Source organism: Akebia trifoliata, chromosome 7, assembly GCF_017979445.1.
Source record: "Akebia trifoliata isolate Shusen 1 chromosome 7, ASM1797944v1, whole genome shotgun sequence".
Taxonomy (NCBI): domain Eukaryota; kingdom Viridiplantae; phylum Streptophyta; class Magnoliopsida; order Ranunculales; family Lardizabalaceae; genus Akebia; species Akebia trifoliata.
In genome coordinates this window covers 33726569-33797561 of record NC_141381.1, presented here as the reverse complement: position 1 = coordinate 33797561, position 70993 = coordinate 33726569, and the positions used below count along the sequence as shown (strand labels likewise).

The following is a 70993-nucleotide window of genomic DNA, read 5'->3' as shown; positions in this document are numbered from 1 at the left end:
AGGCCTTATCCGTCTAAACAAAGAGAAACCACCCACCCCATGAAGAGATACAAAAAATAAAATAAAAAATGAAGCTTAATTAAAAAAAATTCTTTTAAATTTAATAGAGATACATAATTATATATTAGATCAACTAATTAGATAAAGAAAATAAAATTTATTTAGACTATAGAGAGAGATTTTAATTGATATAAATCACTCCTAAGACACTATCAAGAGTACTAAAATCCTTATCATCAATAATTCCTAACATAGAATTATTTGAAGATATACTAATTTATAACTTGATATACTTATGGGAGAGATGGTTGGAGAGGTGATGAATGATAGCCAAATGAGAGATGGGTTTTGGAGATTTTAAGTTATTTTGAGTTTGGTGAGGACATTTGATGAGTGGGTGTTGTTTGGAGGGTGAAGTGAAGTGAAGGCACGTTTTTTGTTGATCTGACAAGAATGCTTGTTTGTCTTTCTTTCTTTGTATCCTTAGTTCCACTGTTCACCGGCAAGAAATTTCTATGTAAGCTTTTTATCTGCTCTCTTGTTTCTCTTTATCACATCAGTGAACGGCTTTAGGACTTAATGCTCTTTCCCATTCTTCTTATTGGAACTGCCACAACTCTTTCAAAGAAGACCAAAAGAAAAGAAAACCAAGAGAGAGAAAGAGAGAGAGGTTGCTTCTAATTAAAACTTGGGCCATATCTTTCTACTCATCTAATAGATATCATAAGAAAATCTAGGTATATTTTTCAATGAAATTAAATAAATAAATAAAAAATATTACAAACAAGTTTAGATGGTTTGATTGATCGAAGTGTGAAACGTGGAGATCATATATACATATATTGTTTACTTACTTTGGTGGTGCTGGGTAGCAAGCTGCGCAATTTAGCAAGATGATTGTTAATTCTCTCTCTTCGTCTTCTTTCAGCCTCACTGTGGCTCTTAGAGGCTGCAAGAGCTTTAGCGTCCATGATTTCTTGAGCAGTCATCTTACCCAAGTCGGCTTGAAGCCCAAAAGGAGAAGAACCGGGTTGAACATCCGGTCCAAGTGAGTTTGATATGATACGGAGGTGATCTGATGATGAAGCATCATAAGCAAATTGTAGAGCCGAAGCTCTTCGGTTGAATAAACCCCCATATGATGGAGGAAGAGGGGGTACTGCTGGTGGAATAAGAAATGGATCATGATGATGATCACGCACCGGGTTCGTTGAGAACTGGACCTGATTGAAGGTGTGGACCGGAGGGAGGGTCCATGGTAGGATAGGAGAGGCTTCAGGGAAGACTAACCCTCCTCTCCCTCCTCCCCCACCACCTCCATAAACATCACTGTATTGTTGTTGTTGCTGATGATGATGAAACTGTTGTTGCTGTTGTTGTTGGAGAAATAATTGTTCTTGGTAGCCTTGCATGTTGATGCTGTTAGAACACTCTCCTTGATCTTCTTCTTTCTTCCCACACATATCTTTCTTTCCCTCTTGTCTCTCCCTATATATATCCTTCAATCTATCTCTAATAGTGCCAAAAAAAAAAAAAAAACCCCACAAATTTCTTTTTTGATGAATGGATAAAAGGAATTTATAAGAAAAATGGATGAAAACCTGGTTTTGATAATAAGGGGCCGGGGTTGGTTCTAACTTCTAAGGAAGAAAGAAGATTGCTTGAGATGTGATAGTTTGTGTGGTAGGTAACAAAACCAAGCCTTATATCTCTCTGTCTACATGCATTTCTCTCACTTTATGGGGGTAAGAAAGCCAAGTCATAGACGCATAGACTTCTATCTCCCCCACCTTTGTATGCCCTTTTTATCCTACTATTAGCCTATATATGCTTTCCTTTTTTTTCTTTTCTTTTTTGTGTTTGTTTTCTTTCTTTTATGCTTATTTGCATTTAGCACTGCTGACTCTAGTCTGCCATCTCTCTCTTTCTCTCTCTCTCTCTCTATATATATATATATATATTATGTTTTAACACCGTAGACTGTACTAATAATAACACTCCTTTCCTTTGCTTTGTTCTTACGGCATTCTCTCTATTCATAATTTTTTTATTTGTATGTTTATTGAGTTTGAGACATATAAATAATAATAATAATGTGTTGTTGGGTTTTTTTTATTGGTTGAGAGAGTATAATTACACTCTCAGAGAGGAGTGCAGCAGTAAGGAGTGAGAGAGAAAGAGTGTCGACCGACCAAAGACCAAAGCCTGGAGACTGGTATGATAAAAGGTGGTAGTAGTAGGTCTCTTACCTTACCTCGGTCAAGCTCCCACGTTCTTCCACACCTCGCTATTTCCACGCCACCCTTTCTGCTTTCCCCCAAAACCTTGTAATCATTTTGTCTTGGAACCCACTCCTCTCTCTCTCTCTCTCTCTCTCTCTAACACCTAGGTTTCAGTTGCATTATTTCATGCCACCCATTGGTCTTTTAAATTCTTTCATGGTTAGTGTTCTGATCCTGTACTTTATTGAATTGTTAACTAAACAACTTCCACTTTATATTTCTTTCAACATTGTATGTTCATGATCATTCTGCTCACTAAAACATAAAATGCTTAGCTTCCCTTTTAGTCCTTTTGTTTTTTCTGTCTATTGGATTTAAGATATGTTTTGGCCAAAGATATTGAATCAACTTACATGGGATAACAAATTAAAATGCTCGAATTCAATAACTAGAAATTATTAATCAGATTGATTGGTGATGCTTTACACAATGTCTTCTATTAGTCGTCCAAAATTTCACCAAATAACTTTAATGGAGGGATTAGTTAGGTGGTTGATGATACAAAGAATCTTGTGCAGCATAATATAATGTTTTACTTTTCTTGATTGCAACTTCGAAAATGTCAAAAAGAGACTTTGTTTTTATAGTTTGAGCTGGGTAAAAGTGAGAGAATGATGTTTGGATTTTCTTGTCCCAAAAAACACTAAAATAATAATATATATTTTACTTAGATATACCATGTATATTTTATATATGATGATGAACTTGGATTCAATCTGTTTCATCAAATCCAAATGTTAAGAACAAATTGATCCAGTGGTCCTGGATTGATTCCAATCTCATCCAAACACAATCCACTTGAGACTAAGCGAAGTTGACTTTACTCAATTGAGTTTTGAGTTCACTTGGGCTAAGGTACATTAATATAGTATTCTTTTTTTTTTGAAATATAAATATAATTTTAAAATTAATTTTTGGGGTTATTTAGAATTGAGTTAACCCGGTCGAGTCAATTTTTTAATCATAAATAGATTAATAAGTAGCCATATATAGCACCAACATACAAACTACATGCAAGGTTAATTTCTTCTCTCTTGACTCTTGTTGTAGAAGTAGTAGTAGTAGTAGTAGTAGTACTTGTTCTCCTCTTCATCTTGTGATCTTGATGTCCAGTGAGTGAGTGAGTGTCTCAAGCTAGAATAGATAGGCCATTGTGTGTTGCAGACTGTTAGGGTTTCCTGATTAGGGGTAGTGTTGATGACGTTCATCTCTGTTTGCTTTGGCAATGGAAACTTAGAGAAGGGGTTTTAGTGGTCACACGCATGGGTGTGCTTTGGTCCCCCCATTAATTCTTTTTCATCTTTTTATCTTTTCTCCTCCTTTTTCTTCCATTTTTATTTTATCTCCAATATTCAAAGATTTGATGATGGCACCACCAGCACACCCACGACAGCTTCATGATGATGTCACCTCCACCGTGTCATGACGTCTCTTCCATTTCATTGTTCTCTTACTTCTAAGAAAAACTTGGAAGAATCCGAGTTCACTCAAACGAGTCTGAATATAATCAGAAGCCACTTAGCGAGTTTTATTGTTTCAAATCAGAATGGCCGATTCAAACTGGACTCAGTGGTCCAATCGCGAAAAGAAATGAAAGAGGATAGCCAAGTTCCTCCAAAAGTTGTCAGTTTACATGCTCTTTCAACTCAACCCACAAACATTTGGTCCACTCCAACACCAGAAGTCAGTTTGATTGGTGATTTTGTAGGTTTTTATTTATTTATATTTCTCTATCAAAATATATTATAATCCCATTGAAGAGGATTTAAAAAAAAAAAAAAAACTCAAATCTTATGTCACAAATCACCAATCAACCATTGAAGAGTGGGCCAAACAATTACGGGTTCAATGGGCCCCAAAAATGTGAAACCTGGATTAGGGGTGCAACTTGTTTCAGTTCAAACTGAGAACCGATAGCTTTCAACTGGTTTGACTCGATTTGAATTGCATGCAGTTTAGTTCTAGGTTAAGAAAATGGAGAACCAATCAATTTGATTAGGTTCTTGGTCCAAGACTTTATAGAATTGAACCAAACCAAGAATGGAACACTTATATATATTAGAGTTGTACTTGCCTACAACACAAGCATCCTTTTATGGGATTAAATAGGTAAAAGACGAAAGATAGTAAAATTAGAAGGGTATTACTAAAAATGGGGGTAAGAGAAGAAAGATAGTAAAATTGAAAATATATTATAGAAAAGAGAGAGGAGGGAGGGAGGGAGAAAGCAAAAAAAAAGAAGATTGAAAGGGTGAAGAGGAAAGAAAATAAATTAATGAAGTGGAGTAGTATGGACCTATTTTACTTGGTTCGTTAATTCGCTCAATTTGAATTCGGGTTCGTAGTTCATTCGCAACTCAAAATTGAACCTAATTTGTAGGGGTAGGTAGAGATAATTCATTTCTTGGTTTGTTTTTGTTTCCTAGCTTGGTTCACTTTTACATATACATAAATCAAGTATACAAGTTACAGGTACAATTATAATGTAAAAAATACTTAGTTAAATAGAATAAAATAATTCAAATTTTAAATATAAACAATGAAAAAATATATATAATAAATTGATTTGTTTCACCAAACTTAATGCTTCGGTTCGTTGAACCAAATATTTTGGTTTATCGGACCCAATCAAAATTCAATAGGTTCATGGTTCACTTGATTTTAAGAACTCGATATGAACCATACCATGACTTGGTTTGCTTCATAACGATCCGTGGTTCAAATTAGTAACAATGAATTTGGTAATATAGGTGTGAACCCACACCACTCTAGTTGGAGTGGGATGTTTATATCACATAAGTTTGGTTGGGGTGGAATCCACTATTATATTTTATTTTCCTAGAGGATTCGTATGCCATTGAATTTCCCTTGTTTATGCATTAGCATCCTCTTTGGGGTAAAAGTGGTAAAATGACTAAAAGAGAAAAGATAGTAAAATTAAAAGGTGAAAGGTGAGAAAGAGGAAAGATAATAAAGTTGAAGTTAATGGAGATGAAAGGTAATAAAGTGGGATGGTATGGATCCTATTCCATTGTAGGAATGGGACCTACCCACTATGTGAAAATGGGTAAATTTGATGTTAAGGTGACGTTTATCCCCCATTTGTCTGGAGTTGAGGTTTATCCCTTCTGCCATTACTCTCTTTATTTTTTTACCCGTTTAACTCCAAATAGGGTGCTCGTGCCCCTTTACCCATTATATATAGAGATACTTGGCTATCAAAAATAATAATATTAAAATATAGGTCCCACTTTGCAATAATTTATGAGGGTCCAAACTATCCAACTTTATTATCTTTCTCTGAGATTTTTTCACTGTGATTTGGCCATCTAAATCAATCTTTCAAGATTCGAGTCATTTTGAGATTTTAAACATTCTTAAGAACATCTCCAACCCTTCTTTATATGACTTGAAAGAAGCAACACTCTCCAACGTCTCTTCATAAGTTAAAAGTCAAAATGACTTTAAAATTTAAACTCTTCAAATTTGAAGATGTAATGTTCACTCTTTAAAATGTTACATCAATACTAGATGACAAATACAAATTGATTGCAATGAGTCCACATATAAGATGTTTGATAGAATCCTTGTAGAATTTTTTATTTTTTATTTTTTTTAAGTGTAAGAAATTTTATAAAACAAAGTAAATTGAGAGAAGAAAATACAAGAGTACTTGAAGGTCTTGTAGTATAATCTTAAAAAAAAAAAATAAAAAGTTAGTGTTTTACCATTCTAGAACATCATAAAACACTAAAACCTTAATCTTAGAATAGAATGCCCTTTCAATTTCTGCCTTCGAAGGCCCTTTCAATTTCTCTCTTTTTGAATTCTTCAGTGGATGTGAATGAAAGCAAATCCCATAGAATAGAATGTTGCTAAGGGTGATTAGACAATAAGAGTTATCTACCATCATCAAGGTCAATGGATTGTTGATTGTTGGACTCTTACTTAACTGCCGAATCATTTTGGGATGTTGTTGGTCTCAAGCAAAGTCTTCTTCCTCTACATACCATCTTAAGAAAATAAGAAGAAAAAGAAAGTGGGTGCAGTGATTAAGAAAAGAAAATGGGGTTATCCTAGATCTCCTCCAAACACTCCATTTTTTATTTCAATTTCAGGTTCCATATATAAAAACTAAATCCAACCCAATAACCATATACTTCTTTCTGTCCAGTCATAAAGCAAACAATTGACTTCTTTCCTCCTTAAAATAGTTATATCTTATTACATTTATTTATTTGTATTAATTAAATATTTTAATTGCCATGTGCATAAGAGCCTTTTATCCATACTACTATAAAGCCAAAATATATCTTTATCATACAACCCTTCACTGGTCTTTAATCTAAATTGAAAGTTAATGAATATCACTCCTTCATTTGCTCTCTCCATTATCCAAAATTTTAAAAACCTTCTTTTCCTATACCTCTCCCAAAGTCAACTAAGTCAAATTTATAAAATTAAAAACACTAATGCCTTTCTTGGTAGTTTTGCAAATTTGTAAAGTTCGCAAAGTAAATGTCTCCTTTTGCAAATTTTTGTGACCTTTTACGGTTTTCTTATCATCATCTTTTCTGTATTTAAGGATTTGCAACTATTTATAGTGCTTGGAGATCAATGGAGGACAGCTGAGGACCCAACGAAAAGTCATAGTGAGTTTTGCTTCATCTAAATATGATATTGAATTTGTTGAACGTATAACCTTAAACAACAAAAAAAAAAAAAAACACTCACTGGAACTGAAATATTTGGATTCTCAAATTTGTTAGTATAGTATACGAAGAGCGAATTCTGTAATTTAAGTTGGGATTTCACTGTGAGACTCACGTTTGGCCTGGTATTCATCAGTCAAGGACAATCTTTGTTGCGGCAATTGGCCATGGCAGGTAGATTCGATATACTCCTAACCTTGCATTCAAAGCAATGTCACTATTTGCTTTTCTCATCGTATATTAATATACGTACTGTGGTTAGTTAAGGCAACTATCATCTATTTCTAACAAAAATGTCAAAATTATGTGCATTGTGAAAATTTGATCATCAAATGGAAATTCTTGGCATAAACAGAACGCAAGTACCCAATCTCTTTGTAGTGGATTCAACCATAGGAAGATGTAGAAATCCAAAGGCCGTGTTTGTTTCCTTTATTACTATATCCAAATCACGATATAAGATACATTATCCATGTATTACGTGTTTGTGTTGCACATAATTAATATTTAATTAATTTAGCGGGTCTCACACATGAATTCTAGAAAAAACACTTCTCTTGCAAACTTAATAATATTTCAAATCTTACTAAGGGTCATTTGGGCCACGTGGCTTTATCACATTGGCAATCCAACTCCACGGCCTTTTAGATTTCATGGAAAAATCATGTTCAAAAGATAAAAAAATTTATGTTTTGAACATCATCAAAGGTGTTGAAAATGGATGGCTATCTAACTCCAAAATTTTAAAATAAAAATTTAACAGTGAAAATTAAGTCTATTTTTTTTTCAAAGTTATTAAAATGTCTTCTTCTACATTTTAATAGCATTGGATCATATTTTTGGATGCCACAATGTGAGCTCACAACCCCTTAGGAAGATCTAAAATCTTTCTAAGTTAATAAAGCTAGTCTTACTCGTAACTCTAATAGGTGAAAAGACAGTTCTCACCATGTCCTGTCTCATGTAACTCATGATCTTAGTGTATTCTATCTCCTTCTTTTTGTTAAGAACACTACAAGTTCCTCCAAATTTCAAGAACCCAATATATAAAAATTCTTCAACAACATATCTCTTACACAACAACGATCAAACATGAACAAATTAAGATATAGATCAATCAAAAATCAAATTTTTTTAAGAATATTAATTATTTTTAAAATTATGAAAAATATTTGTTCTGGCAATTAGTATGATTTGACAAATTATGACAATGAGATATTTATTATTTTTAATTAGCATTTAAGATTTCATTTTGTAATACATATTGAAAAACATGTAGACTAACCCTATGTAAAGATAAATGTCAAACAAACAGTGTGGAAGTTAACTGGCTAAGGGTTTCTACCACAAGATCAAGGAAAAGAAAAGAATTTTTATTGCTGCAAACAGACCCAAAAGGAAACACTTATTTGTGTTAGGGCCCATCGGCCCATCCTGTAATAAGGTCTATAATTGACCTGGGCTTAATCCAACTTACACCAAAAGATATCATGAAGATAATCAAAATAAAACGTTAAATTGATAAGTAAAGGATCATTTCCCAACCAACTTATTAAGGAGTCACACAATTACACAAAGCTGGTTGCCTCATATATTATGATTGATCATACTCTTAATCTTTACTATTATAATGCCACTAAAATTTGGATTCCAAAAAATACCCCAACCTTAACATTTAAACTTAATATAATCAATCATTTTGGTCAGAAGACAGTAACATTGCAATTTCATGTCTCTAAACTCAAAATTATCAAAATATCTTTTTTTTACTATGTTAATCTTCAAAACCACCATTTAATATCTTTTTTAAATTACAAGATACGTGTGTGTTTTCATATACCACTTCAAAACCACCCTCTAATTTATATTTTAAATTACAAATATACCCATCAGATACATGTGCTTTTACACATGCCACCTTCTAATAGTTTATTTAAATGAAAACCACTGTAACAATGACCATGTCCATGATCTAGTAATAGTGAATGAGCCCCTGAAGATTCCAATTTAGGAATGCAAAGATCATTCATGGAGCGCTTAAAGAGCTAGTGGAATTTTGGAAAAAAAAAATCAAGGATATTTTTGGGTGAAGGTTAAATATGAGAGCAGTTAAGTCATTTTTAATTAGTCTATAAAAGAAGACTTTGGTCAAAGGGGGCATATATCAATTTGAAATCAAAGCACATCTCAAGCAAATATTCACCGATACATGGAAATGCTAGATGTTGGGGGACTTTTTTAGGAGAGTTGCTATTGGCACTCCTACTTCTACTTATAACAACCCATATAAAAATGAAGAAAATGACCGACCAGTTGAGAGGAGGAGGGGTTTGTAAAGAGCAACTCCCTTAATATTTCCTCTCCCTTCACAATTCTTAATGGGACTAGATGAACTTGAGAACGAAGGCTTGATTTTCTCCCTGATCAACCATCCCCCCATCGCTTCTAGGTAACTTAATCTCTCTCTTTCTCTCTCATATTTTCAATCTCTAACAAAAAATATCATTGATTTTTCAAAATCAAATCCGTCTTCTTTAATCTCAATCTCTTTTAATTGTTCATTTTCCATTGAAGTTTGAATATGGATTTTGAGGGAAAGAGATCAAATTTGATTTCAAATTAGGATTTTGATTTTTGAAAATGTATTCTTTGTTGATGTGAAACAGAATCTAGATGATGTAAGATTCTTCCGTGAACGAAGAGGAAGAAAAAAAGGCATTCTGTTCGTTGAATATGATGAATTTTCAAATTCAATACACTATTCATTTTAATTATCAAAACGCGCATTTGGCATTTTTATGACGTATGAACTTGTGAGTTTGCTATTTTTAATATTTATGAATTCATAGATATACCAAACAAATTCATTGCTTATAAAAGTGACGAATTCACTTGAAATACATGTTTTGGGAATTAAAATGAATAATGTAAATTTTGACATAAGATGGACACGTGACTTTTACAATATTTTAATCTTTAATTGAGGTGTCATAAGTAATTTAAGAAATTGGGCTGCAATAAGTAAAAGTTGTAGTGCCAATAGCAGTTTTTATTTTATTTTAATTAAAGTTAGACCTAGGAACGGAAGGAGACTCGTGATTGGCGACAGTGGGAAGCGAGTCTGAAAACCCTTGTTCCTCTTTCCTCAAATCGAACACAGAAAAAATAAACAAAACACACAATTAACTCTACTGGTATTTTACTTTTCATGATCAGAGGCCTTGCAGTTGTAGAGTGATTCAACAAACAAACATGAGTGTGGAACCCTTCAATAGGTACCGTTTTTCTTGTTTGATTTCTGTGTTGGACTGCTCTCTGCTCGATCTATCTTCGATTTTACTTACCCAATATTTAAATTTAGCTAGTTAATCAGTTTTTATCGATCAAATTATTAATGATATAGGGTTTTAAATTTTTGTTTCTTGTTTTTGTTTTGGGGGGATGAATATGATTAGGTTGGTGAAGCTGGCGGCAAGGGCCTTTTACGATGACATAACCATGAAAGGTGATAACCAGCCTAAGACCGGGAGAAGTGATAACAGAGGAATGGCTGTGGTCGTTCTCGACGCTCTCACCAGGTTTTTATTTTTTATTTTTATTTTTACTGTAATTCTAATTCTTTTAATTCTATATTCTAGAACAATTATTAATTTTGTTTTTAATTTTTGGCAAATTGGATTGTAGAATAACATATAGTGTAGTTGCATCACTAGAGTAAGATAATATGATTGCGCAGAGATGATTAGCTAGCTTTCCAAATGTTCCAATGTAGATACTTTTTTTTTTTGTGTATATAGCACAACTTCTGTTACTTTGACCGAATTACATATTAATTTTCAAGGAACCATTATTTACGGTCATTGCTTATCAACCCCCTTTTAAAATGTTTTAGGCGTCAATGGGTCAGAGAAGAAGACTTGGCAAAGGATTTAAAGCTGCATGCAAAACAACTTCGGCGCACTTTGCGGTTTTTTGAAGAAGAGAAGCTAATCACAAGGGATCATAGGAAAGAGGTCAGTGTCTTTTGAGTTTCTTGAATGTAACATCAGCATTTTCTACTTCTTTCTTTGAGAGGTGGAAACAAAATATGTAGAACCTCTGATTTTCCACATAAAAAATACATATTTCGATCGTCGTTATTGTTTGTTTGATATTTCAGTGCATATACATGAAATACTCTTGGAATTCTTTAGGAATAGGTCGCAAAAATTACAGGATCTTAACTTGACTAGATAAACTCTTCCATAGGACTGTCCCTAAAAAATTCACCTGTTCCTTTTCTACTATGAACTCTGACAAATCACAAATGGTATCATACATTGGGAATGATCTTCTTCTTGCTAATCAAGTGATCTATGATCCTAACAAGCTTGTTCAACAATGTAACACGGGTGTCACATTAATAAACCTTTGTAGGGATTGGAAACTAAACAAAAAAAAAAAAACCCAGGTGTGAAGAAGGTTAGTCCTCTAAGCTTCAGAAAGAAATAATTCACTAAAAGCTCACCTTGCTGATGTCAAGACCAAGTATGCCCATCTTCTACATGACCCTCTATGGATGTCTTTTCAATTCTAACTGTGAGCCTTGCAAGAATGTTCATCTCCCAAGCGATTCAATGTTGTGGGTGGATGGGGATTTATATGTGGAACACCAAGTGTTCTAGGTGCATTCAGTGATTGCCTCAATCAATTTAATGGAAAAATGACGATAGATAGATAGATGGTGATCCACACATACTTGGCATGGTGCCAAAATGGTGATCGAGTTGTGGTTACACTTGTACATTGTACAGCCCACTGACGGGTAGTCATCTTACATGACCTTATTGACCTGGTGCCAGTTACAAATATTTATATACTAGCAAACTTAATTCATAAAGTGGAAGGTGCCAGCTAGTTGAGTTGGTAAAGTCTATGGGTGATGATACCATAGACCTGGGTTCAATTCCTTTTATCATTGAGTTACCGATCTCATTAAATATAGGCTTACTGAATAAAAAAATCATAAAATAACATAAACTCCAAGAAAACTAATGCCTACTACAAATCTACAATAAAACTAATAGAGGCACTTCTAAACTCCCTAAACTCATTGGAACTTCATTCTAGTTTTTACAACTTTTTGCATCCTTCTGAAACAGTAAATTGTGATGCCCATTAGAAGGTGCCAGCTTTCTAAGTTGGTTCGTGTATGTGATTGTTGATACCTTGACCTGGGTTCTAAGCCGTTTTCACCCACTAATTACTAATCACTAATCACTGACCTACTTGCTTCTCACACACACATAAAAAAAAAAAACCTGTGATGCATGTAAGCCCTCCTATCATGGACCATCCAATCAAGTGCTTGTCATATTATGGTGCTCGATCTCCTTTGATTTAGGATGCTACTTGAATCATTCTGTTTTTTGACAAGTTTAAATTTCATTAAAAAGGAATGAGCAAGGGGTGGTTGAGATGACGAGCCCGATCAATAGGAAAATAAAGGGTCAAGAAAGAAGAAAAGCAGTAGAAAGACAACTAAGGGAAATAACCCCCCACTTCATGGGGCAGCACATAAACAACTGAAACAGACACCCTCAAAGTCCTACTCACATTTTTCTGAAACCTCCTTAATCACCTACCTAATAAGCATTATTGTCAGTTCTAAGACTTCTAATTCTAGAACCTAATCATTAAATATTTTAGTAAAGCTTTGATTGTTAATATTTTAGCTTATCAATTTTTTTATTTTTATTTTTATAATAAAGCTCCAATTTTAGTGAAGATATATACAAAAACCAATGACTGATAAAAAGTTTCTGAGAACATTTTCTATAATCTGCATTCACTATTTAGAGACCTTTCACTGTATTATTTGTCTGTTTTTGTTGTAAATATTTTCGCTATCATTTTGTATGTTCATAGTTTATTATTTATCAGAATGTTGTAGGTTGATTATTATTATTTCACAATTTAATCAAAGAATTTCATGGTTAGAATTTCTCTTAGATATTACTTTTTTAATTATCATATAGTTTGTCTTCTTGTTCTTCATTTGATTTATTTGTTGTATCATTTTGTATAGACAGCAAAAGGTGCAAAGATATTTAGTGCTGCGATAGCTGCCACTGGTGATGGCCAACAAATTGTGAAAGAGGGAGAAGAAAAGTTGAAGCTGCACACCCACTCTTATTGTTGTCTAGATTATGCACAGGTTGCTATTTGTAGATGCATTTACTTTATCTGTTTGAATTTCCGCATCTCTTGTACCCAATACTAAACTATATAAATTTCTTTTTAAGGGAATATTTTAGATGATAAATTTTCTAGCTTTGATTTGGCTTTAGTAATTTTTTTTTCATGGTTAAATTATTTCTTATATGATTCCTGAAGCTTCAGAATGATGATTGCGATTTTTCTTGTTTGATGGTTTATCTATCAAGTGTTTGTTTGTACCAATACAATAATTGAGACTATATGCTTATTTTAATTAAAAAAAAAGGAATTTGAACCATAGCACTTGTTTCTTTGTTGTTCTTACTTGATTAAGAATTTTATGTTTTCTTTAATTCCACTTGCATATTGCAATTGATTTTCCGAATTTAGATTTGTCTCTTTTGAAGATATTCTTTTTCTGAAAATGGCAACATTGGCTTGGTATTCTTGTTGACATTGTGTCGTGGGCTTCAAGTTCTAGTTGTCTAAACCTCCATTCTTTTTGGTAAAAATGTATTGCAGATATACGATGTTGTGAGGTACAGACTGCACCGCATGAAGAAAAAACTGAAAGATGAACTGGAGAATAGGAATACAGTTCAAGAGTATATATGCCCCAAGTGTGAGAGAAGGTTTTATTCACTGATGGCGTTTTTCTTGATTTCCATATATATATATATATGGGGGTGGATCAAGGGACATATGTAAAAACATATGTAAAAACAATGGTTTTTCAAAACATGGGTTAGAGGTTTTGGATTGAGCTGATTTTTTGCGAGGATGGTCACTATGATGAGAAGATCATCCTCACAAAAAATCAGCTCAATCTGAAACTTCTAAATCCATCAAAAGTGATTTACAAATTATTGACAAAAATTGGCAAAAAATCGACGGTCCACTTTCTAAATCACTTTTAATGGGGTTAGAAGTTTCAGATTGGATTTTTTTTTTCTGATGATCTTCCCATCATAGAGATCATGCTCACAAAAAATCAGCTCAATCCGAAACTTCTAACCCATATTTTGAAAATTTATTAATGTTACATTGTTTTTACATATGTTTTTTCATATGTCCCTTGATCCTGACCCTATATATATATATATATTTTCTTTGTTCGAACTGACATACTTTTCCTTATCCTATAGTATTGTGATATATTCATATGTTCAGATATACAGCTTTGGATGCACTGAGATTGATTTCACCACATGATGAATATTTTCACTGTGAAAATTGTGACACTATACTTGTTGCTGAGAGTGAAAAGTTAGCTGCTGGAGAAATCGGAGATGGAGATGAGAATGCAAGGAGGAGGAGGCGTGAAAAGTTAAAAGATATGCTTCAAAATATGGAGGTTTGTCACTAATAGCTATTGTTTGTTCACCGTGCAGTTAGTATTCATGTGTATTGAATCCTTTGATATATTTAGTGCATGAACATGTGGATCTTCTAATCTAAGTTACTTGGTGTTATGGTGACTATCTTAATTGCTCAGAACAATCCTCTTTTTTCCCCCTCTTCTCGCACATGTTATATTTTTTTGTGTTTCTGGCTTCTATCATAAAATGCTGTTTCTCAAGCACGTCATATGACTTGTTAGGCACCTTTACATAATGGAAAAAGAAACCATTTAATTTTTTTATAGAAAACCTAAAGCAGACTGGATCCTCTTTTTTTTTTTTTTTTTTGCCAAGCACGATCAGTGGTCTTTGTATATAGTAGGTGAAGGTGGGTTTTGAACACAGGTTGTGGCACCTGCAAAGAAGACTTGATCTAATCTAATAATGATGGAATCCATCAAGGGAAAATATAAAGCAAATAAGTAACAATGCCTTACCTCAACGGTTTGGGGTTTGCAGCAGGAATCCTTTTTCATATTTAGTGCTGTCTAAAGCCTTATCTTAGTTGAGCTTGTGCCACCACACATTTCTTTTCCATATTAGGTAGAAGATGGTTCATTACGCTGAATACATGAACCCATATATCAGCTTTCAATCCAAGTTTTACCTCCTATGAAAAGAGAAGTTAGAATGATGAAGACAATATGGAAAATCCTACATGTTTTTGTCTATTTCTTGATGAGAGGTTCAGTTGGAATCCATCTGGTTCGGGAACTTTGGACATTTACTGGGTCCAGAGCTTCCTTGTTGAAGTGCTGATAGTTGTTCTGTGTAGGGACGAAATTCACTATCAAAGTAGAAACAAATCCCATTTGAATTATTTATCAGTTCAGCATTTATTGGTTGAACTTTACAAATCAGCATTCATGGGTTATTTGATTTCGAATCTTACTTTGAAGTGCTTCTTCAAATTTTCATATATTATTTTCTGGAAACTTCTACCACAAAGTCCCATTCTGCTTTTGTTCCCTTTCTCACTCTGGAATCTTGCTCCCCTCCCAAACTAATTCAATTAAAAAAGGCCTTTCAACATTCCATTCCCCACCCCTCACCTGCACCTGAGTCCCCTTCCCACACCTGCTCCTGCTTCACGCAACTGGATTTCAGACCAATTGAATACAATTATAGTTCAATTCTTGAAAACTTGGTTCGAAATTGTAATTAGTTATTTCTTCTACCAAAAATTTTCACGAGAATCACACATTGGAGTTGTCCTTTCCATATAAACTTGTGAAGTTTCAAAAACTATTGGAGTTCTTGAAAACATTTTGATTTTTATCCATAACTAGACTAGCTCTTCAAAATCACTGCTTTTGTAAGAAAATTGTAGTTACATTGCTAATGACTATATTCTTGGGCATGCATCTTTCATTCCGTTCTCTTTTACTGAAGTGGATATGTTATTGATAGAAGCATCCATTCATACACATGCTAGTCCTCAACTTGATGTTGTTTGAGAGTTTTTCTATTCATTGTACCTTTCCATGGCCTTTTCTTCCTAAGGTGCTAATTGGACATAAATGCAGGTACAACTGAAGCCATTGATGGAACAACTTACCAGAGTAAAGGATTTGCCTGCTCCTGAATTTGGAAGTCTCCAAGCATGGGAAGCTCGAGCAAATGCTGCTGGCCGTGCAGTGCATGGTGATTCTAGTGCCAATGATCCCTCAAAGTCTTCTCAGGGGCATGGTTATGGTGGAACACCAATGCCATTTTTGGGCGAGACAAGGGTATCTACCATTAATTTTTAGCAACCTCAGTTTTATGCTGAGTAGTTTCTTATTTCACTGCATATATTGTTTTATTATTGATACTGATATGCTAAGCATCTGCAAGTGTCTGGGCATCCTAGATTTAACACCACTTTCACACACACCAAAAAAAAAAGGTGCACTTCAGTGTCATTAAAGACTTGCATAAACAGGTCCCTGATGCTTAAGACATCCCTAGGCAAGCACTAATCTTCAGACGACAACTCAGCATACCTAGGTGTTGAATCTATAAGATTAAAATGTTTGCCTAGGTGTTGAGTTCAATTTTATTTACTGTGTTCAGCCCACAAATATCTCTTACATGCCTTAGTATAGTTTATTTTAATTGGTACCAAGTATAAATAGCTCCAATAGGTTATTTGCTATCAATTGCCCGCATATATTCTCTTACTCTCTCTTAAATTTTGGGAAGGGATTGTTTCTGTCTGCATTTAGCTTTGCTTTTTTCAATTTGTTTACTTTGGTTTCCAGGGCTTTGTGTTTTATTTCTTTTTTCTTTAATCTATTTTGCATATTATTCTTTTATATAATTTTATGATATAAATAATTTTTTTATTAGGCTTTGTCTCCTAAAGTACTCCTATTGCCTAGGCGTTGCATAATGCTTTTGAGTAAATTGGTGCACTCTTATATATATATATACTATAATATGCCTTGTTGATAGCATATTGTATACAAATAGGAAATTATGAGTTTTGTAACTAATGTTGATAGCTTAGTGATATAGGTTAATGTTATACAATGCAAGGTTTAAAATCTTGCAAAGCAACTTTGGGGTCATGGGTCCAAAATAATTTAATTCATCTTATATGCATTTCCCCACATCTCAACAATATGTGAAGAGTTTCAGAAATTTTCTAGCGCTTACACAATCTTCTCGGAGCTTCTTCCATAATACATCATAGTAGCACTTCAAGGTCCCAAGCAAACAGTTATTTAATTCATACCTACTGAATTTTGTTGTGGACCTTTGTGGCACTCCAGTTATTTATGAGGCTTGCAGTTGTAATCTTGTTTTTCTAGCCTTTCAGATTGGATCAACACCGCCATTTCTATTTCTTTTTTTTTTTTTTTTGGGCGGGGGAGAGGGATGGCTGGACCATTTATTATCTATGGTACTCCCTTGATTCATGGATTAAATTATTCCTGGGTGAGAGGATGATGGAATTACTCATAGACATTATTGTATCTTCTCTCCTTTTTACTTTTTAAAAGGATGTTGATGTTAAGGGTATATGCAGCATGTACAAGCAAAGAAATGTTCTTTAGTATTTTTTTTATATTAAATTGTGTATAATGATGCATCCACAATAGAAGTACCTGGAAGATGTGATTTGAAACTCATAAAGTTTAATTCTTGGCGTTGAGTTGTATTGTTTACTAATAGTTGACCGACTCTTGGCAGGTTGAAGTTGCATTGTCGGGTGAAGTAAAGGAAGAGGATGCCAAACCTGATGCTGGAGCTATGGCTATGAAAGTTTTGCCTCCTTGGATGATCAAGCAAGGCATGCATCTTACAAAGGAACAGCGTGGAGAGGCTAAGCAAGAGTTGAAGATGGACAACAGTTCAGCACCTGCAAATTTATCTGATGACAAGAAGTCAAAAGTTCATGAGGATGAAAAGAGTATACAGGCTAGTGCAAAAGAGATGATCATTGAAGTTTCGTTCTCTATTTTGATTTTTTTGTTTGTTTGTTTATGAATAAAATCTCAGTTTGTTGGTTGTTACTGATCTTTTTGTAGGATGAATATGTTAAAGCTTATTATGCTGCTTTACTCAAAAGGCAACAAGAACAAGAAGAAGTTGCCAAGTGGAAGCAACAAGAAGTTGCAAGCACAAATAATGCTTCAAATGGTGTCTCTGGGGCACCTTCTGATCGTCAAATTGGCATGAAATCAAAACGTGATGATGATGATGATGACATTGAATGGGAAGATGCTCCAACTACAGGTACACATTGAAGAGATGCAATCCCTGTCCTCAGATTATTTGTTCTTTTGCCTTGATAATTTGATTTCAAGGATAAGTTTGCTAGCATTAGCTTCATGCACTACTTAAATCCAATATTCTGCCCTTTGAGAAAATACAGTAGAAATTGGTGACTCTTGCTTCTGCTAGTTAGAACTAATTGTGATGGCCCACAACCAATATTATAGGACATAACTTAGGACTCATTGGATTGCCAGGGGAGCTTGTTTCTATTGAACCAATTCCTTCTAAAACTGTCAGAATAATGTTATCTGTGTTCCTTCTAATTGTTGATTTCTGAGAGCTGATCCAGTTCATCTTTTTTCTCATTCAGATTAAATTATATCCGGGTTAATTTTCTTCAGTTAAAATATTTCATAGAAAAAATCGTTTGTTGTCCTTGCCTCGGATGATTAAATTATCCATTAAAAAAAAAAAAAAAAAATCCTAAATATTTATTTGTTTTACCTGTAAAAACTGACTTGATGCTAGTTTGTGTGCGAATAATTATAAATATCATGATCATCTATCCCTTATTCCAAGTATTGGGTTCGCAATATAGATCCACTCCCTGTTTCAATTTTAATTTGAGCCGTATCTTTTTTTCTGTTGGATCAGTAAACTGGGTTTTGATCCATATCTCCAGTCAAGACATGTGTCTTTATATCTTTTCTTACTACCTTCATCCACATCATTTGCGACCTTCCTTTTGCCCTTATGTAATCTTCGATATGCACCTAAATGCTCCTCACCGGTGTCGTTACCATTCTTTGTATATGTCAAAACCGAGGTTTGTTTACCTAAATTCAACTCAAATATGAGGAACACCTAAGTTAGATTTGATCAAAACATAGTACTTTTGTGAAGTTTCAAATAAGCTTACATTGTAGAGTGTTTTGGTGAGATTCTGAAGCAAAATATGCTATATTCAAAATCCAAGTTCTAGTTCATGTGGACTAAATGTAGTTGAGTCTCACGCTTCAATCAATTATTTTGGTTTGAAAACTGAATCCACGTTACCCAACTGTTTCCTTTTCTTTTTAAATACAAGAGGATAACATCCATGGTTTAAAATATCGTATTGATTGAATGTTTTGGTTAACGGAAAAACTGATACGGTATCAGCTGATACATTCAATACAAACTGATACATCCAACGTTTTGGGGTCAATGTTTCGTATCGGTCTTGGCCGATACCGATACATTCTGATATTTTAAACCATGATAACATCAACATTCAACAGAAGTCCTGGACCACTTTCAACTCCATATTATTTTAGTAGCGAAATAGTTCTAAAGGAAAAAAAAATCATCTATCTATCTTTCGTTCTTTTATTTATTTATTACTTCTATTTCTGAGTTTTTTTTTTTTTTTTTTTTTTGTGGCTAAATTTTATTATTATTATTATTATTTTTTTTATTTTTTTATTTTTTATTTTTTTTTTATTTTTTTGTTTTTTTGGTTTTTTTTTTAATTATTATTATTATTTTGATAAGTATAAGATTTTATAAATACCAAAAGGAGATAAATGAAACAATGAAGGTTGAGGAAAGCCCCCAAGCAAAAAAGCAATACAACAAAAACAAAAGAAAAGACTACTAGTTACACAAACTATCCCATCTAAAAACAAAGTCTTTGAAAGAGATCCCAGCAAAATCCTTGCTTAACTTAGCCCAAAAAAACAGCAGCCCTAAAATCTCTATGTACACCGTATGCGATTTGCTCTCCTTGCCTTGGAATACCCTGTTGTTTCTCTCTTTCCAAAGACCCCAAACAATGGCCGTTGGAAGAATAGCCCAAAGATGTCTTTTTCTATTAGAAAAGATGTTGTAAGCCCACCCTTGAAGCATCAAGGGAAAATTGTTGGGGAAAACCCAAAACATATGAAACAATGAAAGAAATGACCTCCAAATAGTATTATAAAAATAGCAATGAAGAAGTGCGTGGTCCACAAATTTGCTATCATTCATATAGAGGGGACAAAAATTTGGAGTGATCCACCCACGAGATATTAGATTGTTCAAAGTAGGAATCCTTGCTAGGGAGGCAAAACAAACGAAGAAGGATACCTTAGAGGGAATAAGAGATGCCCGGATAAGAGAAATAGGAAAAATAGTCTCCAAACTAGGACTCAAGGCTTTGTAAAAAAAATGCACCATGAATCTCCTGTCCTTAGTCTTGACCCATTCCCATCTATCTTGGTCGTTCTCTCTGATTTGAACTTCATTTAAGATATTTAGAAGAGATGTTACCTCAGTTATCTCCCAATCATTAAAATTTCTCCTAAACTCCAAATCCCAAGAACAAGTGTTCTCGTTACGGATTGAACAATGCTTTATCAAGCAGTTTCTATACAAAGAGCAAGTGTACAAAGATGGGTATTGAATTGATAGTGTTGAAGTCCCACACCACCTATCTTCTCAAAACCTCACTCTATCCCCTAAGTCCACTCTAAAACTGATCTCTCTCAAAATCGCGAACTACCTTGAGGACCCCCTTCCACACACTGCATTTGAAAGTCCTTTTGGCTTCCCCGCTATACCACCCGAGCCTACTTTCCCCGTACTTACCACAAATCACCTTCCTCCACAAGCTAACCCTTTCTTCTTCAAACCTCCATGACCACTTGCCTAGAAGGGTTCTATTAATTAACCTCAATCCTTTAATCCCCAAACCGCCATTCCTCTTTGGGGTGCAAATCAACTTCCACTTAACCAAATGGTATTTCCTACCTCTATGCTTATTAATAGGAGATAAACTAAGAGGAAATCAATTGAGCATGTGTGGCAAAGGCCAATTTCAGATCCAGCTAGAAGAAATGTGCAAGCTGAAGGTTCTGAAAAACACCGAGGACACAAAAGAATGTAGATTGGGTAGTGTTACTGTGTTAGTGCATATGGCTGTAGACAAAATTGATTAGAGGAACAAGATTCACTCAGCTGACAGCTAATTTTGGGATATAAGGGATGATGAGCTTGGTGATGGAAAAAACTCTTTAGAGTTTCAACTAATCATATATGGCAAAGAACATTATTTTTTAATGTCAATTGGTCACTGAGAGGACAAAAATACCTTGTTATAGCATATTGCCAATACATAGATATGTTCTAAGAGTGTTTTCTTTAGCGAAAAGGCCCATTTTTGTACTAGCTGTCCTAAGTGTATGGCTATATAGTATATTCAATCTGTCAACAATATAATATTGTTGTTTGGATAAGCAAGGTCACCTTCCATCCTTCTAGTCTAAGACACTAGCCAAATCTTTTAATAGGTGTTAGGGTCTTCAAACGAAACTTCCAAATATAAATAATCAATGCCATAAAGATTACAATTACACAGTCCTTAGAAAATGTCCATGCTATTTACTCTCAGTGGGTGTTTATTCTCAATAATGTCCATGGTATTTCATTTCCAAGTTTGAACATGGGTGGCATGAAATTTTAGATGATTCCTGCTTGAATTACTAAGCAAAACTGACTAGGTCGCTCCAGTATTCGAAGTAGAAATAAATTCAATGATTACTCCTCTAGCAGCACGAGCCAACGTTATAGGTGGAGCTCTTAGAGATGATAAAAGCATTAGTCTCAAATGTGTTCTTGGGTATGATTGCTATCAAATACTCTTATCAAATCAAATAACTGTTGCTTTCCTTGGAAGATTTACCAACTATTCCTATATATTTGCCACTTCATTTTTGTATGAAATCTCTTACTAAAATAAAATACATTTTAAGGTGTTGCATATGTCTATTACTTGGTTATGGGATTCGATCCAATATATCAGAAATTTTCTACTTGCATTTTTAAGTTTGATGAGAAACCATTAAATCGGAAGGGAGATATTGGATTTTCACTTTGTTGCGATGGGATAGGATTTTTCTGTGTTTTTCAGATGCTTAATAACTTGTTGCTTGCCAGAGATATACTTGGTTTAATAGCTTAAGTGGCTAACTGCTTTTCTAATTACATTGCGCAGGGAATACGAGTGGAACTCACAAACTGACTGATTTAAATGTTCCAGCCAATCCATTTGACGAGGATGAAGAGGAAGAAATAGACTGGGAGGAAGGTTGAGATAGATGGTATTTCTGGAGCACGTAGAAACAATAACTTGTAATATGTTGTGTGGCAGAAATGTGCTACTCTTATTCGGTGGGGCTAGGATGCTTGCTTTGAAGGGAGTCCGCACTGCACTAGTGAGTGGGATATGTTCTTTGGAGGGTTCACTGAATGTGTGATATAGGTGGGTCGGTTCGGAGAATAGGTACAAACATCTCAATTTTAAGATCTTGCACACCAGGGTTAAGTTGTCCAATTGACCGGAGTTGTTTCTCACAAACATATTTACTTGGAAGAAGGGAGAATGTGGAAGAAAAAAAATGGTAATTCTCACCCCAATTTTATTTTACAAATGGGGTATTATAATAAAAGTTGGTGGGACAATTTAAATCATCTAAGCTCAAATGTTTCAAAAGGCATACCCCTCCTCCCCCCAGGCCCCAGTATTCCAGTTTCTGAATAGGTATCTGCACAATAGGAAAACCTAGTTAAAAAACAGGAAACAAGGGAACCCACTTGAATCCTGATCAGTCTCATTTAAGACGACCGAGTGCATGCAAACGTGGATTTTTTTTGAGTTGTGATATTCTGCTTGAAAATTTTCACTTGGTCTCACTTGGTCTACATAAGGAAAAAGATCTATGGTTCTATGCACTTGCCACGTCGAATGAGTGAAATTTTTTGAGCAAAAGTCTACTTTATGAATCAGGTTATCATGACTTAGTAAGATTTCAAATCTTATCAAGGGTCATTGGGCACACATGGATTAACAAATTGGGCAATCCAACATGACTGCGCATGATAATAATAAAACAAATCTTATTTGAGCTTTGATGGGATGTGTTGAAAGTGGATGGTTATTGAACTTCCAAATTTAAATTTAAAATTTAATGATTAAAATTGATTTTTTTTTTTCTTCGAATTCTCTTATCCAAAGTTTTTAGAATTTTGTTCTTTATGACTCATGGTATCAGATCATGTTTTTAAATGCTACAAATTGACACTGTAAGGATTCACTCCAAGGTATGTTAAGTTTTTTTTGATAAGTAATAAATTTATAAATAAAGAAAAGAGAAGAGGAGGCTGGAGTAGCCCCCAAACAACAAAACAACGACATCAACAAAGATACCAACACAAAAGAAACTCGACCTGCGGATAACTATGAGTTACAAATGATTCCCCAATTAAATAAAAATCTTGAAAGCACACTCCCTCAAATTCCTTACTCATCTTCGACCAAAGGAAAGAAGACCCAAAATTTCTTCGATCACTTGTTGAGTTGAGCTCTCCTTGTTGTGGAATATCCTGTTGTTGCGTTCTCTCCAAAGACCCCAAGCGATGGCTGAAGGGAGGATAGCCCAGAGATACTTCTTTCTCGAGAGAAGAATATTGAAGCTCCAACCCTTTAAGAGGTCAAAAAACGATAAAGGAACAACCCATTCTACCTGGAACCGAGATAAGAAGAACATCCAAATAACACGAGAAAAAGAACAGTGGAATAAGATGTGATGACAGACTCCCCATCCTGTGAGCACAGATTGCAATAATTTGGATAACCCACCCCCGACGAATCAATATCCAAAGTAAGGATTCTACCCAAAGATGCAAGCCATATAAAGAAGGATACCTTAGAAGGAATGAGAGCGGACCAAATAATAGAAGGAGAAAGATATCTCACCCACAGGAAGTAAGCAATTATAGAAGGACTTGACAGAAAACTTCTTATCTTTAGCCTTGACCCATTCCCTTCTATCTTGTTCGTTCACTCTGAATTGGATTTGATTAAGGAGATCTAGAAGAGATGTAACCTCCATTAATTCCCAGTCATTGAAATCCTCCTAAAATCCAGATCCCAAGAATCTGTGCTTCCATCCCGAATCAGACACTGTCTTACCGAATTATTTCTTTTTCAAAGAGCAAGCGTACAGGGATGGAAATTGGGTAGACAGAGATGAAGTTCCACACCAGATTCCTCCCAAAATCTAACTTTATCCCCCAACCCAAACTTTGAATCTAATCTCCCTATCAAATTTTCAACACCATTCAGAATACCTCTCCACACGCTACACCCATAAGTGCCTCTATGCTCCCCACTTCCCCACCCAAATCTCTTTTCTCTCCGTATTTAGCCTGAATCACTCTCCTCCACAAGTTTTCTCTTTCTTCCCCGAATCTCCAAAGCCACTTACCCAGAAGAGCTTTATTAGTTAGCCTTAGCCCTCTAATCCCCAATCCTCCAAGGTATGTTAATTTCTCCAAGGTATGTTAATTTTAAGCAACAAATGAATCAAATCCATTTGAATTTTGTGACGTGATCACCATTTCAAGGTTGGCTGTGTAACAAACTTGATAAAGTAGAATTTGGGGGGTAATAAACTTCATGTCATAATCCCAAGGGAGGTTTTCTTTAATAAAAGTAAAATAGTATGGTCTGCCGGTTAAAATTCTCTTTTTTATTTTCTTTTTTTATTTAGGGTCTATGTTTTTTGAGCCAGTCTAGTACGACTTAAAATTTTATTTACGATCTAATATAATCAGAAAGATTCTATTGCCACGTCAACTTTTACTAAGAGCTCATCGACGAAGATTTAGCACACAACTTGGGTGCTCTTAGTAAAATTTGGTGTGGCAATAGAAACTCTACTATAACTAGGGTTATTATAATTTTACATTTAATCATTTTAAACTTTGAGTGACGTCTGAAAAATAAGTTTAAGTAAAGGGAAATTGCTTCGGATTAGAATTAAGAACGAGTTGTTTTGGTCTGGGAATGGGAATGACTCGAATCATAAAATAGATTCTGATTTTCATATGAACTGGTGTGGCGTTAGAAAATTTTAATTTGGCAATAGAATCTCTCAAAAAAAAAAATTAAAAAATTTTACGATGGCGATTGGTCTAAAATTTCAAAATTTAAATGATGAGGGAGAGCGTCAACCGCACCTTTGACATGGGAGGAATCCCAGGTGTAACAGTTGATGATTCAGTAACTTATATCTTATCTTAGCCATACGTTTCACAAATCTTTCTTTCCTCAAACGTGGTTTGATATTATTATTTACTACCTTTTTAATTTTAAATTCCTTTGTTTTTATCTTTTATTAAAGTCAACAGTTCCAAATCACGTTCTTCATAATGGAGGCCTTTCAAGTCAAATGCTTATTAATGTCAAAGGGGAAGATTTGACAATCGATTTTAGTGAGAGCCCATATTTGTTGTTCCTTTAACGCCAAGGATGTTTCATTGGAAAAGGGTCGACCAATCTGCATCCTCACACCTCTCTCTCTCTCTCATTAATCATTCAAGTAGTCAAACTTTCAAGACTCTATAAAGACAATAACTACTAAAATATTTCCTATTCTCCTCTAACACGCAATAACCCCATCACATGCATTTCATTTCTCCATGCTTCCATTTCCTTCTGCACCATGTCTTTGAAGATCTCACAGTACTATTCATTAGGGATTATACTATGGCTCACTCTCTTGTTATTGATCCATGGATGGACTATTCTGATCAACTCCAACAACACCAACAACAACAATACCACCCATCTCTCTTTCACTCACCACTACAGTCTGATCATCAGCAGAAAAGTGTTAGCAACACAATTCAACTTCACCCCGCCTTTCAAGAGGCATCGCCACCCACGACGACATCGAAGACACTCCCCACCTGTCCTTGTTGATCCTGATCCCACTGGAAGTGAGATCGATCCACGTTATGGAGTCGAAAAGCGCTTAGTACCAACGGGTCCAAACCCATTACACCATTAAATTAAGTTCCTTTGTTATATTATTTTCTTTCAATATTCATCATATGTGACTCTGCAACAACAACCAAAATGGTTAGTGGTATCTCTCATAATATTACTTGTATTTTATGCTCCAATTCTTTTTTTTTTTTTCTGGTGACTTAGTGTGGGGGAAAAAAAAAATAAACCCACAAATTCATAAGATCGGATTTAACAATTCAATTGGATGAAATTTGTGTTTTAGTGTCTGTGTGCACATATCAACGAGAGGAAGAATAGTTCTCAAGTCTAAACAAAATGATTAGTTATATATATATATATTATATATATATATATATATATATATATATATATAAAACCATATGTTGTTATATATGTTTTAAAACTCATATATCGAGTTGAATTGAAACTTTGAAATCGACCAAAATGACTCGAAGCGCACCAACAAGGATAATAACCTCAATTGCTTGAGTTACGCGATTATATTTATTTTTATTATTAAGGAGCTAGCCAGGTTGATCAAAGTTGAAAGACGTACCTTGCTCTATTGATTAAAATGTTCATGGTATTATCATTTGGATAAAAGGAAAATGGGTTGATACTCTCTATCCACATCAATCATTGGGATGTAAATGAGGAATCCCAAGAAAAAAATTTCTCTAGGAAAATTTGTATTAATTAATCCTCAGGAGATTAAGGAACTGATGAATTGACCTCAATTCACACATTTCTAACTAATTTTAGGTGTTAATTGAGGTCACTCCAGCACTACTAAGTAAAATGTATGTTTAAAAATATAATAGTAATGAGTCGTGTTGAAGTGATCTCAAGATTGTATCTCACATCGTACATCTTGGCATAAAAGTGTGTAGGAATCATAGATGCTTTTCAAGATGTATCTTGATGAAAATCCTACATACTTTTAACGTCAGAATGTGTGATGTGAGGTACAATCTTAAGGTCACTTCAGCATTATTCAATATTAATAACTAAAAGATTAGGACTGGAACTCTATTAAATTTTTGGGTTTATCTCAAGAGTGTGTGTTTCCCACGGAGAGCCTCTAGAAGAAAAGTCTTTATTATTTTATTAGAATATTAATATGTGGTATTGGCATTATAAGAGGGTTGAATTTATAGATATAGAGAGAGTTTGTCGGTAGTGAATTATGTATTGTGAGTAAGTGACCGAACATTTTAATATTTGAGGATTGTTTTGTGCCATGAAACCCTTCAATGCACCATTGACTTTCAACTAAGAGTAAGTGGCAACAACTCCAACTCCTCACATGATGGTAGTGGATTCACCAAATAAAGCTTATTTGATGACTTACTTGGTTAGAAAGAAGAAAAAAGGACCATAGCAACCTCCCCTGACTTTCAGAATCTCTCTCTCTCTCTCTCAAACCAATTGTTTAGATGGTAAGATATTTCTAAAGATTTTTAATAAAAATAAATGACTCCAAAACCTATATTGATCATTAAGAGACAAATATTGATGTTCGAGAACTTTGTGATTTTTTCTATTACATTGTTTAGTAACTAGAGAACCTTAAAGTAAAGAAAAGTTTGTTTGGATCAATTTAAAAAAAAGAAAAGAAAAGTAGAATATCTAAATTTAAAAAAAAAAAAAAAAAATATTTATTATTTTTTTACTTCCAAAAAGTTACTTTATACTCTGTAACCAAATGAGGCCTACTTTCTTCCACAATAAACTTTCTACTTAGTATTCAAACAGGACCTAAATGTTTGGCTGGTTTGCAGAGTTGTATTGTTGAACCACTAAAGTTAATTATCTGAAATTTAACTACTGAAAATCGATAATAAGAGTTAATTACTATTTCAGTGTTTAGCTTCATCTTGGAGTTGCAATTCCAGTTATCATCACCATCATGACATAATCTAATTAATCACACTGTGCATCACCCTATGTTACTACCCTTACCCAGGTACCCATTACAAACATAAAAAATAAAAATAGAAAGAGTTGTGCTGGAGAGACCTCAAGATTGTGCCTCACATTGCAATCTTGACGTGAAAGTGTATGGGAAACATAGATGCTTTTTTCTCGGCATTAAGAAAGGTATCACCAAGGAACTAATTTCCATCCCATGACGACCACCAATAGATGGATGGTCAGTAATCGATGTAGGCTTAAAAATAACATGTTTATCAAACAACAACGACAAGATTTTTCATTTTTTTTTGCTTTGCAAGTATAGGAGATCTTGCGATGTATTGTATTCTCCAGGAAGGAAAAATAAAAACAAGGATTTTTATCAAGAGCCTGAAGATGAAGGCAATTTAGCCAGCTCCTGTCAGTATCTTTCAAAAGAACAAGGTCAAGTGGTCAGGTCATCGGTTTGAAAATACAGCGAATTTAACAGAAATGGTAGCTTCAAAACTCATATTGCAAGATTTGGATCTCAAGGGCAAATCTTTATCTTTCCCTTAACTAGTTAGCCTTCTCATTGGTTCTGATCTGTACATGGACAACCTTCCCCTACTCATACATACAACAAAGAGGGGGAAGAAATTAACCTCTCTTTCCCTCTTTTATGTGAATGCTAATTTACTTATATTGGCACCTAAATATGGCATTATCATCACTATCCGACCCCCTGTGAACTCGCCTACCATCATTCCGTTCAAAGAATTCCTGTTTAGAACATCCATACAATTCATCTCACTTCTTGTCCAAACCTACAGTGCCATTATCGGCCGCAGAAATGGCGGATTCCATCAGCTTCTCATAGTCAATCTCAGTAGATCGATACTTCAATTTGAACCCACTTTCGATCCATGACCGAATGCACAAGATAGACTGTGTGCTACTATGGGGCAAACATAGCCTTTGCTTGTCAATCTCATCACCTTTGCTGCTGAAAAGCTCATCAGGTGTCACTGATGTCGCTTGAACTGCCAAAAAATCTCGAGCCATCATGGAGAGTCTTGGGTACCGTGTTGTGTTCACCTTCCACCAGTCTAAAACATCAGTTGTAAAGGGAGCTGGGGGCTCTGAAAGATACTGGGAGAGCTCGTCTGAAGCAGGGCTCATGCTCACTCTCCGTTTCTTCCGGGCAATCTCCTCCGCAAAAGAGACACCACCACCATCTTCATTTTCCAGAGCACTATAGCCATTAGCCACAGCTGGGAAGTGGCTAGTTGAGTAATTCCTCATAAAATGGTTCCTTGCATCCTCTAGATTGTTCTCTGAGTTGAGATTTTCTGGGACAAGCTCAGTCTTTATCCTTGGATCAAGGATCGCGGCCATGTAAGTGAGTATGTTATATACCTGGCTGTTGTAACTCCGGGCCTTTTTGGACATGTCGTCGGCTGCATTCTTGAGCCAGTCGGGGCTAAGGCGCGAATCCCTGCAGGATCCGATCATCTCAACCACATGGTCCATGAAGAAGAGGACCAGCCCAATTGTTGGGACTTTGCTTGTGCTGATGTTGTTAGTGGTCTTGTAGAACGGCTCTAGGTACGCATGCATAATGTTGACGGCATTCCTCTCTGCAGGGTTCAGCAGCAAATTCCTGCTTGACAGAGTCTCCTCATGCTTCCTGATAATAGCATCCATGGATTTACTGGCCTGCACAATAAGTTAAAATCCCACATCTTTGATATGTCCTCACACCCTTCTCTAAATTAAAAAATAAAACAGCCAGCTTAGAACTGATAGCAGTGTACCTTATGCACGATATCGAGCATTGTGTAATTTCCACTCCATCGCATTGAAGCATCGATTGGGAATTTCCAGGAACCTTCCTGATAAGCAGCGGTCATTTGCTTGAAGTCTTCTGATATCTCTGAGGATATGTTCATCTCAAGCACGAATTCACGAATCTTAGATATCACTGGTTTTGCCGTTCTCAATCCATCCTCTATGATCAGGTTCAGTGTTCGAGCAGCACAAGGGATGTAGCAGAAAGGCCCTACCTTCCGACCATCCAAATCCTCTTTAAGGGTATGGCAGGCACTTTGACTGTTATCATGGGTACAGCAAAGAATCCTGTTGTCAATGTTGTACATTTTGATGACCTTCACTAAGGTGTGATAGACGTCAGTGCCCACAAATGGGAAAGGAATGTGAGAAATATCGAGAAGAACCTTGTGGAGGGACCAGTTGTCGTCGATCCAGTGGCCTGTAACACTCATATAGGAGACTTGCTCGTACGAAGTCCAGAAATCAAGTGTGATAGAGACCTTAGCATTCACCTGTTCCAAAGATGCCCTTACATCTTCCCGCATACTCTTGAAAACCTCCTTGATGACTGCTTGGAACCTTTCAATTGACCAAATCTTGACCGATGAATTGACAAATTTGAAAGAGTTTGCTAACCACACATCCTCCAAGGTAGAGGGAGGAAAAGAAGCTCCAATGAGCCACTTAAGTAGCAACCAGTTGAGATGGTCGAAATCCACTGAGGCCGGTTTAGCTTGAGATTGAGGCTTCTTCATTACACTGATGGGCTGTGGGGATGGACTGGTAATAACATCCCCCATCTTATCATATCCAGGATGGCGATGATTTAGGTGCCTTCCCAGATTTCCTTCACAGAAAAAAAAAAAAAAAGGTGAAATTAATAAAAGTTTTCAATGGCCATTAAAAAACAAACCCCATCAATTCTTCGTGTAATGCTAACACAATTAAATCCTTTCTTTATGTGCAATGGGATGTAGGAGCTCTTGCCTGGTTATAAACAAAAGATTTCTCAATCATGAACCATTAAAGAATGCCCAGTAATTACCAGTGGCAGTTGCAATAGAATAGCTTTGTTTGCAGAACTTGCAGCTTCGACTCTTCCCATCAGGAGCTGTCTCAAAGAACTTGAGATACAAGGATGTCATTGTCTTTTTTCTTGGTTTTGATGCAGGAGCTGCATTTCCTTTCTCAGAAGAACCCAGACCAATACCCATTGGATCAATCGTTGATGATATCATTTCCATCATGGATTTGGGTTCCATATCTGCTCAGAGCAAAAAAGTAGAATCATAGGAAAACTAATGTTCAGATATAACACTGGAAAAGTGTAAGCATGAGTCAGCCAGAATTATAAAAGCCAAGGCCATCGCTAATCAATCATAGAGAACAACAGTTATGGAAGACATCCTCACTAATCATAAAGAAAACTGCTCATGATGCTGAATATAAAAGTTGGGAGGATTGTTCTTCCATCCCCGATCAATGATCACTTATTACAATATTCAGGTAAACTTAACTCTTCAAGAAATATATAAAACTAAAAGCAGCACGACAATTAAGAGAGTGGCTATGTTAATGATTCGATGTAACAGGAACTTATAACAGTTGAAATCATCTAATACATCAAACACTAAGCTAAGAGCAGAGTTGAGGGACAAAAGCCCACGAATCCTCGTCAAGTAACAATCATTGACACGGCATGATAAACCAGCTGGTATTCTACTATTATTACACTAAGAAAGAACGTTGGTCCCCTCCAGAAAATGGAAAGCATAATATGGAAATCACGTTTCCAATTAAGATCTTTCTCTATAATATCTTAACATGTAAATCCAAGTCAACATATTTGAGGGTAGCTAAACTGTAAACATAAGAGAATTGTCAGTACCTTTTAAGCTTTTATATGTATTAACATTCCAATCCATTACCTTCCCCCTTTTGCCACCAGCTGTTCCTGTCTCAAAATCCAATAGAATTTGTGAGGAAAACACTCAATAAATATGTAAAACTTTAATGAAAGCATGCATCTAATTCTTGAAAATGATATAGACACCTGTCATTTATGCAGTTCCATCATTCTATTTTAAGGTCACATTTTTATATGCAAGAAATGGTCCAGATGTCCCGGTTTTGGTAACAAAAGAATTCTTATTAGATTACAGCAAGACCAAGATTACACCATTCCGATATAAATTAAGGAAATAATGGCCAAATCATGAATTTGGTACGAGTTCATGATAATTTCCAGCTATGCTTCAGTGTGGAGTCAGTCTGTAGTTACTTTCCAAATCAAGTTAATTTAAGATTCTAAATTTATGTTTTAGGTAGCTTCTTTTTCCCCCAGTAACAAAGACACGCACATGGCAGTGTCCACATAGATAGGTGGTGTCCGACACGATGCCTTTGAGAACCCCAAAACGTTGATACGTCCATCTACATGTTTTGGTCATATGCAAAGAAGGCCAATTACAGCCCTAGTTCTAAATGAGAGAGGAAGACCCAAAGGAACTTGAATTCAGATAGCAAGAATAGATATTAACACACTTAAATTAATAGAAGACATAACTTTAGACAAAATTGAATTGAGGAACAAAGTTCATTCCAACTCCAATTTTTTGAGGTAAGGCTTTAATGTTTAGTAGAAGGTTTCTTAAATAAAATTAGAAAGGAAACATATGAAGAGTAAAAGAAATTTTTTTTTTTGCACTATCTATATGATAAAACAAAACGTTTGTCTTCCCTCAATGTTTCACACACATCTCAAGAAACAATTTCACCTTAATGCCCTTTTCCCTCCTCCCCTTTCCAACAATACCCTTTCAACTTTATTGCCTTTTCTCTTCTAACCCTTTCCAATAATACACCTTCAACTTTATTTTCTTTCCTTTTCTCCTCTTTTTCCAATAATACCCTTATAACTTTATGATGGGGACATCCGAGTTCAAGGGCCTAACCTTGCCTTTACTCTTCTACACATTTTTCAATAATACCCCTACAACTTTATTATCTTTCCTCTTTTACACCCTTAACCCCAAAGAGGATGACAGTGCCGTAGGCACAAGCCAACTCTAGTAAACCATTAGTAAGCATAGTCACCAAATTTTGCAACTTATTGAAAAAGTCATGATTAAATCAAGAAGTTTTTTCTTTCAGCGATTTAGTCACAACTTTGATGAACTTTGCAATTAAATCATGAATTTCACAATTAAGTAGTGAATTTTGCGATTAAATCGGAAAAAAAAAAAAAATGAAAATCAACCTCGATGAAGAAGATGGCGACCATTTTATTGATGAAGCGTTGGATAATAAGAATAAAAATGAATATGGTGATTTTAACCGGTTGACAAATCCTAACTTGGGATTCATGATTGTAATCTTTTGATATTTAGAATATTGTAAATCTTGAATGGGTTGTGGAGTTGTGGTTACCTTTGTAGATGTATGGATGATATCAATATGGATTTGGGTGATTTATTATTATAATTTAATATGAAATTTGATGATATAATATGGGAACACCATTTAATTGAAACAATTACATAGCCCTAATCCTAGCTCGATTATTTCCCAATTTGTATCCTCTACTGAATTTGTCCAATAAAAAAAAGCAAACAATTTAACAGCATTTAATTAAAGTTTGTCAAACTAAACATGTTGTTTCCATGATTTGACACAAAATTTCTTGGCCAACGATATTGGACATTGAATTTTCACAAAATGCTGAAACATGTCTTTATCTTCCCATCCCAGCCGTTCATTTGAAAATTTTCTTTTGAGGAGCATATATGATCAACACAAGAGATGGTGAAAGTAGATATGATAAACTTTTAATAACAGATGACATGGATGGATTCATTTAGTCGACCCCAAATCTTTAGAATAAAACTTTGGTGATTATAATGACGATGATGATGTCTAAAATGAGAGGATAGGAATTTAGTCAGGTGGGCCAATTTAGTAGATCAAGGGCATCCCCATTTAAAAAGGTTTTAGACGTTTCATGTTTGAATGGCTGTTATCATAGTAAAAACTACCTTTCGCTATACAAAAAACTTTCTGAAACTAACAAATATGGCACACATTGCAATGTTGACCTCCGATGACATTACAAATCACAAATTAGGACCACACCCTTTCCACCAGATTCATCCGAACTTGGTTCGTATACCAATTGTCACGGACCTAGTCTCTTGTCACGTAATGCTCCTCTGACACTCGAGCTATTCCCCAATGCAACCAAATCAGTCTGACTCAAGATTCTTAGGAGTTCCCTCAATTCACTAAGGTCTTCACTTACTCAAGAAACCTGAAAGGGCATACAAGATGGAATGAACTTGTATTACTATGAACTTAGTTTCAAATGACGAGCCCTCCTCTTTACACAGACTTGAGAAGGTGGAATGTATAGCCATAATTAATCCACATGACGACAATCCAACAAAAATGTACTCTCTACAATCCCTACTACATATGGAATACCTGAAATTATGTAATAATTATGATGAAATAGAAGAATCCTCAGGACACTTCTAGACTAGCATACAACACTCTAGCACTTTATAGATTTTTTCAAATTTCTCCAGAACCAGGTGGAAAGAAGAAACTTAAAGTTGCGCAGTATGCCCACAACATTAAGCTAACTACAAGCTTTGGAAGATATAATTCAGCATTCATATCTTAGAAAGTCTTGTGTTGTTTAAAGAATATTTTCCAAGTGAAAGTATAACAAAAGTACTATCGAATTCACTAGGAGAAAAGTCAAACATTAGGCAAACTATGAACACTAAAATCAACCATACGGTTTTGTCCTTGATGGATGTGAGCAATGATATTCAGGTTTTAAATGTCAGCTTTGGCATTAGTTTCCAGTCCTAGCTAAATACCAAAATGATCTCTCTAATTTTCAAAGTTTTTCAACACTCAATCAAATTATTGTAAATTTTGTATGAGATTTGGTTGAAATTGGAGATTAATTCATTCATTTAATTTGTAGAATATCATACTTTCTACGATGTATGTTTAGTTTCTATCCAATAAAATATATATATATATATATATAGTTCCCAACATTTTGAAGATATTTACTAGTTTTACTCGTGATGAAGTAAGTAAACAGCCACCATCCAACAATTTTAACATCCAAATTCACATACACGACAAATAGAACGAACTTTCAGAAATAATAGATGAACAATCCGAGAAGCCATGAACACCAATCTAAACTACAAGTCTGCAACAACAACCATTCCAAAATTTAACCCCCTCAAAAAAGAAGCAATTTTTACCTCCTAAGTTCACAAGAGCCGGCCGCGTCTTTCAAACTGACTTAAGCGATCCTCCACGGTTCAAGTCTAGTCCTTTAAAACACAATCTGAAGAACGCATAAACATCAAATTTTGGTGCAAAATGGAAACTAGGGTGTTTGAAGAACAAAGAGGCCTCTTTACCCCATTTCCCAAGCCCGATCCAAGTTCTGCAACAGAAAATTCAACTTCAAAGACGAGACACACAGAGATTGATAGATAGATGGCAGAATCGGCTCGAAATTAACGATAAAAAGTAGAATCGATGCGGGGAGAGAGAGAGAGAGAGGAGTTGCAGAGAACGAGAGCGGGGAGGGAGAGGAAATCGAAGCCGGATGGGAGCAAGATCGGAGCCGGATCTGAGCCGAGCGAGAGAGGAAGGCGAGATCAGTTTTAGAGACAGAGAGAGCGAGAGTCGATGCTTTTTTAGCAGAGCCGCGACGCCTAAAGAGGGTTTTATGTCTCAAGAAGTTGACGCAGTTTCGACGGCTAAACGACGCTTTGGTTTTCTAGCTAGTGGTTGATACATGCGATCGGCTCACACGACTTGATATTTCATTCCAGGTGCCGACACGGAGCCGGTACTCTTTACTAATAAGCTGATGCTTGTTTTTTTCATAAAAAAAGAAGTAAATAGGCCCAGCAAGACAAGGCCTACAACTCTAAGCCCAACTCTTCATCACATGCATTCAGCCCAGCAAAAATAGAACCCAACCTAAGGAGAATACTGATCCGACGTGGAGGACCCAGAATAATTTCGTCATGCATGCCATGTTCAAATTATTAAGGGTATGTTTGTTCCGGCTCTTTTCGGCGGCAGCTTTTTTTCTTTGAATTAGAAAAGTCGAGAAAACATATTTGTTGGTAACAGCTTTTGCTTCAATAGTTTTTGCCGGAAATCCGAAATTACATATTTGAGAAGTTTTGCTGGGATTGCTTTCACACGGCATGTCAACATAAAAAAAACGTATGAGGTGATATCGATCAAACAAAAAAATCAATTCGACCTCTCTCTGCTATTTCTTTGTCAACTTCTATAACAAACAAGATTCTCCTGAACACAACTTCCTAGACTTTGGGCTTTTGCTTCTCCCATACATAGAAACTTGAACTAGAAGTTGGAATCTATAACAAACATAATCTAATTCTTCGATGTCTAAGATCATCTTCATCACATGGGCATCATTCTCAACCTTGGTGATGGAGTGCATGATTGAGCCAAAGAAGGACCTCACCATAGAAAATGACTAGAAACAGAGATTCAATCTTTTTTTTTTTTTTTTTTTTTTTTATAATAATTTTCCAAGAAAAAGTGTTGAACTCCAATAGATTTGGAAGCTATTGATCATCGAACCAAGAACTCAATTCGACTAGCTTGGGATAATATCAATGCCTTCCAACCTTGTAGCTTACTCTGAATGCAATTCAATATCAGCTGACACAAGGTAGTAGTTGAATACAAGGAGTAAAGCGGCAACCCTGGATACTCGACGGTTTGCTTTCTTTTCAGTAAGTGTACAATTGTTTTAAGTGACTGTGATTGTTGATTTTGTTAGCTTTCATTTCGACAAGGTACAATTGTTTTAAGTGAGGTATTTTTAAATCTCTCCATGATTGTGGTTGTTGATTTTGATACCATTACTTGAACTTCAAATCTTTTGGTGAGAGGGTTGGAGTTGCTTCTAAGAAAGCAATCGAAATGACCATATAAAGCTATTTTTAGCTGCCACACAATTAAATACCTACATTAGCATATTAGCGGAACGCTACTAATCTTTATTTTCATACTACATATCATTGTTTATTGTGGCTCATCATTTCATAACATTTTATTATTTCTATGAAAAATGGATTGATTTTTAGATGATAAAAAATATTTTTATTTCTAAATTAGTGGAAATAGACATCCAAATAGAAATTTATTTCATTGCATGTGGAACGTTGGCAAAGGTTAGCAATCAAATTGCTTTAATCAACCATATATCACTTTTACCTAACATGTGAAAAAAAATTGGGATACTTTTCGAGAATACTACTCATGCAAAAAAGAGGAACATATTAAAACTAACAAAGCAACATGATTTTGAATGGATTTACGTTTATGAAAAGTGAAAGAAGTAAAAGATTTGATTCCAATCAATCTTGATAAAATTGTGGCAAACATTCATATTTGCAAAGCTGGGTGAAAATAAATAAATAAATAAATCTTGAGATAGTTCCAAGTTTTAAAACTCGATCCCTACTAGATTGAGAGGTCCATTGATAAGAATGTCTTTATATCAAGTTGTTGTCTTAATGAGCTTACTATTAAGTCTTTACCTACTCAGCCAAGAAAAGAAATGAGAACCACTCACATCTTTTGACTATAGAAATTTCTGAAGAACACAAAAAAGTATCTCACTTTTAGACAAATGAACAAAATAAGTTACATAGGCCATAATTTCACAATCAAACGCTACTAATGTGATGTCAACACGAATTATCTTTGTTTGTTTGGTTTCAATGACCACCTTTTCCCATGTGCAAGACAAATTAGAGCCGGAAGAAATCCATGCCCAAACCCAATCCTAGACCCATGGCCCAAAAATTACCCGGCCATGAGATTCAAATCAAACGGAGAAGATCTCCCTTCCTACCTTGAGATGCTTCTTGTTCTCCTCCTGGATCTCCATATGATGCCAAAGGGGCTTGGTAAGATTTGATACGGAATTTTTTGTTGGGGTATAGGAGGAATACTGCAACTCATTTACAGTAACAATTAGATGAGATAAAGAAATTAGTATTGCAAAACCCGACCCGACCCGATTCCATCATGATCATTATTATTATATTAAACAAAAAGTAAAAGAGTTGAGGAAAGATTCCAATCAATAAGTACTTGAAACCTCCTCACCTTAAACTAGTAATCTCGATTTGCGAGAAGTTGAAATTCATGGAGTTATCTGCTGCTGCAGTTATTGGTTGTTTAATGGCAAGAACTCTGCAATTAAGGTTGTTTGTTATACTGGCGTGGGCCATGGCCATCCTGACAAAAACAAACACTGGTTTGAGTTTAATATTTTTGTACCTCACCTCAAATTAACACACTCTTTATAATACATATTTGCGAATTTAATCGAACATCTCCTTATTTTGTACCTCAACTCTAGAATTAGATTTTTTTTACTCGTAATCAATTTTTTTTTTTTTTTTTTTGAATCGGATGTTAAAATTGATGCTGATTATAAAATAGGTTTCCCAATTATCGAAAAAGAGTCGTCAATTTGATTCGCAACTAAACGAGATTATGAAATCAGTTTCTACAAATGATAATTTAGATTCTAAAAAAAGTCAAATTCCATAGTTTGATTCTCAATCCAAAAAATCAGAATTGAACAATTAGAAGAACACAGAAGACTAGTAGAAGATGAACAACAATATTATTAATTTATAGAAATTGACTTACTTGTAGAGGAAGCTCTGATCATGGAGTCCAACGACTAAAGCCGAAGCTCCAATCTCTCTCACCATAGAAGCGATCGTGGTACCTTCTGGATCGCCTTCCCTGACTACGATCTCCACCTTAGCCTACAAACGAGAGCACACACCATGTACATATTTAATTAATTAGATCAATCTTGTAAATCTGCAGAAGTAAAATTGATTGATTGATTGATTGATGGATGGAAGGGTTGGTGCCCACATCAGGGATCCTGTCACAGAGATCTTTGAAGGAGAGGGCCAGTTTAAAGCCTTTTAATCTGAGGATCCTTTGTTTGCTGTGGTTGTTGTTTCTTGATCTTGATCTTGATGATGATGATGGGAAGACATGAAGAAGTATGATGAGGTCACCATAGCTAAGTAGATTATGAAGAGCCCATTGGAGAGCAGTTCTAGCTGCCTCAACTTCCTCCACCACTACCACTATTTTCTTCTTCGTCTCCATCTCCATCTCCATCTTCACCCCATCTGCCTACGACTTTACAAATCACATCAAGTCAATAACCCCTTTTTTTCACTACTCTAACAAGAAACCCTTTCTTTTCTTGTGTGAGTTGAGACTGTAGACGCTGTACTCTTGGGTGTTGCTTTGCTACCCAACTCCAGGTGTCCATGCATGACATGTGGCCCACTATTCTAAGCCTATCCACCTCATGCTCACAAAATTCTTCCATTTTTTTTTTTTTTTAATTCGTAAAGTTCTTTTGAGTCAGGGGTTAACTGATTGTCGATTTAATCGATGATTCCTCAATTAATCTTTGAACAAGGTAACATTTTTACACTTCATTATCAAAAATTTATTTTATTTGAACATTCAAACATCAAGAAAAAGACTTGAGAGATTTTAAAGAGGTTGAAGATGATGAATTTTAATAAGAAATTCAAAAATATATTTTGTATAATCTCTGGAAGTTTATTGTATTTATTTACTTAATTTTTCTGAAGTTATCTGAATTAAACCTCCACCGAATAATTACCAAATCCAAATTTTGTTACATATTCTCAAAGTTCTTAAAAAGTTTCAAATCCCCTCCAAGAACGATATGACTTATCTGGCATTTTCACACCATCTCATCAAATAAAAGAAATGACTTGGATAATATTTTGAAAATCTTGACTGAGTCAATTTAATTTATATATATATTTTGATTAAAAATTATTATTATTTATGATTTAAGAATTTATTATTTAAAATATAAAATGACCTTGTGAATAATCTGATAATATATATAATTTTTTTTATATAAGTACTTATTTATAAATATATTTTAATAAATAATTATAAATCGAGTTAAATGATATATCTTGTCCATGATAATTCTATCTCATCTTATTCATGCATGAGGCGTCCAACAGAGATTTAAAATCATGATTTTTAATCGATAAAAATACTTACAGTCAAAGGAGTTGGCCAAACCATGGTAGACATAAAGTTAAAAGTTCGAGGAGATAGACTAATATTTATGGGTCCGGGCTTAGAAAAGTGTGTGACTCATTGCATATAGAAGGACAACCCAAACTCCGACCTCGAGGTATAGAATCAAAACTTTGTTTTTAGTATTTGATTCCTTCAAAAAAGCATAATTGATATTTTGAGGTTAATTGAATAGAAAATGTTGAAATGAAACAAACAAGGTGACAAAAATGATGTGGTGATACGTATATAATCGTAGATACATTTTACTTGTATCTCGTGAAAAAGCTTCTATGGTAATGTGCACGATACTACAAGTTTTTGTCACCTTTGTGTCACTCCAACACTACTTGATTGAATAGGTTTTTATTAACATAGGTCCATTAAGTATTTTAAATACAAATTGAAAATTAATTTTTGTACTAAATTTATTCTTAAAAAAATAAAAAATCATACTCCCAAGATAAATTTAATGCACCTTTAGGACGTATGTCGACAAAGTCCAAATTCAATAAGAAAAATGTTGGAGAAACATTATACTTGACGTCATTCACACATTGTTGACATTGGAGGTGTGTAAAGAATCATATATGCTCTAGGAAAATGTTGGAATGACACACACAGAGACACACAAAGGTGACAAAAATAATGTGATGGCTTGGACATAATCGTAGATGGTTTATACTCGTATCTCGTTGATAAGCATTTATGGTAATGCGCGCGACATCACATCATTTTGTCATCTTTGTGTCTTCGTTTGTCATCCCAGCACGACTCTATGTTATAAGGTGAAAAGAATATATGATTCTTTGCACACCTCCACATCAGCAATGTATGAAACGATGTCATTGAATAATGGAAGACTAGTCCATAGTGAGTGTGAAAGTAGTGACAATGCTTCCCGACATTTATTGATGGTAAGTATTCTATATTAAAAGAGTTGTAAGATTAGGTCCCACCATTTAACTTCTTACATTTTAATTAAAGAGATTTTGTAGAAACGATCAAATTTCAACTACCATCAGTATTTATGAATACATTCTGTTTGTCCCACTTGTGTCTTACAAATTAATCTGCACCGTTCATTTGAAGAATCATTTCATCAAAATTGCTTCTAATGTAGGATATCACTGTCAGTAAGGTTGTAACCAATGTTGCTTGTTTGTTGGTCCTTATCCCCTTTATTGTATGTATGTCCCATCTGTCATTAGGTGGTGTATTGATCACATTTCTAACTTGTCTGGAAAAGTAGCTTTTTAGAAAATCATTAATCGAACTGTTCCATATAAGTTGATCTTCTATGACACGTGTAATTTAGAATGCATTGGTGCGTGCATAGAATGGACACGTGTATGGTTATAAGAAGGTGAAATAAAGACATGCATGCATACGTATGCATAGATAATTTTATAATATTTTAAAAGAAAAATAAAATAATAATAATAATAAGAGAACAATCGATACTTACGTAATAATCAACTTTGAATTTCTTTGTCAACGATTATCTTACTTTTAAAAGTTTTTCAAAGATAAGGAGAAGAAATGAAAATGACAAAAGAAACAAAACATATATTGAATCCTAGATATTAGAATTTATTCATTGGTCAATAAATAATAAATAATTCATTTGTACAAATTTAATTAACATCCAAAAGATGAATATTATCCTTTTAAAAAAGAAAAGGTCTTGAATTCAAATCTCTTTGTTAGTCATTCACAAAGATTTATCCTTGTTTTTATCTGGAATGCATAGTTTATTGAGTATTACTTGTAATTCGGAGGATTTGGACAAGATATGATGCTTTAAAATACTCAGAAAAAATTGATAATCTATAAATGCTCAAGAAAGATAATTTTCGTTATCTTAACGATGAAGAAATTAAAAAAGATTTTGCAAAAGATATAGACTTGGATGATTAAAGTGGGAGTGCATTTTTTATATATCTTGTGATAGATGCATTCAAATTAATTAACAAGATTTTATATATATTTATTTATTTTGAATGTTGGACGGTCAAGAAGTATCATTTTATTGGATTGAACGCAGTTGACGAGAATATATGTTGAGATAGATAAGTGTAAAGCTATAGAAGATTCAAATAATAATGGATGTATTTGAAAAAAATGTATAAGTAGATAAATTAAGAGAAGGACAACTAAGATGGCTTGGGCATGTTGAGCAAAGGTAGAAGGAAAAAATTCAAAAAATAAAATAAATGAGATGAAGATCCAAATTAAGAAAGCATGGATTGAAATAGTTAAATAAATATGAGCTCATTTTCCATAACAAAAGACTTGACGAACATGATTCATTTAATCTTCCTCACATATTTGGGATAAGATTTTATTGTTGTGGTTGATTGAGAGTATAATAAAAAAGTTTTGGTGTGGAAATATAATTTAATTAATTGTTATATCAAATATCATGTATGAATAGTGACTGTTGTCCCCTTTGTTTCTTAATTAGTTTTTATTTAGAAAAGATCGAGAGGAAGAGTGATGTTATCAATGGAGAATTTTGTTCTTTTTATTCATTTATTTCTATTTGTTTGTTTTGCACTTTGGTTATAACTCCACTGTGGAATGTTAGATCTAGTATATCACGAAACGGCATATTATATTATTTCATGGGATCAATCAATCGAACATATTGTGTTAGATTAGATATAAATGATGAAATCAACAAAGATTAACTGCTCAGTTATGTAGGATTCAATAAGAATATTCCAATTTTTTTACCAGTGTTGAAGCTATATAAATTAACAAATCTTTAGGGATATATAAAGATCAAACTCACAACTCTATAATAATGAGATACTCACCTACCAAATTAAATGGTACATGAGGTGGGATGGTTAGATGAGCTTATACCAAAATAAAAATGCATTGGCCCACCAACATAGATATTTTACTCAATAATAGAGAATTAGGTTTTTGAAATTTAATTTGGAAATTCATTTTACACTTTTATATTTTTATTTTCATAAGCGATTTGCACCTTATTAAAATTTAAATGCCTATAAATTAAGTTTATATTATAAAAATTTAACATAAAAATTCTATAGATTTATGGCAATGGAAAAAAATAGTCATTTAAAAAAAAAAAAAATACTCAATGAAAAAAATACAGAAAACATCTTTCTCTCTTTCAATGGTATAAAATGTTGAGAGGGAGAAAATTACAATTTAAAAGATTACTTTTAAGGATTTATTAAAGAAATTGTAGGTGTGGTAGTTTTTTTTTCAAAATATATGAATTAGTGTATCAATAGCCCTATTTTGCGGTTAATTATATTTTTTTATTTGTTTTAATGTGACTAAGCAAGTCTTCTCACATGTCATGTTTGTCACTCAGCCTGCATATTATTTTACAAAATTTTAAGTATTTTTCTTATCGAACAATAGCATTTAATAAGCAACTAGTCTTTCTTTCTTTCCACGTACATGTTGTACTTGCCAGTTGCCACATTACTAGCAAAACAAGGATAAACAAATGTAATAAGGTTTAGGAATTAATATGCCCCAAGTTCATTTCTTAATTCTTGTATGTATGATCACCAATCAAGATTGATTTAGTCTACAAAGACGTGGGCCCAAAGAATTGTGCGACAAGACGGCATTTATTATATTGGACTTACTGGAATTTTTATTTATTTATTGTTTTAGTTAGTTTTTATCACAAAAGGACGTACAAAGGATCTTCAAAGCCAGCTTTGTTAACGGACCCTCCTATCTATGATTCCTTTTAGTAAAATCCGCACATACGGACAAGCTAATTCCAAATTTCCCAACCCGGAATATATAGCTATAAATACGGATAACAGAACCAAGGTTAATTAATTCTACATCTACAGAGCAGCCAGAGAGAGAGAGGATGGAATTCTCTTGTAAGGAATTCAAAGTAGGCAAATGTGATGGGCAGAAGATAATTGATGGAGAAACCATTCCTTTAGTATTGCAACCACTCGAATCAGAATCTCGAGAATTGGAGTCCCTCCTTCCCATCCTTGAGAAGAACAAGGATTGGTTCCAAAACATGATAATCAAGAACAGTGCTGTCCTCATCCGGGGCTTTGACGTGAAGAATGCCGAGGATTTCAATGATATAGTAGAATTGTTCGGTTGGGATGATATCCGATACGTTGGACCGGCACCTCGGACCCATATCCACAAGAGGATCTGGACGGCTAATGAGGGCCCTCTCTCCGAATTCATTTACTACCACCACGAGATGGTTTTGGTAACTACAAATTTAATTTCAAATAAGCCAAACCATTGACACAAATTTATTTTTTTTTGTATGTTTTGATGAAAATTGTATGTCATTTTACAAAATATTTTGATAAATAGAAGATTTCGATCAAAATATTCTTTTATATAAACTACTGATAAATGTTTTTCAAAATATAAATTATTTGTATAAATGACAATGTAATTAATTTACATATATTATTCATCTGTTGCAAAAAAAATAATTAGATATCCATTTAATAATAGTCTGAGTGTCTTACTTGCATATTTGATTGTTGTGTCTTAACTAACCAGATCAAGGAACATCCGAAAAAAGTAATATTGTTCTGTGAGGTGCCACCCCCGGAAGGTGGAGAGACTCCATTTGTTCCGAGCTTCCGAGTGACAGAAAGGATGCTAGAGGAATTCCCCAAGGAAGTGGAGGAGATTCAAGAGAAAGGATTGCAATACACATTCACTGCTCTCAGCAATAATGATACATCTTCCATGAGGGGCAGAGGTTGGGAGGATGCATTTGGAACGTCAGACAAGACTGAGGCCGAGCGGAGGGCTAAGGCTCTGGGGATGGACATGGAATGGCTACCCAACGGTGGGGTCAAGACAATCTTGGGCCCACGATCGCTAACCAGGGTCTTCGACGGAAGGAAAGGTCGAAGAATGTGGTTCAATACGGTAGTTGGCATGCATGGGAAGGAGCACAGCTCAGCGACAATGGCAGACGGCACAGAGATACCAAACAATGTAGTGAAAAGGTGTGAAGAGATCATTGAAGAAGAAAGCATCCAATTTAAATGGGAGAAGGGTGATGTACTCTTCTTGGATAACTTGGCTGTGCTCCATGGAAGGAGGCCCTCCCTTCCTCCAAGAAGAGTCCTAGTTGCCACATGCAAATGATAGCTTGGACTAATTAAGGGTTTATTTCCCATTGTGTGTTTTGAGTCTAATAAAGAATGATGTATGTGACATCATGAAAACTTTTCGTTTGATATCTTGTTTAATCCTTGTAAAAGTCCCTATATGTAAGTTGTGTTATTCAAGCTGCCTTGAATTATATTAAAAATGGGTTTGTTAATTGCATTATAATTATTAAAGGATGAAGGAAATAATATCTATCAGATTAATTTGCCATGGAGTCGAGTTAGTTGTTTTCCATTCATATAGAGATATGCCCTATTTATTTTGAAGTACATTAGAGACATAACAACAAGAGAGACGGGTCTTCAGCTTTCTTATTGAATTGAAGCATGTACGGACATACACATAAGATGATGGTGTTGATACGAGTGAAAGAGATAGAGCTGATGAACAAATACCATTTGAAATGGTAACAGTAGAGTATGTAAACAACCCACTTGATTTTTGTAGAAATATGTTGAAATTTAATACTTTGGCAAGATTTACCACAAAAAAATTAAAAAGAGCTAAGACTAGCTCTATTACAAAATGGAGCATCTACTAATATTCCCAGACAAACACCATAAGAAGTTCTGTAACATTGTAATTAGTTTAATAATGTTGGTGCTCTTGAAACAGGAAGAGAGGAATGGCTTTTTGCTATTACAGCCAAGATTACTGCTGTATGATAACTCCCACCTTTTGGATAGCTAATTCACAAGCAACAGTGCAATGATGGTGTTTAGGCTATTCTGTAGCCAATACTAGCAGAAGTTCAGCACTAGTTTAGTTTTCTGATGGAAATACTACCCAAGGAGAATGTCATTTCAAGCAAACGCATACCAGAAAAGGTACAGACCACACCAACCATCTTCGAGAGTGATCACAATGTTCCAAAAATAGTCGTCCTCTCCTGCAAACTCAATTGGGTGGTGTTCAATCTTTTAGCTTGATCCGTGAGAAGCCTTCATTTTCTTTGTGGGTGGAGACATGAAAAGCTTTCGGATCGAAGCAATAGGATCATCCACCTGTGCAAAATGTAATAGTTATGAACTCATTAAAACCATTCTTAGAAGTGCAAATGAACATGATTCATTTAGCTTAGCAGATCCCAAATCTTTGTGATAAGGATTTGCTGTAGTTTTAAAACTTGAAAACTAAACTCCATTCAAGAAAATAAATATATTTATATAATGTATTAATTATTTTAAAATTAATAAGTATTATATTTCATTTTTGTCTTCTGAAATAACATTAAATATAATTGCATAACTTTGTAGAGTTTCTAGTCCAACTTGGCCGAGTTTAGACTTGACTTGGTGAGTTGTTTCGAGTAAGTTTTAGGAAATCTCAAAATTCAATCAAGTCGAGCAGAATTAGCCAAGTTTTGAGCCAACTCAGAGAGGTTTTAAAACATGACAATTCACTAACGCACCTCAAACATGGATGAAGATGGAGAGTCTGTCAATCCATCACGAGAAGATTCTTTCGCATGGTCTAAAGCAGAAAGTGTTTGTAGCCATCCAGGGGCTGCACGACCAATTGACACAATCCAGGGGCAAAAATGTCTATGCTGCCTTATCGGATCAAACTCCATGGCCTGGCCTAATTGTACCAGCTTTAGATCGTTTCCTGCAAAAAGCAAAGGAAGGAATTACACCCTTTCAAATTAAATTTTGTATTTCAATGAAAATTTCATGAACAAATACACTTGCACAAAATGCAAATGGTTACATAAAAAATCCATCACAAAGAAGCATGGAAGGGGATTACCTGTCATAAAAATATCCATTTGGCAGTTACCAAAATCAAGAAAAATAAAACACATTTTTTTGCTAGGCCCATAAAATCATACTTAAGAAGTCATCAAACTATAATAAATTATAATCTATAATGCGGAAAGAAAGATCCATCATGCTCTATTATAAGTAAATGCAAGTATCTGATAGCCTAAGACCTTGAAAAAATTATATTTAGTACAAAAATGAGCATCCATGGTAGTAATGATTGATGTGTACAAGAAAACCAGCTAGTGAGTACCAAATCATAGATGTTAGATTCTTTGAACATGGTTAAAGGAATGGATGAATGCATAATAGAACAAATATAAACAAGTGAAGAAAATGCAGACTGACCAGAATCTATCCAAATGCAATAAAGATATGTAAAATAAGTACGTTAAGAAACAGGAAAGAGAATGATAATAATTTTCTTACCCAAACCATGGGATGATCACCTTCATTGTTGGCAGGAGGCTGAACTGTCTCCATCACCCCGATTTTTTGTTTAGTTAATTGGAAATCTGAACCCTTGTCACCTTTTTGCAATTCCAATTTACGGGCCATATCCACAGCTTCATTAGCTTCCACAGAAGAAAGAACGTACGAGGACTCATGATGGCTAGCTTCAGAACTAACTCTGTGGTGTTCCCCATTAGTTCTAGAAAATCTTCATCCAGCTGATGATTGCAAACTTCATGTGTAACCATTGTCAACAAGTTGTTCTTGCTCATTTCACTGTCAAATGTGCTATTATTAGAATGAGAACTAGCATCAACCCCCTTTTCTGTATTTGCAACATTTTCTGCATCTTCAGGTGGGGGATCGTTTGTACCTGAAACTATTGGCATTTTTTGCATTGGATCTTCCATCAGGGAGTCGGAGCATGTACCAAGTGCATGTGTAGAAGGAACTTCCGGTTCAATGGAACACATTCCTTCTGCCTTCTCATGTCTAAGAGCATCCTCTTCATTGAATTCACGATTAAAACATGATTGATTATCATCTCTGAAAATGCGAAGTCGATCTTCATTTCTTTTGAGATTTAATGTCTCCATATCTTCTGGTTGAACAATTTGTTTGCAAAGGGATCTGTCTGTGTGAATGTGAACTTTCTCTTGCTGAAATGAATTAGTACTCTGCGGATCACATTGACTACTTCCTTTGTTCATGCATGACATCTTAGACATATGATCTCGGACATCGGAACTAGTAGAAAAGCCAGCTAATAAATGCCGGGTGATGACAGGCAGAGATACTGTTGCTCTGAAATTCTGTTTTTCTGGTGTAGGACCCCCAGCTATTGACAAATTTAAGCTCAAAGATCTTTCCTTTGATGAAGTGGCATTGCCCATTATGCACCCACTGTGATCAACATGATTTTCCTTTTCTGAGTCACCAGTCCCCAGAGCCCCCATAATGCAGCTAACAACATTGGCATCACTATTAGCAGAATCATTTCTACCACCATTGGCTTCTGAAGATTCAGCTACTCTGAATAATTCCAAAGGCCGTGGAAATGTCGAGAAAGCCCATAGTCCAACACTGGCCCCACAAAGCTTGCAGTCTAAAACAACAGAAGCTGGATCAGATTGCTGTCCACCAAAAGATGGATGGTCTTCATCCACTTCCATAACCTCATCAGGAACAGATGTTAAGTACATAACAGTGCCAGGATTCCGTCCATTAACAATTTGTGACGAGGACTCCTTAGGAAGGGTATTTGCCGACTGAGTTGAGTGGTCCTCGCAGTCAACCACGTAAGGTAGTGAACGAGGTTCCCATCCACATAAACTTATAAGTTTCAGGGCCTGCAAAAGTTCCAGGTCTCAGTTCCCTTAGTTGAAAAAATGTACATTTCAAGAACAGTCCAGAACTTCTATCGTAGGAACATGATTACTGATGTTTACCAAGAATACGTAATAAAAAAGTATCACCAATACTAACAGACATTAGTCACAAATTTTCCAGAAGCCTGGGTGAAAATGGAAGATGTATTTTTTTTGTTTGATTGGTGTAAAATGGAAGCATTTTATCGCAGCAACATAGAAAACTGAGCATATGATAAAAGAGGTCACATGCAAGGGTTAAGGAAAGGGATTATCCAGTTCATTGTCCAAGGACACAATTTAGGGATCACTTTATCCATTACCTGGATATACATGAAAGCTATGTAACAATTATAGGAGTGTGTACAGGGGCGGAGATAGGATTTTGTTTTCGTGGGGGCAAATTACAAATAGAAAATTTTTATGATTTTCTATGGGGGCAAAGCAATAGAATGTTAAAATTTTTTGTGGGGGCAAATTACAAATACAAAATTTTTCAAAACTTCTGTGGGGGCAAAGTAGTAGAATGTTAAAAAAAAATTTAAAATTATTAATACCTCCCTATAGATTTTAGAAATTCTTGTGGGGGCAATTGCCCCCACTGCCCCCACTGTAAATCCGCCCCTGAGTGTGTACAATAATGAATAATCTACTGTTTCTGGCGAAGGCATGCCATCACATTATTGTTTAAAGCATATTACATTTTAAAAAACACGAGGAGATGAAGGTGACCCTTCGGTGAGGTGGAAAAGTCTGTGAGTGCTAATACCAGAGACTCGGATAAAACCATGCCTTCAATTGCTTAGATATCCAAAATAAATTAATAAATAAAAAATCGTGAAGAGATGGTGTAAACTGCTAGTGTATGGTATTCATGGTATGATTTCAATTATTATGCAAGAGATGCCTTGGTTTACTTGCTTAAGCTAGGTGGGTTCAATTGTAAAGACAAGGAACCAGCATTGGAGAGTGTGTAGAAATTCTGGCTGTCTTAAGACCATTTTCTATAGATAGAAAACCAGTACTATCCCAATCCAGTGATATTCAAAGCCCTAAAATTCACCTTATTAAATAAATAATAGTGACATTGACAGGAGATCATATGCAAATAGTTATGTAATACATGCAGATACATAAACAGTAAACAACCAGAGCCTATTACTTACTATATAAAAAAAAATTCCAAAATTTCCATTAATGAAACATGAAAATCCGTTGGAAAATAAAAAATACGCATCTCCGATGAAAGATTTGTTGCTATCTGCTCCAATAACGAATCATATCCATTAGAATACAACAATTGAAGCAGGGGTCACATTTGTTGCGCTTGCTAGATACAAGTGCCAAACCTGATAATACAAATTAGCAGAAACTGCTTCATGTTCAATGCCTAGGTATTTGGTTCCATAAGTGTCTGCAAGGCCAAATTCTAGTGTTGAAGATTGTTTCAGAAAGCATTCCAGCTGAGGGCTCCTCATGAAATCAATAGCTGAAAACGAAATCATGGGCACAGCTGAAAGTCGCAAGAGAGCATGAGAGCGTTCTTTGTAACCATCGACTAAAGCTGGAACAGGTGTTGGAGGGAACTGTGCGAGGGACTCATCACATGCATTATCGATCCATGGGCAAAGCAGTTTGTGTCCACTGTCCAGCTTTAGGCTGAATACTGCTGCAGCCTTTTCAACTGAGAGATCAAATAATAGAGTTTCAAATTTTCAATCTTTAATTTCGATATATACCAAAATTAATCATTCAAATTCATAGAATGCAATGTGAAAGAGGATGGTGGCATACTTTGCTGCTGTGTCCAGGATGAAGGGGTAGAAAAGAGGAGACGTGCTCCACATGCCTCACAAGCTATGATGTCCATCTCAACATTGATCCAACCTCTCCTGGCACAGTTTACTGCACTTACTACCTGAGTGAGAGGAATGAAATGATCATTGGCTATTTCACCAAATGAAACAAGTTTGCTTAAAGAAATAACAAGTGAAAAGAAAATTGAAGTGAGAAGATATAAACCAGCTGGTGTTCCTTGAGAGGAGGGCAGTGAACTATCCCAACTAATCCTTAGTAATGACGAGGAACAAACTGGTAATAACTGTTCACCTAAGATAGAATCTAAGGACACAGATCTCTAACAAAAGCTCCTCTATTCTCTCTCTCTCTCTCTCTCTCTCTATATATATATATATATATATATATAAGCAAAAGTTTTATTAAAGAAGATAAGAGGAAGGGAGGTTGAGGTGACCATCCCGGGATATACAAGAACTAGCAAACAAAAACCAAGACCCTACACCACAGGCAACTTACAAAAATTGGCTGCTGGGAAACCTCTCCTTCTTAGCTGATCCAGAGATGCAAACCTCCCCAAAGCAGCTGCCTAAATTAAAACTGACACTTAGGAGGGAACTTTAACTCCTCAAATAATCAAAGTTGGGAAAGCAACGCCCTGACTAGAGTCCATAGGAAAGTACATCGAATGAACCGAGAACACTCCCTCCCTAGAGGTGACACAACTGAGGAAAGAAGATGACCCAAATAATCCACTTCCTAGCCATTGAAGGCTCTCTTGAAACCAAAATCCCACGCCCCTTCCCTTGCATTATTGACTTAGAAGGAAGAGATTGAAAGCACTTTCTTGGAAGACAACTCAAAGAGCTCTGAAAATGGATCCTCTCAAGGGGGCAATCTCCACACCACCAATCCTCCCAAAAGAGAATCCCATTCCCCCTCCAAACCTCAAGTTCACTTTCTAATGGAGCAAAGGCAGTCTCCTAAGGATACCTTTCCACACCCCACACCTATAGGCATCCTTAGCATCGCCACTCTCCCACCCAAATTCCTTCACCCCAATTTTCACCGCAATAACCTTACTCCAAAGGCTATCTTCTTTAACACCAAACCTCCCAAGCCATTTAACTAATGATGTCCAAATTCATCAACCCAAATCTCCTAAAGCCCAAGCCGCTAAGATATTTAGGAGAATACATCCACCACGAACTCACCAAGTCCAATTTCCTTCGACCCTCCTTATCGCACCATAAAAAGTCACGACCAATCTTATCTAACTTAAGTGATAATAGAATAATCATTAAATACATAATCAACCAAGTATATATTAGATGTGAACAGCAACACTGAATCAACGAATGGCCTAACATTGTTTTCCCGTGATAAGTCATAAACAAAAGATTCTTATTGTCAGAATTGTGCAACATTTCTCAATTTCTCATATGCAAATGTAGGGACTGTGCAGTGTGAAATGTCCAATTATTCAGTAAGTACCTCGCTTTATCATATTTCATCCCCACTAATCAATCAACAAAACTAAAAGAAATGAATTGAAGAAAGCAAACCTTTGGTTTTCCAAACCAAGTCATTGACTTGAATGTAGCCAACCTCCCCATAAGATCCCCTCGATCCCATGGTCTGCAGAGCGGAGCCTCTGAAGATGACAACCCAACTGGAACTGCAGAAGGCTTTAATACTCCTCCACCAATAATATTTCGTCCTGAATTACTCGACTCGGCTACAGAAACGTTCATCAGGGAATTCCCGCGCTTTTGACCCCTTGAAGATTGATTTCCAGATGATCTATCAAGATTCAAGAAAGAAAAAACATTAAAAAAATTCAATTTTTTTAAGAGATTAGTTCGAATTAAAAAGAAAAAAGAAAAAAAGGTTAAATTTTTCCTGTACAAAATGCGAATCCAAACCGGCCGTAAATCCCTAAATATCGAAGCATGATTAAAAAAAGAAATAATAATAAGAAAACAAACTCGCTAAAGAAGAAGACTTCGATGAATCGAATCAAATCGACGAAAATAATGGGAGGAGAAGATAAGGAAGAAGAAGAACCTGGTGAGGGGTTTTAGTTTGGGAGCATAGAAGAGCTTGTCCATGATGGAATCGAATCTTTTTTCTGAATCTTCTTTTTCCATAGTTTCTTACTAGATTCGATTTATGGCCTACGAGTACTTGTGTTCTTCTTAAACTAAACCCTAGGCACCACCGCCATTAAAACCAGCTCGATTGCATGCTCTCTCCCTAGTCCCGCCTCATAAGGTCCCAATAATCTCACTTTGGGACCGTAATTTCATCGAGATTACCATCGTATAAATACTAGTTCATTTAAAATAATAATAAATTGTATTTTAATCTCAAATTAATGTGGCTAACAATAGTTTGCTACTAATTTCAGGTGAAAATGGCTTATTCGAAAATCAACAAAGGAAATAATAATTACTGTTACAATATGCGAGTAAAAAGGAAGCATCCGGCAAAATCTCGAGGATTTTGGGCGCCATGTCACCGCGCCGCGGCTAGCCATGACCGCACCGTGGTCATTTCGAGGAATTTGTCTTCGAGATTTTTACAGAAGCTTCTAGAAGTTTCGGTGGTTATAACTGATTGGGTCATTTGAGTCGAATTATCCACCAAACCACCCCGCTTACCCGAATACGAACATTATAAATTGGGAGATTGATTTCAAAGGAAGGGGCTCTTCTCCTCTTCTCTTCTTCCATAATTTTTGATTTTTCTTCTTTTAATTCTCTGTAATTTTTCCTTTGGGTGAGATCTTGAGTGTAGTGAGAATATCAAGAGGAACCATTCATTGTTTGTGTAATTGTTGGGAGAGCTATAAAAGAAGAATTTCGGATTGATCATCATCTTCATCTTCTTCACCTATTCTCTATTTTCTCTTATTATTTTTCTGCAATTACAATGCTTGCAATGATTGGCTAAATTCTCATTAGAGAAGTTAAGAAAGCCATAGCAAATTAATCCCTCTAGTATAGATTTAAATTCTTGCTTTGCTTACATGTTTTAATTCTGAAAATTCTATTCTGATTAAGGTAATCCAACTTATAATTCTGATCCAACTTAGATAGCCATTACTTAGATAAGTTCAAGAATAGCTATGCTATGTGAAAAATCAGAAGATGAGTTGGGCAATCTCAATCATACTAGTGTTTTCATGAATATCTTTTGATTACTCTTAAGAATTTAATTGTTCCACTGTCCGATCCATGAGCAATGACTTACTCCATGGATTGAGTTATATTCTGAATTTATCTACATTATGGATTAATTGCAAAGGTTTGATTAACTTCTCTAATCTCTCTCTCTTAGATTTTCAATCTTTCTTTTCTGTTTTTAATTTCAATTGCAAGTAATTTTCATTTCATTTGTACAACAAATCAATTTTGTTTTTAAGAAAAATCTGTTGTTAATTCTGTTTTGGCCTTTTTATCCGAATGAGATTTTGAATCCAAACTGTCCCTGTGGAACGAATTCGACTTACCAAAGTCCATCTCTTAAATCTCTATCTTTGCATCTTTATAGCAAGATTTACAACCGATCACCGCCCTTCGTTCTGTTAAGGTGCACTTTTAGAGAGCTGCTATTGGCACCCCAACTTTGACTTATTAACCCCCAATTTCTTAAATTATTAAAAGACAATTTTCATACGTTACAAAGATTTGACTCAAATTACAATCTCAAGATTTCAAAACATTATAACACTCATTCAAAAAATTTCAGTAGTTGTTTGCAATTATGATTAGGCTTATATAAAATCTTAAATCAAAAAAATAGAAATCTAGATCTAAAGAACAAAAAACAACAACGAGAGAGCTTTTATTGGCACCACAACTTTAGCTTATTGTCATTCATTCACTTATTTTCTTTATTTTTAGTTAGTGTGTAATAAGTAAAAGTTGGGGTGCTAATAACAGCTCTCCTCTTTTAATATAGTCTAATTTAGGGATACCCCTCCTGGTATTGTGAATATTTGAGTTACCCCCTACCCTTGCATGTTAAAATTGATGACATACCCCTTAATTGTGGTCTTCCATTTAATATTTTCCCTCGAACACACTTTCAATAATAAAAGGTATGGTTTTGAACATAATGAAAATGGAGAAACATGATTTTGTTAGCTAACCCAAATATTTGCAATTGCATACTTGTTTAAGTTCAATTTTACAGTGTAAAGTTCATTGATGTTAGTTAAACAAACAAATTTTGATATCTTGAATCGTGTGCTTAATTGATCATTTTACCTTATTTGATTGCAAACCATACCTTGTCACATTTCAAAATCATCTTTCAATTCATAGACAATAAAACTAGTGGTGCCTTCGCATATTATTACTATTCCCTCTAGTGGAAAGGTAGAATAGACACCTACACCTAGAATTTTGGACCCCTTCGTACATTCACAGCAGCAATTCTATTGGGATATAGACGACAAAACATGAAAATTCATATGAGTGTTACATTGCTGAAGATTGGCTTAATCCTCTGGTTTATAAATGATAAAATTATCATTGTGTTGCACCTATATCCACTATTGCAATGTTATGGAGATTCGTTTGTTTGGGTTTGGTGATATAAATCACCATTCTTTTGTTTCTTAAAGTTAATGGGTTATGTCTAAGGGTATTTTGGGTAACGTAATTTCATTAGTTTATGAGAAACAAAAAGGATTCCTAGATGGTAGTTGTTGTTCATAAAATGGGATTTTCTTTTTGTTAGAGAATGAAAAAACATCGAGTCTCTATGTATGTATTTCTTTTTTTTCTTGTAAAACCTAAATGCTCAAGGTTCTTGAGGGTGATCTTCACATTGCATGTAGTCAAGGGCCTTTGACAACGAGAGTAAGATCGATTTCTTTATTTGGATTCTAACTAGAGTTGGATATAGAGATTTGGTGGGATTCACGTGAGAGTTGAAAGTAAGTATAAACATCTATACTTGTAATTTCTTCCTTGAGTTGTAAATTTCTATTTGTCGACTTGCCCGTAGATGTAGCCTCATTATGGGTGAACCACGTATATCTTATGTTATAGTTGTGTTCTTTTCTCTACTTTCTTTACTATTACTTATATTTGCTTTGCAACACATTCTTGGAGTTTGGTTGTTGAAATTGATTGCTTTAGTGTTAGAAAGAATTAATTTCAATAATTGGGTTTTCCTGTATGGCATGAGATCCTAGTCACAACAATTTGTCGTGTGGGCTACGACTTGGGTGAGATGGTTATAGAACAATTACTAGCGATTTTGCCAATTGGTCATTATTGTAACTTCAGCTTTTATTTTCCTCCGAGGAAACATAGGAGTGATTAATGGTGACGGTGCATTTCACTTATCAACTAGATATGCCAGGCTTCACTTTTTTTTGATAACCCCGTTAGGCTTGACTAGAGCGGTGAAGATGAGAGTGATGGTCATCGAGGGTTGTGGGGATGCGTTTGTGTTGTAATATTGATGCACGGATGATAATGACGTCGGCTGTGTAATTTGAAAATGATGATGGTAATCATTAGTGATGGGGTTAGGTTTCAACATAATAGGTTGCCATCAGTGCTAGTGCACGAGTATCCGCTAAGATTAAGAACTCTGATACATATACCATGTAAAACTAATAAATTGTGGATCGGATAATAACAACTCCCATAAGAACGGTAAAAATAACATTTTACAGTACCAAATACATAGAGAACATGATTATACATTCTTATAATAATATTTGAAAAACATACAAGCAACTACTGAATATATATATATATATGTAAAAGAAGAGGACTTCAGCTCATGGTCTGAACCGTGGAATGCCAATTATATATACTTGATAGGCACTAGATAAAGAGGAGATTTCTTGTGTACAACAAGACCAGCTGCTTCATCCATGCTTATGTCTTCCTTTCTCATTCCAATGGGAAGTTTCCAATCGAAACAATAAAGGAGATTCGCGAGTGCAAGCTCTACTGAGGCAATTCCCATGACTATCCCAGGACAACCTCTTCTACCAGAACCGAATGGCAAGTACTCAAAGTTTTGTCCTCTAAAATCAATAGAGCTACTCATAAACCTCTCTGGGATGAAATCATCAGGGTTCTCCCAATATTCAGGATTTCTCCCAATGGCCCATGCATTCACTAGTACCCTTGTTTCTGGGTACACATCATAACCATTGATCTTACAGTGATTCATACTTTCTCTTGTAATCAATAGTGACCCTGGAGGGTGCAATCTTAGAGTCTCCTTTACCACCATTTTGAGGTATTGAAGGTTATCAAGATCTCTTTCTTCCACCTTCCCTTTCTTTCCAACACAATTTCTTATTTCTTCTTGCACTTCTTTCATTGCTTTTGGATTTCTAACCAGCTCAGTCATTGCCCAGACCATTGTAACAGCACTAGAGTCTATTCCACCAAGAAATATATTCTGAAATTAACACAACATATAAAAAAAAAGGATCTTAGTTTATAAATGTTTAAGAATATGGAGATAAGGTGCATTGTTTCATGGGTGAAGGATTTAACAACATAATAAATGGTGGATTAGTTCTCTGTAATCATCCTTTAACACAAGATTTGACAAAGCACATCACATACACATACAAAATGTTACAATGTATTTAAAAAAGGATTATATATATAGAGGGTAGCGTTTGACAGCCAAAATGTTGTCCTATATGACTAAAAGTTTCGGAATGGGCTGATTTTTTGTGAGGATGATCTCTATGATTATCAATAAGAACAATGATGAATGCGCACGGTCTGTACGTGCCTGATGTGGCAAGGGCACAGAACCACAGATCTTTTTCCTTGTGTATCCTGAAGAAAAAGATCTATGGTTCTGTGCCCTTGTCATGTCACTTGTGTACAGACCATGTATGATTGACCGTGTGCATTCATCATGACTATCAATAGATATAATTTTAGACTGTTGGGTATGCATGTAGGGAACTAAAACTAGAAGGTCCCTTAATATATTTCTAGTATCATAAGAGTATCATATATTCTTAACCATCCAACAGTTTGTTAAATTGAAGGATCTCTTAGATATAAAATAAAAAATAAAAAATTGAACACCTAAGATTTGATATAAAATCTCAAAAGAGTAGGATAGTCTGCTTACCATGAGGATTGCCTTTATGTGGTCTTTAGTGAGATGAATCTCACCACATTGATCCTTTTCTAATCCAAGCAAGACATCTATGACGTCTTCCTGCTCAGGTTTTTTTCTTTGGGGATCAAGATGCTCATCAATGACATGCTGGTAAAAAGTGTCTAAGTCGTGGAAAGACTTCTCAAGCCTCCCATGGAGTCCAGTAAGCACGTCGATGATCCACCCGACATATGGAATAAAGTCGGCATAAAAAGAATTACCCAACATGTCCAAGGCCTCAACAACAACTTCTCTAAATCTAGCACTATCAAAATCCTTTCTTTGATAGCTCTTACCGCAGGAAATCCCACTTACAATATGGGCTGTGAGAGAAAATAGTTTCTCGGAGAGATTAATAGGACTTGACGACAACAAAGAAGATTCGTAGATAGAGTTAATCATAAGTGCAACCTCTTCTTCCCTCACAAACCCAAATGATTGCACTCTCTTAATGCTAAAAAGTTGGTGAACACAAATTTTACGCATCTCCCTCCAATAATCACTATAGGGAAGAAAAGCAATATCCAAGAAATTATAAGAAAGACGTTTTGTGCCGACAAGAGAAGGTCTACTACAAAAGTCAAGGTCATGAGTCTTCAAGACTTCTCTTGCAATTTCAGATGAGGAGACAATAAGTGTAGGTTTAGCACCAAATTGCAAAAGCATAATGGGACCATATTGCTTGGAGAGGTTCCATAAAGAACGATGAGGCAACTTACCAACTTGGTGCAAGTTACCTATGATGGGAAGTTTAGGAGGGGTAGGAGGAAGGTTAGGCCTATTTCCTTGTTTGATCTTTTGTGTGAACAACAACAACAATAGAGGGAGGAGAAGAAGAGGAACAAGTACAAGCCACAAAGACATGGTGCGTTGAAAGCAAATTAGACCAGTGTAACTAGTTTTCTTGATGAGTTTTATGATTAAGTGGTCTCCTTTATATAATCCTCACAGGTCACAAGTGGCCAGCCTTTGTGTGGAATATTTATCATATTAATTTGGTTATTATTTCCAACGCCTGTAAATTGTACAACACATTTATCTCGCATGGATTAGATCATTTGTCAAGTTATTCCATCATATTTACTTTAGGTTTGTTTTTTCGTCCAGTTCTACAACGAGGGCAATAATACCGTTAAAAAATAATAACAAGGACCAAAGAAGAGAGGCCCACGGCTCTTCTTGTTTTCTACCTTATTATCATAAATAAATAAAAACATCAATTATCAAAGTTAGAGATCATGATGATTTGAACTTTAATTTATATTAATATATATATGGGTGGCGTTCGGAGGCCCTAAAGAGAGTCGAACATTTTTTCAATGTATGGGTTAGAGGTATCAAAATGGGCTGATATTTTGTGAGGATGATCTCTATGATGAGGAGATCCACCTCACCAAAAATCAGCCCATTCCGAAACTTCTAACCTCATCAAAAGTGATTTATAAAAATCTGATGGTCCACAATCCTTCAACTTGTTTTTTCGTTTCAGAATGGGCTGATTTTTGATGAGGATGATATCTTCACCATAGAAATCATCATCACAAAAAATAGCCCATTCTGAAACTTCTAACTCCTATTTTTAAAAATGTTTGCCACAACGCTTCTCTATATATATATATAGGTTGTTAAATTAGAGAGATCCTATTTGCAAATCAAATTTTACTAAAAACACAGCATCCTTTTGAAATTAAATAAATGTCTTCGTAACTACACATAAATTGGCATGTTATAAGTAAAAGTTGGTTTGTTAAAAGAAGTTCTCAAATTAACATAAAATCTAACTGTCAAAATGACAATGATATTAATTGATAAAACAAACACCATTAAATCTATTTTTAAATAATAATTTCACTTTATGCATATGTTTCATAGTTTCTATTGGCACAACAACTTTTACTTACAACATACCAACTTTTTGAAATTAAACATGGTTACACAAAGAATGGTGTATCATAAGTAAAGTTGGTGTTTTTAATAGAAGTAATATATATATATATTTTTTTAAAGTTTGGGGGAAGGGGAAATATGCCTTAAAAGCAATATGAGCTTGGTCCATCTTTGCATGGTCCAAAAATTTGCTTTTTACCGTGATACCGAATTGCTGGTATCTGAAATGGTATCTTCTTATAAAAGTAATTTAAGAAAAAAAGTTTACATATTTTTAAATTTTTTAATAAATGAAAATTTAGTGCAAAGAAATTGATTTATGTAAATTTTTTTGGTCCAACGTTTTTAAAAACATTGATTGACACCTCTAACCACCAGGTATTATAATGAAAAAACAAATAAAAAAAATTAGCCAAAACATGGAAAGTGGTGTGATGACAGAGTAAGAGAATGAAAAACATGGTTGTTTATAAACTAATGGCAAGTTGAGAGAGAGAGACAAAAAGAGAGAGGATTGAGTATAGGTATAGGTTACGTGGGGAGATCGAATGTGATTATTATTTCTGAGGTCAACCGAGCATAGATGACCATGAGAAGATCTCATTTTATTTTAGAATAACGATTTTCTATCTTTTTTGGGCTTAAAATGATACGGATTTTATTCGAAAATCAAGTGATCTGAATTCAAATTTAATGGATTTGATTTCATCAAGTATATCCGAATTAAAATGTGGTTCGAATATGGGTTGATGTCCCTTAACTAGAGTCGGATTAGGGTCGAATACGATTCTATCCTGTTATCCGTCAAGATTCGAATGATATATTACTTTGCAAGATGTATTTTTATATTTTGTAAATCATTTTTCATCAACTAACAAAAATTGGATGTAGTAGTTTAGACCTATCTTTAAAATTGAGAAGTCTTGAGTTCAAATCACATTTTTGTAATTTTATTTAAAATAATCTTAAACGAGTTGGCATTATCCGATCCGACAGACCAAATCAATAAATTCAGTTGGATTGAATTCAGATATAATTTTAATAAAAATAAAATGATTTAGATATGATCTTAGTTAGTATGATCCGAGTCAGATTCGAATCTGAATATGAATTAGATAAAAAAAATTTAGATATGGATATAGACACACCCATATCCGACTTGTTTTAAGGCCTACCTCTAACAAACTCCCCCACGTCATGTGCAAGAGCCATATATTTGTTTCCTCGCGATACACAATTGCACACAACCCACCTTTGGTTTTTTTTTTGATATGTGTAAAAAAATTCATTAATGAAGAAAAAGCCAAAAGGAGGCTGAGAAAGCCCAAAGCCCCCGTACATATGGGAAAAAAAAAAACCTAAAAATAGATTGGTCTAAACATGGACAAAACACCCAAAAAATTAAGCGTCACAAAAAGAATTCCATCTAAAAATTAAATTAAAAAAATAAACTCCCTTAAAATCACCCACCTTTCAAAATCATTAGAGGGATAAAATGGCCTAAAAAGAAAACCATAATTTAACATTAATTAATAAGAATTCAAGCGAGGTTGGATACTCGACTCTACTAGTGTCTCCATTAATAATGTCTGTATTCATCTTCCTTGCCTATATTTGAGAAGGGAAAGAGAGAAAACCACTCCCAATGGAATATTTAGATTCTTGTGCATCATGTTCTCACTTAGTTTTTCTCTATATTTAAAAATACAAATATAATTCACAACATTTTTCACATCCCAAAAATCTTAATGTAGCGTTATGCCATCACCTATTTATTTACACTTGTGTCGCTTACCTTATTAATTACACTATTTATTAATATAAAAAAATTGAGGGCTTTAAAGAAGTTGAATAGTTTTAGGTAACAAATAGTTGGACGAATAAAAAAAATAGAGATCAAAGAAAGTGAGAGATAATAGAGGACAAAAAAATATATGCAGCATTGATTTAATCTTTAGGCAAAAGCATATCTTTTTTATTTTATTTATATATATATATATATATATATATATATATATATATATATGTGTGGGTCAGGTTCAAAGGACAACCATTTCTACACACATATAGACAACGTGTTTTGTCTTATATGGGAAAAAATGTTTGGAATGGACTGATTTTTTGTGAGGATGATCTCTGTGATGAGGGGATCATCCTGGAAAAAATCATCTCATTCCAAAACTTGTAACCCATCAAAATTGATTTACAAAAATTGGATGGTCTATAATTTTTCAACAAAAATTGGACGGTCTAGAAGTTTCATAATGAGCTGATTTTGGCAAGGATGATCTCCTCATCACAGAGATCATCCTCACAAAAAATCAGTCCATTCCAAACATTTTTGCCCATATAAGACAAAACACGTTGTCTATATATGTGTAGAAATGATTGTCCTTTGAACCTGACCCTATATATATATATATATATATGAAAATGCTGAATTGACTTCTTTCAACATTGTGCTGACGTGGTTGAGTGCAAAGAACCATATATTTTTTTCCTTGTATGTCGAGGAAAAAATCTATGGCATTCTGTGCACTGCCACGTCATTGCAGTGTTGAAGGAAGTAAGTTTAGAGTATTTTTTTTTTGTTGTAAGATGATGTGTGTTTAATTGAATAGATGACATTTATGTAATAAATGTAACTTTTATATGAGAAGAGGAGGCTACTACAACAAATACTTTTAAAACTTTTTTACTCGATTTTTCTTCCCTATTGAGAGAAGAGGGGATCGACCAGTGGAGCTGCTCTATAAGTGATCAGTCCATGAGCATCAATGGTGTCGTTAATAATCAAATGGTACTCATTATTTCCCTGTTAGTAAGTTCAACTAATAAAACTAATATCGGTGTAGATGTTTACATATTGCTTTGCGACAATTGATGATGCATATCGTTGGAGTGGCACCTTGCAGATTTTCTTTATGGCTTACAATTCTTTTTTCTTATTTCTCCGAAGTTGGTCCTCCGAGTTAAGCCATGGGTTGCATGCATGGTCATGACTCATGACTCTTGATCAAGTCGGGTATTTCTTTCTTTTGTCTTTTAATTTGTTTATCACCAACTTTGAGATTATATTCTTGCTTGCATGAGGAGGATCCGTCTTACTTGCAATTCCTCCACCACATATATGTATGTGAATATGTCATTGTTTTATCTTGAACTTTGGATCCACAGGAACCCTTGATGCATGTTTAAATCTCTTGATTTCGATATTAGTTTGTTGTAGTTTATCTTCTCTGATTTTTATGTTGGTTTGGTACGTTAAGATACGTGCATGATCCTCACACCATCAAGTGTGACTTTGATTTTCACAGGAAAACAATGTTTTTATACCTGTCTTATGAAATATTTGATTTCTATAGTTAGATCTATATTAAAAGTTTAATTTTCAATAAGAACAATAATGATTTATGGAACTTAAGGTTTGAAGATCAGGAAGCATCATGCCCTATTACTAAATTGAGTGTAGGTGAGATATGGATATGGAATGGATGAGTGGAAAGAGTATGACAGAACAAAATTAGAAACAAACACATTTTAGAAAATGTAGGAATAACTCTAGTATGTTATAAACAAAGAGAAAGTCGGCTGAGATGATTTGGTCACATTCAACTATTGAACACATTTTCAATAATAAAAGATATGATTTTGAACATAATGACAATGGAGCAACCTTTACATGATTTGGTTAGTTAACCCAATCTTTGCAATTGGATACTTGTTTAAGGTCAATTTGACAGTGTAAATTAAGATAATGGATGTTAGTAAAACAAACCAATTTTGATATCAAGAACAGGGTGCCTAACACCTTCCAATTTCATAATTGATCCATTTACCCTATTTGGTAGTGAACCATACCTTGTTATATTAAAAAATTACTTTTCGATACCCAGACAATAAAGCAGGTGTTGCCTTCGAGTTTTATCAATATTCACAGCAGCAACTCTACTGGGATATAGAAAATTAAACATGAAAATACATACGAGTGTTACATTGCTGAAGATTGGCTTAATCCTACTGTATGTTGCAATGTCATGGAGATTCGTTTGTGATGTCGGCTACAACTTGGGTGAGATAGTTATAGAACAATTACTAGAGATTTTGCCAATTGGTTGTTCTTGTAACTTCAGCTTTTATTTTCCTCCAAGGAAACAGAGGAGTGATTAATGGTGGCAGTACATTCGACTTATCAACTAGATATTTCAGGCTTCACTTGAGAACCATTGTGTAGTAACAATGCACGGATGATAATGATGGTTGCCTTCACTACTAGTGCACGAGTATCTGCTAAGATTAAGAACTCTGATACCATGTAAAACTACATATAGAGAGAAAATGATTATACACTCTTATAAAAATACATTCCCAACTTGGGTTAAGGTGACTTCCAAGTGTGAGACAAGGACTACCTTTTATTGATATATGTAAAAGAAGAAACATGCAGTTTAACTCATGGTCTGAACTTTTGATTGCCAATTATATATACTTGATAGGCACTAGATGAAGAGGATATTTCTTGTGTACAACAAGACCAGCTATTTCATCCATGTTTATGTCTTCCTTTTTCATTCCAATGGGAAGTTTCCAATCGAAACAGTAAAGGAGATTCGCGAGTCCAAGCTCTACCGTGGCAATTCCCATGCCCATCGCGGGACAACCTCTTCGACCAGCACCGAATGGCAAGTACTCGAAATTTTGTCCTTTAAAATCAATGGAGCTATTCATAAACCTCTCTGGGATGAACTCATCAGGGTTCTCCCAATATTCAGGATTTCTCCCGATCGCCCATACATTCACTAGTACCCTTGTTTCAGGGTACACATCATATCCATTGAGCTTACAGTGGTTCATACTTTCTCTTGTAATCAATAATACCCCTGGAGGGTGCAATCTTAGAGTCTCCTTTACCACCATTTTGAGGTATTGAAGTTGATCAAGATCTCTTTCTTCCACCTTTCCTTTCCTTCCAACACAATTTCTTATTTCTTCTTGCACTTCTTTCATTGCTTTTGGATTTCTAGCCAGCTCTGTCATTGCCCAGTTCATTGTAACAGCACTAGAGTCTATTCCACCAAGAAATATATTCTGAAATTAACACCACATATTAAAAAAAACATCTTAGTTTATAGAAGGTCAAATCTAGAATCCTAGTGAATGAAATAAATAAAGAATATGGAGATAAGGTTCATTGCTTCGAGGGTGAAAGATTTAACAACATGATAAATAGTGAATTAGGTCTCTGTAATCGTCTTTCAACACAAGAATTGACAAACCACATCACATACACATACAAAATGTTTAAATGTATTAAAACAAGCTTACCAATATATATAGGGTGGCGTTCAGAGGCCCTAAAGAGAGCACAGAGTTTGGCACAATGTTTGGCTCTCTTTAGGGCCTCCGAACACTTCCCATACACATATATACATACATATATGTAGGAGACATCTAAAACTGACAACTATTTTTACACAACCACACAGATGCCATCCAATTTTTCAATGTTTTCTACAACACCACTAGATGTTGTGGATCTTGTAAAATTGATGGAATTGGAGAGATGTAAAAGTAGTTGCCATTTGTAGATGTCCCCCGAACTCGACCCATATATATAGAGGGTGGGGGCTTAGTTGACTAAACAAATATGACTCAAGAAATGACACATGATCTTAGCTGTGTAAACACAAAATCCAACAGTTGAGATTTTATGTGTATCTCAACTATACATATCCTGATGATACTTATCTCGAGGATAAGTTTCATCCATTGGATTTTGTGTTTACACTATCAAAATCTTGTGTCATATATTGAGTCCATGGAACCCAACTCATATATATGTATACTATAATGCATCTGACTTACCTCCATCATCCATAACTTATTTCTACTTCTATAAATAGAAAATGATATGGTTATCGATAAACATAATTTTAGACAGTTGGGTAAGCTTGCAGGGGATTAAACCTAGAAGGTCCCTTAATATATTTCTAGTATCATAAGAATATCTACATTCTTAACTATCCATCAGTTTCTTAAATTGAAGGTTCAATCAGATAAAAAATAAAAATTGAACACCTAGGATTTGGCCAAACTGTATGCTTTTATTATAAAATCCATCTCAAAAGAGTAGGATAGTCTGCTTACCATGAGGATTGCCTTTATGTGATCTTTAGTGAGATGAATTTCACCACATTGATCCCTTTCTAATCCAAGCAAGACATCTATGAGATCTTCATGTTGGGGTTTTTTTCTTTGGGGATCAAGATGCTCATCGATGACATGCTGGTAAAAAGTGTCTAAGTCGTGGAAAGACTTCTCAAGCTTTCCATGGAGTCCAGTAAGCACGTCGATGATCCACCCGACATATGGAATAAAGTCGGCATAAAAAGAATTACCCATCATATTCAAGGCCTCAACAATAACTTCTCTAAATCTAGCATTATCAAAATCCTTTCTTTGATAGCTCTTACCAAAGACAATCCCACTAACAATATGGGCTGAGAGAGAAAACAGCTTCTCGGTGAGATTAATAGGACTTGACGACGATGAAGAAGAAGAAGATTCGGAGATAGAGTTAACCATAAGTGCAATCTCTTCTTCCCTTACAACCCCAAATGATTGCACTCTCTTAATGCTAAAAAGTTCGAGAACACAAATTTTACGCATCTCCCTCCAATAATCACCATAGGGACCAAAAGCAATATCCAAGAAATTATAAGAAAGACGTTTTGTGCCTACAAGAGAAGGTCTACTGCAAAAGTCAAGGTCGTGAGTCTTCAAGACTTCTCTTGCCATTTCAGATGAGGAGACAATAAGTGTAGGTTTACAACCGAATTGCAAAAGCATGATGGGGCCATATTGTTTGGAGAGTTTCCATAAAGAACGATGAGGTAACTTACCAAGTTGGTGCAAATTACCTATGATGGGAAGCTTAGGAGGTGTAGGAGGAAGCTTAGGCCTATTTCCCTGTTTGATCTTTTGTGTGAACAACAACAACAACAGAGGAAAGAGAAGAAGAGATACAAGTACCAGCACAAGCCACAGAGACATTGTGTGCTGAAACCAAATTAGAATGGTGTTAACTAGTTTTATGAATAAGTGGTCCCTTATATATAATCCTCACTAGGCGCCTTTGTGGAATATTTACCATATTTGATTATTATTTTTACCATCCATCGATTGTAATACATTTTTCTCAATGTACCAGAAATTATTTCATTTGACAAGTTATTCCATCGTTATTTTTTGAATGCTATAATATGACAGATTTGACCTATGCTAATTAACATGAAAGTATATAATTTATTAAAAAAATTAAAAATAAAATTTCTCACTTTTATTTATAATGAAAAAAAAAAAATTCAAATTTGATCACCTTTTGACATTTAAAATTATGATCTCATGAAATGAAATTGTAGAGAATAAAATAATATGAAATTAAAAAAAAATAATTAATTTATTATATTAAATTTTATTTGTAAATGTGAGTGTTCTAATCCTCCATTTTCTACATTATGGGTCATATTTAAAAAATAATTGTTTTTAATTGATTTTTTTTAATAAGAATATTTTTTGTGAAATCCAGATGTTTGTTTGTTGGATTGTGTGATAATTAAGGTGAGTCCAACAATTTTTTTTAAGATTTGAAATCTTAAAAAATAAATATGTGGGTAGAAAAGGGATAAGGGAGAGAAATTTTCTCTCTCATATCTTCAGCATTATTATTTATTTATTTTCTTTTTTTAGGTAAAAGACAAAAGAAATTATTAGTAAAAAATAAAACCTTTCCAGGTCAAGTGTATGTCGAGTTCAACAATGGGGGCAATAATAGAGTGTAATTAAATAGAGTCCCGATAAACTTGTCCTGCTAAAACTGTCGTGATGTTGACGTGGCATATGAAAAAGATATGATTATGCATCATTCATGTCATCACCGTTTCAATTATTTTAACAAGTCAGGTTACCACGTAGGGTTCACCACTTTTTCTTGTCGACTACTATAAGTTTTAAAAAAAATTTGAATTCAACAATAAAAATTTGGTGAGCTTAAACAATAAAAATGTTGATGTCGACCATAAATAAAAAGTGGTGAGCTGGCCAACAATGAGGTACCATTAAGAAAAAAAAAATTTATCAAGTGAATTATTCATAAATCACCAAAAACTTAGGGATTATTTAGTAAAAAATCCCCCTATCAGAGTCCTTTAAATAATTTTCCCTAAAAATGATATGAGCTTGGCCCATCCTTGCATGGTCCAAAAATTTGCTCTTTAGTGTGATATTGAATACAATTTACTCTAGGGTAAATCATAGTATCAACCCCTATAATTTGGCATAATTCTATGTCAACCCCTAATGTTTTGACAAGTGCACTTACCTCCTCTTTAATTATCAAATGGGCTCATCTTACCCCTTGAAACTTTTCGTCTGTCAAAAATTATAAAAAGACTATATTACCGTTTTTAAAATGTTATTCCTTTTTATAAACTAAAATATCTTAGTGAAAAAATGGATTCACGGAGAAAAGTATGAACGCTTAGATGTAGATTTTTTTAAAAAATATTTAATAATTTTAAAATAAATATTTTTTTATTTTTTTTTATAAAATTAGATAAAATGAGAGTGTAAATAGTAAAATAACATCTAAACTTTAAAACAATATGTGAAAGGGGAGGTTAAGTGCAATTTTAAAAATGTGAAGGGGTCAATATGGGATTATGCCAAACCATAGGGGGTCAAAGTGTAATTTACCCTTAATTCTAAAGCCTAATCTTATTAGGCCTTGTCATTAAAATGGGCTAGAGTTTTAGGGTCGATTAAAATTGGCTTATTTAAAGTCCAGCTCAATCTAGTCCATTTGCACCATCGTTTTAAAAAGAAAATTGAAAGGTTGTTCGACCAGATTTTGTGATGGAATTGATTAGTTAATGAACCACTGGTATTTGAAATGGTATCTTCTTGTAAAGTAATTTAAGAAAAAAAAGTTTGCATATTTTTAAATTTTTTAATAAATAAAAACTAGTGCGAAGAAATTGACTTATTTAAATGAATTTTTTTTTTGAAGATTAAGGGGGGTTAGGGAGACCCCTACCAGAAGAAATATATATATATATATATATATATATATATATATGGCCAGGATCAAGGGACATATGTAAAAACAATGTAACATTAATAAAATTTTAAAATATAGGTTAGAAGTTTCGGATTGAGCTAATTTTTTGTGAGGATGATCACTATGATGGGAAGATCATCCGAAAAAAAGAAAATCAGTCCAATCTGAAACTTCTAACCCCATTAAAAGTGATTTAGAATGAGGACTGTCGATTTTTTGCCAATTTTTACCAATAATTTTTAAATCACTTTTGATGGATTTAGAAATTTCAGATTGAGCTGATTTTTTGTGAGGATGATCTTCTCATTATAGTGACCATCCTCGTAAAAAATCAGCTCAACCCAAAACCTCTAACCCATATTTTGAAAAGCCATTGTTTTTACATATGTCCCATGAACCGATATATATAATGGCTTCTTTACATAGGATTTTCATTAGCTCACTAGGTAGGTCCATGTGGTCCATTACAATTCTACCAACAACGGTGAGAAATGAGGCAAGGAAGTCAATTGCTTGGTTGCATTTTTTGAAAAAGAAACTGAATTCAATTATATGGAATTGGGTGGCTCTTGCTTTTATCACTCTTTCCTCTCTCCACAAAGCTTTGTACTCCCCGTTGATACAGTCAATTGCTAACTTGGAATTAGCTATACCCTTCAAGGAGTTAATGTTTAGCTTAGCCTAGAGTTTGTGTGCCAAAATAGACTTGCCTTGCGTGTGCTCCGCTAAAGTTCTAATAGTATTGCCATTGCAATCCCTGGGGATAACTCTCTTACCTCCCGAGCTATCATGATAGGATCCATCTAAATTCAGCACATGGACATTCTCTAGAGGCTTAATCCAAGAACATCTAATTGGAACTCTCAATTCGAACTTGGGGGAGAGATTTCACAAGTCCATGAACTTTTTATTTGAAGCATTGTCCTCGGAGTAGTCCTCTATACTCTAGATTCTGAGCTGGACATCTCTAATGATAAAAGTTTTCCAGGAGGTCTGGGAGGAAATAGCTGTTTTGGAATAGACGCCTACATTGTTCGCCCCATATATGATTAAGGAATGCATTGAATGCTAGCTTCTTGGTAGTGGAGCTGAAATTCTTTCCCCTGGAGTTGTGACTTTCCTACTCCAAATTCTATTAGTGTGTGTTTAGTAGCACTTCTGAAGTTTGAATGGAGGTGGTCTACTTTTAAAATTTAGAGTTTAGAAGTTTTATTCCCATTTTGTTCTGGGAGGAAGTAGCTGTTTTGAAACAGACGCCTACATTGTTCACCCCATATATGATGAAGGAATGCATTGAATGCTAGCTTCTTGGTTGTGGAGCTGAAATTCTTTCCCCTGAAGTTGTGACTTTCCCACTCCACTTCTGTATTCCAAATTCTATTAGTGTGTGTTTGGTAACACTTCTGAAGTTTGAATGGAGGTGGTCTACTTTTAAAATTCAGAGTTTACAAGTTTTATTTCCATTTGTTTTAGTTTAGATTTCAGACTTCAGAACCAAAATTCAGAAGTTTTGAACCAGCAATAGAGGGATGCTGGATGAAACTTTTGAAGTCTGATTTATAGTTTCAGACTTTAGATGTTTCCAAACTCTAAACTTTAGTCTTCATAAATGTTACCAAATATAGCCTTAGAGTGACTAATTCTAGATCTTCTCAAAATTCTTTGCCAAAGCTCAAAAGAGTAATCACATTCGAGGAAGATGTGGTTTGCATTCTTTGGAGCCGCTCTGCAAAAATAGCAAAAAGAATTTTGAATGATTCCTCTATCCCTTAGCTTGTCTCGAGTCTTGAGTCCCCTACTAAGGACTAGCCATGAGGTTGAGTTGTGGCGTTTGATTTGTTAGGGAACCACACCAAACTTTGTCACCTAACTTGAGAGTTTGGGCTTTGTATGCTGACCTTAAAGAGAATGCACCCTTGAGATTAATAGTCTATATAGCCTTGTCCTCTTCAAATCTATCAAGCTCCATGGCTCTAATCTGACCCCGGCCCCCAGAGGTTGAGTTGTGGCGTTTAATGTTGTTAGGGAACCACACCAGACTTTGTCACCTAACTTGAGAGTTTGGGCTTTGTAGAGCTTTGTATGCTGACCTTAAAGAGAATGTACCCTTGAGGGTAAGAGTCCATATAGCCTTGTCCTCTTTAGATCTGTCAAGCTCCATGGCTCTAATTTGAACTCGGCCCCCAGAGATTGAGTTGTGGCGTTTGATGTTGTTAGGGAA

General features: G+C 34.8%; 8 protein-coding genes across 14 annotated transcripts in view; 2 read left to right on the top strand and 6 right to left on the bottom strand.

Annotated features, from left to right (window-relative positions):
• Positions 1 to 1881, bottom strand: part of LOC147399310 (basic helix-loop-helix (bHLH) DNA-binding superfamily protein) — a 2926-nt gene extending 1045 nt beyond the window's left edge. The window contains exons 1-2 of the mRNA XM_086448824.1: positions 855 to 1881; positions 1 to 13 (exon numbers count right to left, since the gene is read on the bottom strand). The exon at positions 1 to 13 is cut by the window's left edge and continues 1045 nt beyond it. Coding sequence (XP_086304950.1) covers positions 1 to 13; positions 855 to 1463 — 622 coding nt within the window. The 5' untranslated portion in view covers positions 1464 to 1881. The remainder of the gene's footprint in view (positions 14 to 854) is intronic.
• Positions 1882 to 10080: 8199 nt separating this feature from the next.
• Positions 10081 to 22790, top strand: LOC147399309 (Transcription factor TFIIE, alpha subunit). Its single transcript, XM_086448822.1, has 10 exons — positions 10081 to 10269; positions 10450 to 10572; positions 10887 to 11007; positions 13062 to 13190; positions 13715 to 13824; positions 14363 to 14546; positions 16119 to 16322; positions 17770 to 17997; positions 18108 to 18315; positions 22310 to 22790. Exons 1-10 carry the CDS (start codon positions 10247 to 10249, stop codon positions 22405 to 22407), a joined length of 1428 nt encoding a protein of 475 aa, XP_086304948.1. The 5' UTR covers positions 10081 to 10246; the 3' UTR covers positions 22408 to 22790.
• A 5773-nt stretch (positions 22791 to 28563) lies between these two features.
• LOC147399308 (BED zinc finger and hAT dimerization domain-containing protein) lies at positions 28564 to 35797 on the bottom strand. 7 transcript variants are annotated; one of them, XM_086448816.1, is made up of 7 exons: positions 35302 to 35797; positions 35140 to 35225; positions 33889 to 34160; positions 31743 to 31808; positions 30900 to 31118; positions 29839 to 30701; positions 28564 to 29740 (listed from the first exon to the last, which is right to left on the bottom strand). In XM_086448816.1, exons 4-7 carry the CDS (start codon positions 31777 to 31779, stop codon positions 28832 to 28834), a joined length of 2028 nt encoding a protein of 675 aa, XP_086304942.1. In that variant the 5' UTR covers positions 31780 to 31808; positions 33889 to 34160; positions 35140 to 35225; positions 35302 to 35797; the 3' UTR covers positions 28564 to 28831. The 7 variants fall into 7 exon arrangements, with proteins under 7 accessions (XP_086304942.1, XP_086304943.1, XP_086304940.1 ...); XM_086448817.1 differs by having other exon boundaries at positions 35140 to 35211; XM_086448814.1 differs by having other exon boundaries at positions 34037 to 34160; positions 35140 to 35797.
• Positions 35798 to 37489: 1692 nt separating this feature from the next.
• Positions 37490 to 39165, bottom strand: LOC147399307 (Adenine nucleotide alpha hydrolases-like superfamily protein). Its single transcript, XM_086448821.1, has 4 exons — positions 38840 to 39165; positions 38603 to 38724; positions 38051 to 38182; positions 37490 to 37892 (listed from the first exon to the last, which is right to left on the bottom strand). The coding sequence occupies exons 1-4, from the start codon at positions 39092 to 39094 to the stop codon at positions 37790 to 37792; spliced, it is 612 nt and encodes a 203-aa protein (XP_086304947.1). The 5' UTR covers positions 39095 to 39165; the 3' UTR covers positions 37490 to 37789.
• Positions 39166 to 43893: 4728 nt separating this feature from the next.
• On the top strand, positions 43894 to 45374 carry LOC147399306 (clavaminate synthase-like protein At3g21360). The gene is made up of 2 exons (XM_086448813.1): positions 43894 to 44291; positions 44597 to 45374. The coding sequence occupies exons 1-2, from the start codon at positions 43926 to 43928 to the stop codon at positions 45194 to 45196; spliced, it is 966 nt and encodes a 321-aa protein (XP_086304939.1). The 5' UTR covers positions 43894 to 43925; the 3' UTR covers positions 45197 to 45374.
• A 582-nt stretch (positions 45375 to 45956) lies between these two features.
• Positions 45957 to 52895, bottom strand: LOC147399305 (C3HC zinc finger-like protein). Its single transcript, XM_086446798.1, has 8 exons — positions 52668 to 52895; positions 52166 to 52403; positions 50598 to 50721; positions 50153 to 50487; positions 47495 to 48785; positions 47332 to 47337; positions 46632 to 46828; positions 45957 to 46224 (listed from the first exon to the last, which is right to left on the bottom strand). The coding sequence occupies exons 1-8, from the start codon at positions 52748 to 52750 to the stop codon at positions 46141 to 46143; spliced, it is 2358 nt and encodes a 785-aa protein (XP_086302924.1). The 5' UTR covers positions 52751 to 52895; the 3' UTR covers positions 45957 to 46140.
• Positions 52896 to 56379: 3484 nt separating this feature from the next.
• On the bottom strand, positions 56380 to 58657 carry LOC147399304 (cytochrome P450 71B36-like). The gene is made up of 2 exons (XM_086449052.1): positions 57738 to 58657; positions 56380 to 57041 (listed from the first exon to the last, which is right to left on the bottom strand). Exons 1-2 carry the CDS (start codon positions 58629 to 58631, stop codon positions 56433 to 56435), a joined length of 1503 nt encoding a protein of 500 aa, XP_086305178.1. The 5' UTR covers positions 58632 to 58657; the 3' UTR covers positions 56380 to 56432.
• A 5288-nt stretch (positions 58658 to 63945) lies between these two features.
• Positions 63946 to 66756, bottom strand: LOC147399303 (cytochrome P450 71B36-like). The gene is made up of 2 exons (XM_086448812.1): positions 65802 to 66756; positions 63946 to 64742 (listed from the first exon to the last, which is right to left on the bottom strand). The coding sequence occupies exons 1-2, from the start codon at positions 66705 to 66707 to the stop codon at positions 64134 to 64136; spliced, it is 1515 nt and encodes a 504-aa protein (XP_086304938.1). The 5' UTR covers positions 66708 to 66756; the 3' UTR covers positions 63946 to 64133.
• Positions 66757 to 70993: the final 4237 nt, after the last annotated feature.

Bases quoted from the DNA above. Each gene is read 5' to 3' on its own strand.
- LOC147399309 (XM_086448822.1), top strand. From the start codon at position 10,247: ATGAGTGTGGAACCCTTCAATAG. The intron at 11,008-13,061 runs GTCAGTGTCTTT...CATTTTGTATAG, and splicing joins CAAGGGATCATAGGAAAGAG to ACAGCAAAAGGTGCAAAGAT. The intron at 14,547-16,118 runs GTTTGTCACTAA...ACATAAATGCAG, and splicing joins ATATGCTTCAAAATATGGAG to GTACAACTGAAGCCATTGAT.
- LOC147399308 (XM_086448814.1), bottom strand. From the start codon at position 31,779: ATGGATTGGAATGTTAATACATATAAAAGCTTAAAAG. The intron at 30,702-30,899 runs GTAATTACTGGG...TTTTCTGTGAAG, and splicing joins TTCTATTGCAACTGCCACTG to GAAATCTGGGAAGGCACCTA. The intron at 29,741-29,838 runs GTACACTGCTAT...CTTATTGTGCAG, and splicing joins TGCTCGATATCGTGCATAAG to GCCAGTAAATCCATGGATGC.
- LOC147399307 (XM_086448821.1), bottom strand. From the start codon at position 39,094: ATGGAGATGGAGATGGAGACGAAGAAGAAAATAGTGGTAGTGGTGGAG. The intron at 38,725-38,839 runs GTGGGCACCAAC...TCTCGTTTGTAG, and splicing joins TCTGTGACAGGATCCCTGAT to GCTAAGGTGGAGATCGTAGT. The intron at 37,893-38,050 runs GTGAGGAGGTTT...AATGAGTTGCAG, and splicing joins ATCGAGATTACTAGTTTAAG to TATTCCTCCTATACCCCAAC.
- LOC147399306 (XM_086448813.1), top strand. From the start codon at position 43,926: ATGGAATTCTCTTGTAAGGAATTCAAAGTAGGCAAATGTGATGGGCAG. The intron at 44,292-44,596 runs GTAACTACAAAT...TTAACTAACCAG, and splicing joins ACCACCACGAGATGGTTTTG to ATCAAGGAACATCCGAAAAA.
- LOC147399305 (XM_086446798.1), bottom strand. From the start codon at position 52,750: ATGGAAAAAGAAGATTCAGAAAAAAGATTCGATTCCATCATGGACAAG. The intron at 50,722-52,165 runs GTTTGCTTTCTT...CCTCTCACTCAG, and splicing joins CTTGGTTTGGAAAACCAAAG to GTAGTAAGTGCAGTAAACTG. The intron at 50,488-50,597 runs GTATGCCACCAT...TTGATCTCTCAG, and splicing joins ATCCTGGACACAGCAGCAAA to TTGAAAAGGCTGCAGCAGTA.
- LOC147399304 (XM_086449052.1), bottom strand. From the start codon at position 58,631: ATGTCTTTGTGGCTTGTACTTGTTCCTCTTCTTCTCCTCCCTCTATTG. The intron at 57,042-57,737 runs GTAAGCAGACTA...TGTTAATTTCAG, and splicing joins ACATAAAGGCAATCCTCATG to AATATATTTCTTGGTGGAAT.
- LOC147399303 (XM_086448812.1), bottom strand. From the start codon at position 66,707: ATGTCTCTGTGGCTTGTGCTGGTACTTGTATCTCTTCTTCTCTTTCCT. The intron at 64,743-65,801 runs GTAAGCAGACTA...TGTTAATTTCAG, and splicing joins ACATAAAGGCAATCCTCATG to AATATATTTCTTGGTGGAAT.